General features: G+C 44.4%; 1 protein-coding gene and 1 long non-coding RNA gene across 3 annotated transcripts; one reads left to right on the top strand and one right to left on the bottom strand.

Moving 5' to 3' along the window:
- Positions 1-20,408: 20,408 nt before the first annotated feature.
- LOC122216330 lies at positions 20,409-22,123 on the bottom strand. Its single transcript, XR_006200833.1, has 3 exons — positions 22,040-22,123; positions 20,664-20,758; positions 20,409-20,550 (listed from the first exon to the last, which is right to left on the bottom strand). It is a non-coding gene; the product is annotated as an uncharacterized LOC122216330 (long non-coding RNA).
- A 2,253-nt stretch (positions 22,124-24,376) lies between these two features.
- SLC20A1 (solute carrier family 20 member 1) lies at positions 24,377-40,941 on the top strand. 2 transcript variants are annotated; one of them, XM_042933026.1, is made up of 11 exons: positions 24,377-24,507; positions 25,034-25,647; positions 25,794-25,934; positions 26,122-26,207; positions 30,864-30,960; positions 33,402-33,521; positions 35,535-35,804; positions 35,926-36,484; positions 37,719-37,904; positions 38,890-38,974; positions 39,973-40,941. In XM_042933026.1, exons 2-11 carry the CDS (start codon positions 25,302-25,304, stop codon positions 40,126-40,128), a joined length of 2,046 nt encoding a protein of 681 aa, XP_042788960.1. In that variant the 5' UTR covers positions 24,377-24,507; positions 25,034-25,301; the 3' UTR covers positions 40,129-40,941. The 2 variants fall into 2 exon arrangements, with proteins under 2 accessions (XP_042788960.1, XP_042788959.1); XM_042933025.1 differs by having other exon boundaries at positions 24,377-24,575.
- The last annotated feature ends 11,483 nt before the right edge of the window (positions 40,942-52,424 follow it).

Raw genomic sequence — 52,424 nt, 5'->3', positions numbered from 1 at the left:
GAGGCTGACTTGGGGCTGGAACTCACAAATCGCGAGATCACTACCAGAGCCGAAGTCGGATTCTTAACTTGAGTCATCCAGGCACCCCCATAATACTATGTCTATAAGGATCCACAAGAAAATGGCAGCAGACTTTCTGTGGGTAAGGGAAATGGGAAAAAGTGGAAGTGAGCATAATTTTCACTGACTCTGGTTTGCCTTTGAATTTTTGCTACCAATTGTTAGAAACAACACAATAGTCCCCAAATAAAGTTGTTCATGCTGAGCGCTGTGTCACGAAACCAAGATTAGATAGACTGTCACCTCTCCCAGAAAGGAAATACTAAACCAGTCAGGAGTCACCCAGTCAGCACTAGTTAAACTGTCTGCCTGGGAGACCCCATCAACCCCTAAGGGAAAATAACCTTGCATTACCCAATCCACTTTTTTTTGCCTACTATGACTTTCATCCTTGTTCCTGCTCCCATCTGGCTATAGAAGTCTTTCATTTTGGGGTACCTGGGGGGCTTAGTAGGTTGAGCATTTGACTTTGGCTCAGGTCATGGTCTTACAGTTTGTGAGTTCAAGCCCCATATCAGGCCCGTTGCTGCCCTCTTGGAGCCTGCTTTAGATCCTCTGCCCCCCCCCCCCATCTCTGTCCCTCCCCTACTTGCATGTTCTCTCTCTCAAAAATAAATAAAAATAAAAAAAAATAAAAAGGCTTTCATTTTGTATAGCTCCTCGGAGCTTCTTTCTACATGTTAGATTGAAGGCAGGTAGAGACTGCTCCTGGCTTTGTTCAGGAGAACATTTATAGTTTATTGTCTCTCTTTCTGAAATTCTTCTAACAGACCTCTTGTCTGGGTCTCCCGATTCTAGTTGATTTTTGCTCAAATAAACACTTAATTTTTAATGTGCCTCAGTTTATCTTTTAAAATTATGTGTTTTACTTAGCTAACCAAAAATAAGTTAGATCCCTATTATTATTATTTTTTTAAGTAAACTCTGCACCCAATGTGGGGCTTGAACTCATGACCCTGAGATCAAGAGTTGCATGCTCTAACAACTGAGCCAGACGGGTGCCCCTAGATTCCTATTATTGATTAAGAAAATCAAGTTGTAAGAGAAATAGGCAAAATGGTGAAAACCACAAGGACCACATACACACTAGGTATGGTTAGATCATTGCGTGAGGCTGCGTGAGAATGCCCCAGACAGGCCTGAAGAAAAGCTCAGTGCTTACTGAGCATCCTGCCACATGGCCTGGACCTGAGGCCCCACCTCAACCCTTCCCTGAGCCTGGCCTTGCCCCAAACTAATCTGGACGGTTCCCAGAGGTCCCTCCTGGAAACCAGAAGTTTCTAGCCCTTCCCACCCACCCATCTTAGCTGCAAGTGTCAAGTAACAGCCAGTAGTTAATGGAGAAAAGAGAGATTGCCTGTGGCTGCTTCTGGAAGGAGAGAATATCTCTAAGTCCAATGAACTAAAGTCCAAATGTGAATCCAGGTGTCGAGAAAGGAGACAGAAGGAAATACTTAGAGAGAAAGGAGAGAAAGTTACGCACTAGGTCTCACATGATTGGTAAGCGGCCTGGGCTGGGGCGCCGGGAGTGAGGTTAAGGAATTAGAGGTCCCTGAGACCAAAGGAGGAAGCCCAGGTAGGATCACCAAGATCACTAGGTAGGATCTCTTGGAACTGGGAGATCCAGACAAGAGGTCTGTTAGAAGAATTGCGGAAAGAGAGACAATAAACTATAAATGTTCTTCTGAACAAAGCCAGGAGCAGTCTCTACCTGCCTTCTAGGTGACTGCTGACCTAATTATTTATTCAATAATATTTATCAGGGGGCGCCTGTGTGGCTCAGTCGGTAAAGCATCTGACTCTTGATTTCGGCTCAGGTCATGATCTCATAGGTTCATGGGATCGAGCCCTACGCTTGGCTCTACTAACAGTGCAGCCTGCTTGGGATTCTCTCTCTCTCTCTCTCTCTCTCTCTCTCTCTGTCTGCCCCTCCACTGCTCATGCACTCTTTCTCAAAAATAAATAAACTAATTTAAAAAATTAAAAAATTATGAATTTAAATTGTAAATTTTAAAATAAATTACAAAAATATCATTGTACCAGACCCTATGTCAGAATATCATTTTGATTTGACTAAATACAGAAGACTTATATGACCTGAGACTGTCTTACTGGAGAACTATTAAGAGACCCTGATACCCAAGGAGACCAAGCCTTCCCTGGGAAAGTGTCAGAACAGCGGAACACCTCCTCGATGATGCCTACTGCCCTTCACAGGTGCACAGAATCTAGGAGAGGAGCCCCTCTTTCCCCTCTGGATCTTTCTGTTGCCTCTGACCCCACAGCAGTGTCTGTACTTGCCCAGCAGAGGGCAGCCAGAGCCCGGCCCCCACTTTCCTAGCCACCTGCTTAGGAAACTGGACAGATGGGTACCTAGCCCCCTCACTGCCCACTGAGGCTTGGGCATGATGCCCATGAGCTGGCGGCAGCAGCCCCAGAGAAACAGGATGCACCAGGAAGCTGTACCAAAAGAAAAAAAAAAAAAGGCTGTTTTGAATTCTAAGCTGTGTCTGTTCTGCCCGGCAGATGCTCGGCCCTGGCACTCTGCCACATTCACCCTCTCAAGGGTCCTGGGACGAAGGATCATTTCCTTCTCATCCCAGGGCAGGCTGCTTGCCCCGTTTCTACTCACTGTTCAAAATCTGTTTTTTTCCGAGGCATACAATCCTAGGCCCCAGAGCTGGAAGAGACTTGGGAGCTGCTTGTCTGGGAGTTACCATTTTCAATAACTTCAAAGGCAGGCAGGGAGCCTGCATGTGTCTCATGGACTCAGGATGAGCCGGTGGGGGGTGACAGGGGCTGTGTGAACTGGAGACAGACCTGTGCCAGAGCGCCTAGGTTCACTGGGTTTCTCACTGAGAGGAACAGAAAACCTGGCCACTGGCTGAGCTGGGACGCTGGCTGCCAGGTCTCCCTTTCCTCTTAAAAAAATATGAGAAACTGAGGTCCAGAAAGGGAAAAAGACTTGGGCGAGATAGGGCCCAATTCCCTTTCTCCCCATCCTGGTCCCTTCCGTGTTGTTTGCACCGTGGGGACACGTGGTAATATCAAGGTCAACAGTTGGGGATGACTTAGACTTCCAGCTCTGTCTGCCCTGCGGCTGCTTCATGTTGGATTACTTCATTTCCCTCCTTGGCCACCATCTCCTGTTTGGAGAAAGCAGCCTCCCCCAGGATACAGGGCCCTCCTTTTCCTCGCAGTGAGTCACAGCCTCTGAGCTGACTTGCGGACAGCTTGACTCCAAGACAGAATCCTTCCCTCCCACTGCTTTTTCCAATGAATACCTCCAGCTGTGGTGCTCCACTTCCTCTGGCCACCTCCCTACTGCCGGGAACTTTTATTTACTCAGGTTTTTTCCTCCTTGAAATGAGGTCCTATGGAGAAGTACCCAAGAGACTTTCAACCCTGATTCTCCCAATCTCCCTGAGCAGTAATGACTGGAAGCATAAAATGTTGTTTTCCCATATTGTGTGAAGCAGGGGACCGGGAGGGGCGCCTGGGTGGCTCAGTCGGTTAAGTGCCTGACTTCGGCTCAGGTCATGGTTTCACGGTGCATGAGTTCAAGCCCTGCACTGGGCTCTGTGCTGACAGCTCAGAGCCTGGAGTTTGCTTCTGATTTCTGTGTCTCCCTCTCTCTCTGCTCCTCCCCCACTCACACTCTGTCTCTCAAAAATGAATAAACATTAGAAAACTTTTTTAAAAATCCAGTCTTATACAGTCGTATGCTCTACTCAGGCAAGCTGGCACTGTCACCCTGTCCAAGAGAATCGGCAGGTTTGGTGGGGATGCTGCGTTAGGGCTCAGTCTCCTGAGTCACAGGAATGGGGCTGTGGCCCCATTACCAGTCATAGAGACACCTTTGGGTCCTGGGGCAAGTATTTGATAGAGGCAGTCACGTGAAGAGCACCAACATTCTCTCCCTGAGTAATCCAGGTGAGGAGCAGGAACGACCATCCCCTCTGTCATGGAGCACCCACTTGCAGCACCCCCCAAGCAGCTGTACAAAAGGTGACTACGGTCCTGAGAATGCCATCTCAAAAGAACAGTGTCTCAAGAGTATCATTTGGGGCGCCTGGGTGGCTCAGTCAGTTGGCGTTGACTTTGGCTCAGGTCATGATCTCAGTTTGTGAGTTCGAGCCCCGCCTCGGGCTCTGTGCTGACAGCTCAGAGCCTGGAGCCTGCTTCGACTTCTGTGTCTCCCTCTCTCTCTGCCCCTCCCCTGCTCGCTCTCTCTCTCTCTCTCTCTCTCTCTCTCTCCCTCTCAATAATAAACATTAAAAAATGTTTTTTAATAAAAAGAATATCATTTGAGGGACGTCTGGGTGGCTCAGTCTGGTTAAGTGTCCGACCCTTGATTTTGGGTCAGGTCATGCATGGGCTTGCAGTTAGTGAGTTCGAGCCCTGCATTGGGCTCTGCACTGACAGTGCTGAGTCTGCTTGGGATTTGCTCTCTCCCTCTCTCTCTGCCCCTCCCCTGCTTGCATGCGCGCTCTCTCTCTCTCTCTCTCTCTCCCCCCGTCTCTCTCTTTCTCTCAAATAAAACTTAAAAAAATAATATTATTTGAGAGGAGGAAATAAGGGCATATACCTATGTATTCAAGGGAAACGTCGAGAAAAAGTAAAAAAACACCAACTAGTGACATTAGTTAGCTGGAGGGCAGAGAATGGAACAGGTTGGAAAGGCCAGAGGGAACGAGGCCGATGACAGGTCTCTGAAATATCTTCTTGTTCTGACTTGGCTTTTGGAACCATTTTAATGTTTTCCATCTCAAAATAAATGAAATCAAAACTCACAAGGATGGGGAAAACGCTAAAACTGAATATACTTAGAAATAAGCAAATAAGAAATTTTGATTTCCTTTCGATTTCCTTCGATTCTACTAAAAATAATTAATCCCTTACAATGTGTTAAACATTTCCCTGCAATTCACTTAATCTCTGCAACATCTCTGAGTGGTAGGTACTATTACTCTCCTAGTTTTACAAGGGAGGAAGTCATGCTTCACAGGGATTCAGGGAGCTGCCAAGGTCCCAGGGACTTGAATTCAGATTTTGTATCAGATTTGTATGAGGTCTCAGTTCTGAGATCATATTATATACTCAGCTCTGTGCCAGGCACAGAAGTATGAGTTAGAGCCCCTGGGTTCCAAGAATCTACAACATTCGTGATAAACATTTAACACCACGAGGCTATAAAAATAGGGAAATGAATGAGTCCCTTATCATTCACAAAGATTTAAGGGCCATAAAGGTTTCAGGGATTCTGAGCATTCCTTGTGGGTTGGCTCCTTGGAGGATGTGTGTGGGATTTGAACCAAACCTCATAGGTAGGACTCAGGTAGGTGTGGAAAAGGGGCAAAGGAATTCCAGGCAACAGAACCCACTGGGGGCAGAGGTGCAGAAAGGGGCTTGGTGTGTGGCGAGCCAAGGAGAAGACCAGCTTTTGCAGAAGAATGGACAACATAGACGGGCACATACATAACTTTCTTGGAGATCTGTTGGAGTTCAAAGTCAAGGTGAACATCAAGAGAGTAAGGTGTCCACAATGAGGTTGGGATGAGGTCGGTAAATACCCAGGCCCTAAACGTTAGTCCTTTTGTACATAGCTGCATATTGATATTTGATATCTGTCTCATCCCTTTCTGGTTACTGGGCTCAGAGAGATTACTGGAAAAGATAGACACTATATGCTGGATCTACAGATTAAAAACTCTTTTTGCATAAAGGGGAAATAAAATGCTAGCTCCTTTGGTTGCTTTTGCTCTTCTCCGTGTCTACTTTCTCAGCGGAGATTTATAAGCAGAAAGAGGAGCCACTCCCTGTTCCTTGGCTGAGCTGAAAGTCAGACAGTAGCCTTGCAGATCTGTCTAAAGCCAACTTGCGGGCAGCCCCCAGGCTGTGCCAGGAGAGGTGTCAAGGGAAAGCACTTCTTCCCCTTCCTGTCCCCTCCCCAGCTGGAGGGTTTAGTGCTCAGCAGGGATAATGAGAGGAAATGAGAGGAGAAAGCAAGGAGAGGAGGAGGGAGGGAAGCAGGCTGAGCCTGGTGGGCAGACACCAATGCTGAGCTCTAGCTGGCCAGCGAAGCAGAAACAGGAAGAAAATCAAAATATGGACATTTTTATCAGACTATCAGTTGGTTAACTGCCCCCAGGGTCTTCATCAGCACCAATATTCAGATAAACCTGAAAAATCCTTTCAAATTGCTGCCCTCCGTACCCTTTTGAAACAACAGAACTAATCCCACGTCTCTCAGAGGATCAAGTCATCATCCAGCCCCTTCTGATCTTCTCATTGCTGTCTGTCACCATTGCCCCGTTCCCTTCCCCGCACCCACACCCAAGCCTGGGCCGGGGCCACACCAGCCCCCCTCGTTGCTCTGTGTTCACACCCTCCCCCAATCGGGAACACCACTTCCCTTCTCCTCCCCCAGAAGCCGCTCTTCAGGACCAGCCACACACCATCTCCTAGATGGGGCCCTGAGGCGAAGCGGTGGCTCCCTCCTCTGAACTGGGAGGGGGGTGCACACCCTTCTGTCAGTGTGGTTTGCACATCCTGTCCTGGTGACATGTGTGTCTTCCCACCGCCGGGCTCAGAGCCTCTTAAGTGCAGGACCCAAGTCTTGCTTTTTTTCTTTACTAGAACAAGATAAGGTTTTTGATAGTGTTCGTTTAATATTTGAGGAATGGATATTTCCCTTAAAACAACGTTTCATACACTTTTTAGCCACAGCTCTCGGTAAGAAATACTTTTCACACCATGACCCTGTTTACACAGACTCTCACACACACATACCTAACCGAAACAGAAGGTTCGAGAAATAATACTTACTATGTTGGATGCACTCTGATATTTTCTCTTTTATTTCTCTCTTTTTTTTAAGTGCTCATTGGGACCTCAGGTGGAAAGCCGCAGTCCTAAAGTATAAAGAGAAGCTGGTAAAGCTAAAAGGAGAAGAGCTTCCCTTCCAAACCAGGATCCGATTAGGATTAAGCTGTAAACAAATGAGGGCCTCAGCCAGCTCTGATGTGTGGGCCATAAGGGTCTCGGCCGTATCATGAAGCAGAGGGCTAGGTGGGCTTTATTGACCATGTGATGGACCTCAGCTTGGGGCACCAACGGCCCTTGGCAGCTTTCCTGTTCAGTCCCTCCTAGCTTTCCTTCATTCCTGAACACAGCCATCCCCACCTTGCAAAGAATTCCTCCCATTGCACTTGCTGCCCCAGCTGTATTTTGTGCATACCTCTGTGACTGCTGTTACCGCGCCAGACCGTATTGCAAGTCTTTTTGACATGGCTGGCCGCTCAACTGAATTCCTGGAGGGAGCCTGGCCCGGGGAACCCTGTCAACAAGTGTTTGGTGCGTTGAGAAGAGACGAATGTCTGCTCTCTCTTGGGGTCTGCAGGCACCCATCTCTTCCAGATTGTGGCCTGGGTCAGGGGGTGCCGTGGGCTGAGGAGGGAGAAGCAGGCCAGGGCAAGCCACTTTGGAGCAGGATGGGCAGGTACTGCCCAGAGGCAGGAAGCAGTGGCTGGGATTCAACAGGGAATTTACAAAACTCAGTTATCTCTTCACTTTGGATAGAAACCCCATAATTTAAGAAATGAAGACGATAAACCTGAGCTTCAGGGTGAACTTTGGCACTCGAAAGCAGGCTCCTGGGACTGCAGTTGCTAAAGAACTAATAATTAGAGGGGCGCCTGGGTGTCTCAGTCGGCTGAGCCTCTGATTTCATCTCAGGTCATGGTCTACGGTTCTTGAGTTCGAGCCCTGCATCAGCGCAAAGCCTGCTATGGATCCTCTGTCCCCCTTTCTCTCTGCCCCTCCCCTGCTTGTGTGCGGGCTCTCTCTCTCTCTCTCTCTCTCTCAAAATAAACATTAAAAAAAAAAAACTAAGTGGCAGGTGGCAACCAACTCAGGGCTGGGCACTGAGAGCCCAAAGGTGACGGAAGTCCCTCCCCCACTAGTTAATCCAACCCTAGGGCCTCTTCTCTGCTATGCCTCTCATCCTGAGCGAGTAAGCAGAATACAGGGAAGGAGGGTGGTGAATGTTGTGTCTCCCCAACCCTGTCATACCAACATGCTAATAGTCCTGGTGGAAAATTTTCTTGTAACTGTCGGAAATGACATAGATCATGAAACATCAATAGCACATAAATCACAACATGACATTGGGAAACATAAGTTATTGTTCTGCTTGTCCTACGATAGCGGTGACCACACTTTCACAAAGAAAGAAAAAACAAACATCGAGAGCTCTCTTCTGTAGAGACACCAACACCTCAGAAAGGAACCTGGAATCTGATTCCAGAACATTCCAGCCGGTCTCTGCTTGCATCGGGGCCCCATTCCCTTTGTGTCTTTGTTCTTTCAACTTTATTGAATGCTTTCTAGCAGGATAGCATTGTGATGTCTACCACAAGGGAAGAAGTTTAACTTGTAAAAGGATTTGAGCAACTCTGTAGGTTAAAAACTAAACAAAGACAAATTCCTCTTAACTATTTGCCTAGTTCTGCTTTCTGTTATGCACCCCAGCTGTAACCCACCGTGAGCATTATTTGTCACACGGGAAAGAGGACCTGGCCCTTATTCCCCCGAGCTTACCTCTTCCACGTAACCAAGGTAAAGTGAGAAGCCTTGGCCTGCAGAGGACAAAGGTCAGAGCTCAGACCTTTATTCACAAGCCCTGTGGTCTTGGGAAGGGACTCCTGAACCCAGTTTCTTCTTATCTGTAGAATGTGGATAACTATACTGCTCCCCAAGCCTCTGTGAGGAGGGAAGGAGGGGATATACATGGCAACAGCTAACATTCATGAAGCTAATAATTTTTGAAGTTTTTTTAAGTTTACTTACTGATTTAAATTTATTTCAGAGAGAGAGAGAGAGCACAAGTGGGGGAGGGAGAGAGAGAGAGGTAGAGACAGAATCCCAAGCAGGCTCTGTGCCATCACCACAGAGCACGATGTGGGGCTCGAATCCACAAATCGCGAGATCATGACCTGAGCTGAGATCAAGAGTCAGATGCTTAACCAACTGAGTGACCCAGGTGCCCCTTATTTATTTATTTTAGAGAGAGAGAGAGAGAGAGAGAGAGTGAGCTTGCATGCACAAACTGGGGAAGAGCCGAGAGAGGAGAGAGGGAATCCCAAGCAGACTCTGCACTGTCAGCGCAGAGCCCAACCCGGAGCTCAAACCCACGAACCGCAAGATCATGACTGGAGCCGAAATCAAGAGTCAGACGCTTAACTGACTGAACCACCCAGGCACCCTGAAGCTGGTAACGTTGTGAGGTGACCATACAAGCACACTGGCTTCAGTGCACAGAAGGGAGATGGAGGTGATGAGTCAGACTGGGCAGAGTAGGGTTTTCCCTTTGTGAATCCGTGGAAAATAAAGCCATGGTTAGAGGGCCCTGTCATGGAAAACCTCAGCCAGCCGGAACCGGCTGCATTTTGTCCTGCAGGCAGTGAGAGCAGGTGAAAGACTTCCTAAAAGTAATGGTTTAGCTGATTCTTCTGGCCTAAAGTCTGCTTGGAAGTTGAGTGAGGCTGGAGGCTGGGAATAGGGGTGAGCAGCTGGACTTAGAAGGCTGAGAGAGGAAGGGGCAGCAGGTATGAGAGGCAAGCCCTAGGAGTTGTCAAAATGGGGTCTCTGCATGCTCCGGATGTTTCCTCCACTGCTTCTTTCTCCCAGTCTTTGCCCTCTGCTCCTGGTCCTTCTGTCTCCACCCCTACCCCCACCCCTTATCAGCCCTGTGTCCTTCCACCACCTAAGGAGGCAGGCAAATGAGGCTCAGCAAATGCTTCAGATGATAAAGATGCTGCCCGGTGGGCCTCCCTGGGTACAGCTGGTCTGGTGGGCATTGATTGGGTCATGAGCAGGGAGGGCAGGCCCGCTTTTTCTTTAGTATGGGAGTGAGAAAAGCCGCTGCAGGTTAGACCTCACAGGAAGCTAGAGCCAAGTGACAGCACCTGACAGCAAGTGCAGGACAGCTGGGTGGGTGAGAAGAGAGGTGACACCCTAGGGCTGCTGGGGCCCGTTGCTCCTTCTACTCCAGGCCAAGGAAATCAGGTCACCCTGTTCGCTTGCCAGACACTGAGGGACCCACTGCTGCCGTTGGGGAATCAACCACAAAGTAGTCATGGAACGGAGCACCTGGGGGATCGGATCCGTCTGCTAGGCGCGGGACTTTGGCTCAGCTCATGATCTTGTGGTATGGAAGTTCGAGCCCCGCGTCAGGCTCTGTGCTGACAGCTCAGGGCCTGGAGCCTGCTTCAGATTCTGTGTCTCCCTCTCTGCCCCTCCCCTGCTTGCATTCTCTCTCTCTCAAAAACAAATAAACATTTAAAAAAGTTTAAAAAAAGAAGTATTTGTAGAATGGGGTGCCTGGGGGCTCAGACTGTTAAATGTCTGACTCTTGATTTCAGCTCAGGTTCTGATCTCACGGTTGTGAGATCGAGCCCCACGTAGGGCTCTGTGCTGGGTGTGGAGCCGCTTGGGATTCTCTCTCTCCCTCTTTCTCTGCCCCTCCCCCACTTGTGTGCATGTATGCGTGTTCTCTCTCTCTCTCAGAACAAACAAACAAACAAACAAACCAAAAAGAAGTATTCATCGAAGAGTGGCCAGGACAAGGCACCTGGTTGAGGATCTCAAACTGGTGACCCACAGGTCTTTTTACCCTGCATATGGGTTTTCTTTGGCCAAGTCAGGCCCTCCCACTCTCTTTTATGTTATACTCCCCCTTTTCTCCCTCTCTACCTCATATATTTGCCTTCTTAGTCTCCCCCCTGAGCTTATGAATTTACCAACCCCATCCTAGAAGGCACAAAGAAATACAAAGATGTTCTGGGAGCTTCTGATATTGCTGGGAAAACAAGACAAATACACAGGCCAAGAGGCTGAGCCTGCCAGACCCAATGTGTGGGGCAGACACCTGTATTTTGGAGCTGTGTCTACAGAAGAGATCTTTTCCCACGGAGGTCATAAGAAAAGGGTGTGTAGAAGCCAGGGGCAACTTGTTGGAAGAGAGAGGTCTCGATGGAGATGAGATAAGGATGCTCCCAGATGGGGACAGGCCAGGGGAGTCAGCCTGGAGAAGGTGCTCAGGCAGCACGGGACCTCTGAGGTGTTTGCACAGGGCAGTGATGATGAAGGCACAAGACGATCCAGGAAAGGTAATGTGGGTGGGAGCTGAACTGGGGAGTAATGTTGAAGATGTAAATACTGGTGCAGAGTGGGAGTTGAAGGATCCAAAGGGTGCCAGGCTTCAAGCTTCAGAGCATCTTAGAGATGCTGCTCTAGTCACTGAGAGGGAAGTCACAAGAAGGCAGCTGCTTGGGGTGGGGTGTGAGAAGCTGACAGAAATTTTGGTTTAAATGTGTTACATTTGATGAAAGAAATATGCAGCTGGCATTTAGGACCAGGAGATGGAGGTGGTGATTTAGGGCTGCAGTGGATTAGATGGGACTCCTGAGGGAGATGAGGTGGGGCAGGGCGGGGAGAGTGGCGGAAGAGAAACCAGAGAAGGAGACTAACGTGGAATTGGAGAGGTGGGGAGTACACAGGTGTGGGCAGAGAAGACAAGCGAAGATCGAGGTCTGTTAGTAATATCCGCAGTGGGAGCTTCAGGAAGCACAGAGCAGAAAAAAGCCGGGAGGTTGAAGCTAGGAGGTGACAGGGATTTCTGCTGCTGTGGAGAAGGGGGTGACCTATTTCAGGGTCAAGGAGACCTGGTGGAGAGGAAGGTAGCAGGTGTAAACCATTATGTCAAGGAGTATGTAGCAGATAGAAGTCACCGTAGGAGCAAAAGGAAATCTAGGAGACAGAGGTGACAGAGGTGGGGTGCCTGGGTAGCTCAGTTGGTTAGGCCTCTGATTCTTGATTTCGGCTTAGGTCATGATCTTGCGGTTTGTGAGTTCAAGCCCTGAGTCGGGCTCTGCACTGACAGGATGGAGCCTGCTTGGGACTTTCTCTCTCCCTCGCTCTCTGCCCCTCCCCCACTCATGCCTGTGCTCTCTCTCTCTGTCTCAAAATAAATAAGTAAACTTAAAAAAGAAAAAAGAAGAAGAAGGAAGGAGATAGAAGTGAGAACGGTACTGAGTCCCTCAAGGGGAAAGGCTAGAATGAAGACAGGACCCAGGAGAGGTGGAGGAGGTAGACAGAGATGCTCATCTCGGATTTCGCAACGTCTGCATGTCCTTGTCCCTCAATCTTGTGCCAGGTCCTGGGACCCCTCCGCTGTCCATGGTCCACATTCTTGTGGTTAGGCAGCAGACAGAAGTCGGTGGGGCCAGACTGGACACTCTCTAGGGATGGTGAGGGGGTTCTTCCCTCGGGACTGGGACCCAAAGCACCAGCAGTTACCCTTTCCCCTTCTGCCATGGATTCCCTCTCTTTTCTCTAGCACAGGGCCCTGGCAGATCTCGTAGCTGGATGCCATCCAGAGGGCTGCACAGAGTAGTGAAGCCTCTGGCCCCTGTTTTAGGTGCGTAGGCACCAGCAGGCAGACGGGAAGTGAAAGTGGGGTAACCACGAGGAAGAGGGGGCGAGGACTGGGTTAATCATCAGAATTCTTGGCCGCAAGCTCCCAGCCAGCCTTTGCTGAAATGGTGAGTGACTACAGATTGAAAGCTTTTAGCGGCAAAGTCTGCGTCCCTTCAGAGTCTGGTCACCTACGCCGAGCACAAGACAACCACCAAGCCAGCAGGCCCTGGTTGGAGGTAGAAGCATCAACAAGCAAGGAGGTGGCTGTGGGGATGACCTCACCAGAAAAGCAAACACACACCCCGAGGGGAAGGAGGGGCTTGCTCCCTGCTGGGCTGTGGGGGGAACTGTTCTGGAGAGTGCAGGCTGGAAAGACAGACAGATCTCAGCTGGGAGGGATGGTGTGAAGGGAAAGAGGCTGATGCCCAAAGGAGGGGGGCTAAAGTGGAAGGGGGAAAAGCCCATTGCTGGGGCTGAATCGAAAGGTTTCATTCTGACTGAGCATTAAGAGGGAGGTTGTGTTGATAGTGATCTGGGGACGTGTCATCTGAAGGAGATTTAAAACATCCTGAGCCTTGAAACTGGCATGTTCTCTTATATGCTGGGTTGGGCATATACCTGGTATAGTTTGGCAACATCATAGAAAATGAAGGCAGACAGCCTCTCCTCTGTTGTCCTGCCCGCTGCTCTCTTGCACTGTATCTGTATTCAATAAACTTCTGTCTCTTTAAAAAAAAAAAAAGAAAGAAAACATTCACATAGCCTATGACTCAGCTTATTCTACCCACACTAAGACACACATATTGAAAGATATTAAAAGAGGGCACCTCGGTGGCTCAATTGGTTGAGCATCCGACTTAGTCTCAGGTCATGATCTCATGGTTTGTGAGTTCGAGCCTTGCATTGGGCTCTGCGCTGACAGTGCAGAGCCTGCTTGGGATTCTCTCTCTCTGCCCCTTCCCTGCTTTCTCTCTCTCTCAAAAACAAGTAAGTTGGGGCGCCTGGGTGGCTCAGTCGGTTAAGCGGCCGACTTCGGCTCAGGTCATGATCTCACGGTCTGTGAGTTCGAGCCCCATGTCGGGCTCTGTGCTGATAGCTCAGAGCCTGGAGCCTACTTCGGATTCTGTATCTCCCTCTCTCTCTGCCCCTCCCCTGTTCATGCTTTGTCTCTCTCTGTCTCAAAACTAAATAAACATTAAAAAATTAAAAAAAAAAACAAGTTAATTATAAAAATAAATAAAAGATATTAAAAGAAGCAAAATGACATGCAAAGGTATCTAAGACAATGTTAAGTGAAAAGAACAAGTTGTATATTTGTGCATGGTAGTATTTTATTTGATTAAAAGAAGAAAAATGATGTATATTATATATTATAGAAAAATATAAATATCTTACATGTTTGTGTGTATCACAAGGAATTAAAAAAATTTTTATTATTTTTGAGAAAGACAGAGTGTGTGAGTAGGGAAGGGGCAGAGAGAGAGGGGACAGAGGATCTGAAGCAGGTTCTGTGCTGACAGCGGACAACCCGATGCGGGGCTCAAACTCACGAACCATGAGATCATGACCTGGGCGGAAGCTGGACGTTTAACCCACTGAGCCACCCAGGCACTCCAGGAATGTTTTTAAAAAGAATGACTTTATTGAAGTATGACTGACCTACAAAAAGCTGTACATATTTAATGTATCCAACTTGAATTCAGAAGGAACTGGTAATAGTAGTTATTTTGAGGGTTAGATTAGAAAATTGGGGTCCTAAGAGGGGCACTTTTTAAAAAAATGTTTTATTTATTTTTGAGAGAGAGCGAGAGAAAGTGCGCACGCAACTGGGGGAGGGGCAGAGAGAGAAGGGGACAGAGGATCTGAAGCAGGTTCCATGATGAGAGCAGTGAGCCCAACGCAGGGCTCAAACTCATGAACCACGAGATCCTGACCTGAACTGAAGTCAGACACTCAACTGACTGAGCCGCCTGGGTGCCCCTAGGAGGGGCACTTTTAACTTGATAGTCTTCTGTGTTAAAAAACAAAATTCAGGGGCACCTGCCATACAGAGCTCGCTTCGGATCCTCTGTTCCCCCTCTCTCTGCCCCTCCCCCCTTCCCCAAAATAAATAAACACAAAATAAATAAGTAAATAAATGAATAAATAAAAATGTTAAAAAACCCACAAAATTCATATCACCCCTCCCATAGTTGGGGTGCCTGGCTGGTTCAGTCAGAAGAGCATGCAATTCTTGATCTCTGATCTCGGGGTTGTGAGGTTGTGAGTTTGAGCCCCATATTGGGTGTAGAGATTACTAAAAAAATAAATAAACTTAAAAAAATATTCACCTGGGGTGCTAGGTGGCTCAGTCAGTTAAGCATCTGACTCTTGATTTCAGCTCAGGGTCATGATCTCACAGTTCGTGGTTCCATCCCAGCATTGGGCTCTGCACTAACAGTGTGGAGCCTGCTTGGGATTCTCTCTCTTCCTCTCTCTCTCTCTCTCTCTCTCTCTCTCTCTCTGCCCCTCCCCCACTTGTGCTCTCTTTCTCACTAAATAAACATTAAAAATTTCATCCAAATAAATGTAAAGATCAAACTGGCTTTGTTCAACAATTCATGAGTTGGGCTGCATCACATTTAGCAAATAGAAAAGAGCTCCAAGGAGCTGCACAAAATACAGTAAGGCCTTGGTTTGTGAATATAAATCGTTCCAGAAATATGCTTGTAATCTAAAGCACTTGTATATCAGAGGGAATGTCAAGAACCATTGGCTCAGTTGTGTTCATGTGACGTTCCGCATCACGAACTGCAAGACATTGCTCATTTATCAAGTTAAAATTTATTAGAAATGTTTGCTTGTCTTGTGGAACACTCGCAGAACAAGTTACTCCCAATCCAAGGTTTTACTATAGAAGGATTTTATAGGCAGAAACAGGGTGGAAGGATGTGTGTTGGGGTGAGGGTGTGTGGAACAATTAGCAAAAGAAAAGAAAGGATATTGTGAAGCAAGGTCATCTTCCCTTGGGGTAAGAGCAAGGGTCTTATTAGGTGGATTACCTCATCTTCCTTTGGGGGATAGAGAGGGCCCATGTGACAGATGACCTCATTGGCGCTTACCAGAAAATTCCTGACTAACTGGTTAAGACTACATTTCTGGGGAAAGTTATAAATGCCATTAGGTTAAGGATTAAGCCCCAGTTTGGTGACTTGGCTTAGCATAAGTGACTCCATTTTGGGCCTGGGTTTTCTTTTTTAGTATCTGCATGGTGTGTTTTTTGTTTGTTTTTGTTTTTGTTTTTGTATGGTGTGGTTTTTAATAGGAGTGCATATTGTTCAGATTGATAGTTTCAGTGACCACAATTTATGAACTAGTCAGAACATAAGGCTGACAAATATGAATTTTTATGGGGACAATGGAATAAAATATTTTCTAATTGAGGTCATCCTAGAAAGTGAAGTAACTCTCTTTTTCTTCTCTCCCTTATCTGCCTGAAAGCCTCACTCCTGTAAACAGCTTCTCTGGTTTAAATCTAGAGGGAAGAACATTGGCCTTTGAGTTATTCATTCATTGAATGCCTGCCAGGGCCCACCTTGCCGTGTTCCAGCCCTACTCTCCTACTTACTATCTGGCTGTGGGCTCTTGGTCTTTCATATCCCTGTAAGATAGGGTAATGATACTTGCTCTGCCTATGAACCCTCCTAAAAGCATAAAGCTGAACTAAAATAAAAATGGCTGCACTAATGCTTCAGTGAAGCTTGATTTTAAAGTAAACCTTCTCTCTTCCGAAAATCTCCCTCCTCCCTTCTGAGCCTTTTCTTTCAGGAATCTGGTACCATCCTGAAAATCCGACTAAGGAGGCTGGGCAGCGCATGCACCATTCCTGTGAAAACTGGCTAGATCCTATATTACCCTATAACTCCCACGCCCCCACTTCTCCCCCCACTCCCCCACCCTTCCTCAGGGCAGGCTTACCCAGGAGGGTAAGAGCCCTACATACAAATTTGAAGTTTTTGTAAATCATGGTTGGGGCATTATCCAAGGTCACAGGTAAAAAATTAAATTCCCACCACAAGAGACTCTCAATGGTAGAGAACAAACTGAGGGTTGATGGAGGGAGATGGGTGGGGGTGGGCTAGATGGTTGATGGGTGTTACGAAGGGCACCTGTTGTGATGAGCACTGGGTTTTGTATGTAATGATAAATCACTGAGTTCTACTTCTGAAACCAATATTGCTCTGTATATTAACTAACTAAAAAAAAAAAAAAAAAAAAAAGTTCGATTCCCAGGGCATCTGGCTGGCTCAGTTTGGGGACTGTGCAACTCCTGGTCTCAGAGTTGTGAGTTTGAGCCCCACGTTAACTATACAGATCACTTAAAAGTAAAATCTTAAAAAATCTTAAAAACTCCCCCGCAAAAAAGTTCAATTCCCCCCAGGAGAGTTCAATTTCCTGCAGTTAGTATCCAAAATATAAAAACTTATACAACTCAATACCAAAAAATCAAATGATCCAATTAAAAAAGGGCAAAAGACATGAACAGACATTTCTCCAAAGAAGACACACAGATGGCCAACAGACACATGAAAAGATGCTCCATGTCACTCATCATCAGGGAAATACAAATTAAGACCACAATGAGATATCACCTCACACTTGTCAGAATGGCTAAAATAAAAAACACAAGAAACAACAAGTGTTGGCAAAGATGTGGAGAAAAAGGAACCTTGTGCACTGTGGGTGGGAATGCAAACTGGTGTCAGCACAGAGCCCAATCTGGGACTTGAACCCACGAACCATCAGATCATGACCTGAGCTACAGCTGGACACTTAACCAACTGAGCCACCCAGGTGCCCCACAAGACAGTATTTTTTTTTTAATGTTGATTTATTTATTTTGAGAGAGAGAGAGAGAGAGAGAGAACATGAACTGGGGAGGGGGGCTAGGGAGAATCCCAAGTAGTTCAGATCATGAGATTATGACCTGGGCTGAAATCAAGAGCCGAACACTTAACCAACTGAGCTGGCCAGGTGCCCCACTCTTAACTATAGAGAACAAACTGGTGGTTACTAGAGGGGAGGTGGGTGGGGATTGGGTGAAACAGCTGAAGGGGATTAAGAGTACACTTATTATGATGAGCACTGAGTGATGTATAGAATTGTTGGACTGCTGTATTGTACACCTGACACTAATATAACACTGTATGTTAATTATACTGGAAATAAAAAAAAAAAAAAATGGAAAAAAAAAAAGTTCAGTTCCCTGCAGATGGCAAGTATGGAATAAATTAAATGGACAGTCCCGAAATGGATGTATTTTGGGGTAACAGGAAATTGCCCTCAGGAAATAAAGTCACTTTTGGAAAATGGGAAAGAATCTCTGCATAATAGATGAGACCATCAACTCCAGAAGCATTTCATCCTAAAAGACAGCAAATGTGTGTCAGAAATTTGGGGACACCCAAATCCAATTAGTATCCAAATGTATTGCGTGCTTGCTAAATGCGGGGTGCCATGCAAACACTTTAGTTATTTGATCCCCATAACAACCCTATTGTCTCCACTTTACAGAGGAGAAACGTGAGGCACAGAGAAGTGAAGTGATTTGCCCAAGGTCATCGCAGGGAAATGGTAGAGCCAGGATTCTAATTTCAGATAGTCTGACCTCAGAGCCTGTGTGCTGAACGGACTGCTCAGCTGAAGCGGTAGGAGCGCATGCTCAGGAAAGTAGGACTTAATATAGAAAAAAGGGGTGGCCTTTGAATATCCAACTGAAAAAGAATGTGTTAACATACTGTTTCTAAACTTACCAGGTAACAAGAATCATTATTCTTCCCGTAATTGCTTCTCAAGCTGTAATGTACATATGAATCACATGGTGACCTTGTTAAAATGCAGATTCTGATTCAGTAGGTCTGGGTGGGGCCTGAGACCATGCATCTTCCCCTTTGCTCCTAGGCTGCAGACCACACTTTATTTTTTTTATTATTATTATTATTATTATTATTATTATTTTTTAAGTTTATTTATTTTTGACACAGAGAGAGGCAGAGAATGAACAAGGGAGAGGCAGAGAGAGATGGAGACACAGACTCGGAAGCAGGCTCCAGGCTCTGAGTTGTCAGCACAGAGCCTGACGCGGGGCTCGAACTCACAAACTGCGAGATCATGACCTGAGCTGAAGTCAGATGCTCAACCAACTGAGCCACCCAGGCGCCCCTGCAGACCACACTTTAAGGAGCCAGGCTCTGGGCAGAGGGCAAGAAGGTGCCCATCATTAGAAAAGGATTTGCCCACTGAAAATGAAGAAACTGGGTTCTGCTCAGAACCTCAGTGTCCCATGAAGCCGCTTCTAACAGCTAAAGTCCCACTTTGAGGCTCCAAACACCTGAACTTCTGGGCCTGCCCAGGCTCTGATCTCTCCCCCAAGTCAGACAGCTTTTTCCTCCAGCTTTACCCATGGGGCCCTGTGGAGTTCTTGGAGAGCTTTCTCTTGCTGAGGCAATCAGAAGACTGAGGGGGCTCTGGGCCAGCTGAGCAGGGAGCCTATGGAGAGCAGGAGGCTATGCCGTGTGGGGTAGACTCTGGGATGAGTGGCCTGGCACTCTCTTGTACTCTGGAAATGTTTGGTGAGAGAATGAACGATAATAAGGGTGTACTGGAAAATAAACCATGAGAGTACAGTAGTGGGAGGTGTGCATGGTGGGGGCGGGGGGGCGGGGAGTAGAAGGTTGACTTTGCTTCCTTGGCTGTTACGTTCATGGCTGGGCCTCGGCATGAAGTTCTAGATCTAAGGAGTTTGTGCTTTGTGAAGGCATGGGCTGTTCAAGCTTGCTGATCTGCCAGATCTATAGCAGACTATTTGTTGAGTGAATGAATAAATGAAGAGCTAGGGGGAGGAATGCAGTGCCTAAAGCCCTTCCCCTCTACCTTGTCCTTGGGATGGCTGTGTGAATGACTCACGTCCTGCTGCCCACTCACTTTCTTAGCCTAAAACCACATGTCCTGGGGTGTGGTGGCAGTGAGCTGACCTTCCCCTCCCACCCCTCCCTGTCTGCCACAGGATCTTCATTGTACACAGTTCCTAAGTTTCCAGCAAGTTGCCCTTCCTCCTTGCTTCCTGGGTAAGAGCTGAGAAATGTGGGCCTTGGAGACAATGGGAGACCCAGTTTAGGTCTCCAGAGAGGTCTTTCTGAACAAGTGTTCAAAAACACCGGGCTGTCCTAAAGCTGGCTCAAGGGAAAACCAGAGACTTCAGGACCATTTCAAACTCTAAGAACTGTCCTTCTGCCCCCTGTCTGGGTCCTAAGCCACATCACGCCCAAACATGTGAACTTAAAACCAAAGGAAAGAGACCAGGCGATGAGCAGTCAGGGAGGAACCACATAAAGTGTGGAGTGGGTGGCCCTGTCCCCCACTCCTTGGGTGGGCAGAGGAATGGACTGACCCATTTGCCTGATGCAACCAAAATCCAGCTCTTTATTGCTATGGGACACTGGCCTGAGACCAGTCTCAACCAGTGTCTCCACATCAGAGCTTGGCTTTCTGGGTGCTTGAAAGCACCCTCCCCATACATTCCCTCTTTGTCTGGAACTTTTCCTGGACCTGGTGAGGGCAGAGCTGTGGATACTTGGTGCCCGGTCCTATTTGATGGGAAGTGAGGAAATGTTTGAAGGCAGAGGCCAGCCACATCCACAGCAGGTAGGAAAGTGGAGGTGGTGATGGTGATGTGTGGTCCTTATCATTTATTATTAATTAATTAATTAATTCTGAACCTATTGCCTATAGGAATTGACTACAGGTGTGTGGAAGACAGACTTCCTTTCTTGAGAAGTCTCAAGAGAACAGATTTTTCAGGAACTCTGAGACATGGTCAGGCTACTTTATCAACTTTATTTTTGGAGAGACCATGTGCCCCTGACTTCCTGCCTCTTCTTGTGCTGGAGAAACTGGGGACAATCTTGGAGTCAGCTCTCCTAGATATGCCCTTTCTATTCCAACAGGGTTTGAGGAAGCTTAACATGCTGGCTGTAAAAGCAACAGAGTTAATAAAAATAAGAAAGAAAGAAGGGGGGAAGTAAATGTGTTAAGTGCAAACAACAGTTAACACCCTAGGGCATCATAGTTGCCTCTGCACTTACTGACAGCCGGAGAAAAGGCACCTACTGACTTGAAGTTTGTTAAGTGCTTCGCTCATTTAACTGTTGCTTCATTCTCTGGGCCTCAGTTTCTCAGCCTGCAAAACAAGGTGCATCAACCTAAAGTTTATTGAGAGTGTCGCATGATAGGATACAGAGCACCTGAAACAGTGCTTGGCAAGTTGTAAACCATCAGTCGCAATCACAGCAATTCCTACCTCATTCATGTGTAAGCATAACCAAGTGGGAGGGAGTTGTGGGTAGAGCGGAGGCAGTTTCCATTTATTCAAAGGCTCCTGCCTTCTTTTCCCTGCTCCATCCAAATCCTAATGGACAGCCTCTGAAATTGCCTTTGAACCTGGTCTTGTTCCACAATGTTCCCATTCCACTGCAGTTAGTCCCCTCCAAGCAGACTATTTCCGGGATGCTTACTTCATGCTCATTGAACAATGACCTCAGAAACATTTCCTTGACTGCAAGTCTCTCGGGCTCTGAAAGTGCAGAAGTGGTGTCGCGTCCTCCTCTTGTCCCATTTCTGCAGGCCTGCAGGGGGTGGTGGGTCTGCTTTCCCAGATCTCAAAAGCTTAGCCTCCACCAAGTGAGTGAGAGATGGAAACACCTCCAAGAAAACTCCAAACCTGCAGTGCCCAGGTTGGTGTTTAGCAGCATGTGGTAGGTTGTATTGCTTTGTGCTCTTTGAGGATGAGGATGGGTGGGGGACCCTTGGGTTTGTGAGCTTAGTGGGAGTAACTCTGATCTACCAAAGATCCTGTGGGCAGTCAGGGCCAGGGCCAGGGCCAGGCCTCCCACCACCAGGCCAGTGAGCCCACGATGTGTCCTCTGCTACACACTGCCCCTCCCCCTGTGGCAGAAGGTCCCAGGTTTTTGTGGCCCCTCATTTTCTTTGAGCAGTGGGAGAAGTGTGAAAAAGCTTGGCCCAGATGGCAGCTCTGACACCTCTCTCACACACACACACACACACACACACACACACACACACACACACACCAGGCCTTCAGCTAGTTTAAGAAGAACATGAATGCCGAGAGAGGACCATCCATGTGCGAGAACTTTAGAGGGGCTCTACATAACTTGAGGCCTCATAATGGCCCTGTAACAGTAGGGACTCTCAACATCTCCCCTTTACAGATGACGAAGGCAGAGAATTAATTTGCCCATGGTCACAGGACTAGTGAAGAGCAGAGCAAATAGTATGGCTTTACAGTCTGTTTAACCACTAGACCAAATGCTCTCTGCCCTCTTTCCCACGTCCAGCGATAAGGTCAGAACCAGTGCCATTTGTGTGTCAACTGGCGGTCCTCTTACCTCCTCTTTCCATTATCAAGGCACTGTAACTTCTCTCATAGGCAGAGCCTTACCTCTTCTCCCCTATGGGAGGATGAAGATTATCAGGACCAAGACAAGTCCAGGTCTCTAAGGGCCGTACTCCACTGATGCTCTCTGCTCTCTCCCCTGGTGAGGTGGCCAGGACCCACCCTAATCTCCCATCTCTCTCTTCTTATAGTCTGGTTGGCAGAGGCACTCTGTTGTCCTAAGGAAGGAGGATAGGACCAGCTTAAAGATGTTGGCAGAATTCATCTGTAATGACGAATTCTCTGAGTCTCTGCCCCAGGGCTCTACCATTCTCTGCAAGCCCATCCCAAAAGGCCTGGACTGTGCTCACTCACTCTGGCTGCCCCCCCCCCCCCCCCCCCCCCCCCCCCCCCGGCAAAGAGGTTGTCTAGCAAGTATTTGCCAACTTGAAGGGCTAAATACCACAGATGAGCAAAAGTACACCCATGGACAAAATGAAAACAAAACAACAACAACAAAAAAACCCCAAAACAAAAACACATACTGTGAAACAATTCCCTTACAAATAACTGCTTTGAAAATTGTTTTAAATTTCTATTATTTATTTTTTAAATTCAAGTACAATTGACATACAGTGTTACATTAGCTTCAGGTGTATGATGATTCAACAATTTAACACATTTACTCAGGGCTCATCATAAGTGTACTATTAATCCCCTTCACCTACTTCACACCCCCCCCCCAAATTATTGTTTTAAATGGCAGAACACTAAGCACCTTTAACAGATCAGTCCTTTTATTCAATTTTTTTTATAACCTTGAAATGAACTGAAGGTTGAGGGAGGAGTACATTTTAAGGTGCCAGAATTACATCAGAATTGCATTGTAGGGTCATTGCACCCGGACATGCAATTTTCTTTTTCAGACATGACCTTGGGACCAAGAGCTTTGTAACTCTGTAACTTTGTTACTCATAGAACTCCATCAGATGTTCGAGGTAGGTCAGAGGATACTCACATGTAGTTCAAGCCTCCATAGATGTCCCAGACATAGCAATGATTTACAGCATCTTTGTTTCTGCTATTCAGTGCCCTGCTGCTAGAGATGGCAAAAAGGTGGGGAGGGCTCCAGAACATTCTAAGCCTGTTAAGTATTTCTGGTGAAATTCTTCAATCTCACTACAACCCTGACAAGAAACCACGACTTTAATCTCCAGGCATGATTACTTTTGATCTTAAGCTGCACAACAGAATGCCCTCAAATGTGCACAGCAAATCTTATTAATGTCAAAACTACATTATATACCCTGTAGGAGACCAGAAATCAATTTTTATGTCAAAAGAATAGGAAAGCTTCGGGATGCAAAGAGAACATCCCCTTTTATCCTTTCCTACATCCTAAAACAGGCATTTTTACATTAAGACCAAACCGGAAATTAGAGTTCGGTGCCTACACAGCTCTGGTCTCATTCGCCCACGTTAACTCATTTAAATCCTGCCACAAGGTAGGTACTGACTGTTAACGTTTTACATTCGTGACGATGCAGTCTGAAAGATCTGGAATTTGCTCAAGGTGACACACTGCAGCAAGTAGAAGTCAGGATTTGAATCTGAAGCACTGTCCTTCCTCCCAGCGCCACAGCCGCCACGCAGAAAACACAGGTCCACTACAGGGAAATTAATGACCCACAGCCTTCCTGAGGCTCTGCGCTATAATCGGGGAGACAACCTGGTTCTCGTGACTCTCCACTCTTTCCGTTTTCTCCCAAGTGCATGACTGCGGGAGCAAAGCGACCACGTGAGCTTTCCCCCCCTCCCCCCCAGTGCCTGTCTGGCCAAGGGCAAGTCACAGGTGCGACAACGTGCCAAGACTGGATCCAGAGCCAGAGGGCTCGAGCTCCCCCGCAGCGTCACTGGACGGGCGGGAGGGAACTCGGCCAGGTGTGGCCTCTGGACGCGGCAGGTCATTAAATAAGCTGAAAAGAAGGCTTGAGAAGCGGTCAGCAATATGAAATGGGGCCCGCAAAAGGGAAACTAGGAATGACCTTGGTCGCCGCCCCTATAAGTCGGCCCGACGACCTCTGGCGGCACAGCTAGGGTCCCTTACGGCCTCCACCAGTAACTAACCCGAGCGGCGAGACGCTACACGGACGCTAGGGCGAGGCTGCAGAAAGGGGGTCGGCCCTCCCCACGTGGACAAGCTCCCCGCCGGGGGCGTGGCCGCGGGCGCGGGTCTGGCCAATGAGCGCCGCCGAAGGGCTCACCCGATTGGGCACGCCGGGCAGGCGTGGGCTGCACCACCCCGGGGGCGGGGCTCCGGAGCCTGGGCGATGCGCTGCGGGTCACGCGGGTCGCGGCGCCGGCTATAAGTGGCGGCCGGCGGCGTGTGCCGCCAGAGTGATGGCTGCCGGCGCGCGCTGCGTGCTTTCTCTTCTCTGCCGCTGAGGCGCCGCGGGTGCTTCATTGGGTGGGTCGCCAGCCCTGTCGATCCATCCCCGAGCCTCCGCCCCAGGCCGTCTGCTCACCGACCACAGGTGCGTGCGTCCGTGCCGCCGCCGCAGCCTGCGCGTCTGGTCTTCCGCTCGGCCCTTGGTTTCCTCTGGTGAGTGGTGGCGCCACCTTGGAAAGGCTTTCTTTCCCGGCGGGACCAGGCGCCGACGCCGTCGAGCGGGAGGCGGTCTGGTGGGCCGGCGTGGGCGGCGGACGGGGATTCTGGCTTCCTTACCGTCCGCCTCCCTCCCCCATCCCGCCCGCCCGCGGGCCTTTTTGGCGGTCCTCGGGCGGCGCGCGCGGGAACGGCCCTTTTCCGGTTTTCGCGGGGAGGGCGCGCGCGGGCCGGCGGCGGGCGGTGGGGGTGGGGGATTCCGGGCTGGGCGAGCGCTGACGAGGAGGTCCCCGGCGCCACGTGCCCACCACCTCGCGCGCCCCGCTCGGGGCCGGGGCCGGTGGGCTGCGGCCAGAGGACAAGGCCGGAGCCCCCAGCCTCGTGGGGCGCCGCAAGGGTTCCCCCAAGGGCGCGCTGCTATTGTTATTTTCTCTCCCCCCCCCCCCCCCCCCCAGGATGAACTTGCGTCCTTTCTCTTCTCCGCCATGGAATTCTCCTTGCTTTTAGCCCTCCAGAGCCAAAGAAACCCCAGACAACAGATGCTCATACGCAGCGTATAGCAGTAACTCCCCAGCTCGGTTTCTGTGCCGTAGTTTACAGTATTTAATTTTATATAATATATATTATTTATTATAGCATTTTTGATACCTCATATTCTGTTTACACATCTTGAAAGCCGCTCAGTAATTCTCTTACAATTAATAAAAACCACTAGTCTAGAGAATGGCATTTACCGGGGCAACGCTGACTACCAGTACTATTGCTGCTACTGCTGCTTCTGGTCCATTGATGGACTACCTATGGATGCTGATCCTGGGCTTCATTATTGCATTTGTCTTGGCATTCTCCGTGGGAGCCAATGATGTAGCAAATTCGTTTGGTACAGCTGTGGGCTCAGGTGTAGTGACCCTCAAGCAAGCCTGCATCCTAGCTAGTATTTTTGAAACCGTGGGCTCCGTCCTTCTGGGAGCCAAAGTGAGCGAAACAATCAGGAAGGGCTTGATCGACGTGGAGATGTACAACTCGACCCAACAGCTGTTGATGGCCGGCTCTGTCAGTGCTATGTTTGGTAAGTTCTTTTTATGTATTGCCCCTTGGTGGCGGGTGAGCAAGCGGGTGGTTCCATACTTGGGCTCTCCCTTTCAGGTTTTCTTCTTCGGAAGGCACTGCATTCCTGAGAATTTTGCCACTTAATAAAACTTGCCTGTGTTTCAGGTTCTGCTGTGTGGCAACTAGTGGCTTCGTTTTTGAAGCTTCCCATTTCTGGAACCCATTGTATTGTTGGTGCAACCATCGGTTTCTCCCTCGTGGCAAAGGGGCAGGAGGGTGTCAAGTGGTCTGAACTGATAAAAATTGGTATGTTTAATTTTAAATGGCTTTTTAATTTTTATTCTTGTCATGTGCTACCATGGCGTTATATGACATAAATGGTGTAAAATGGAGGGATGGAAAGTTTTGAAGATGGAATACTAAAACTTAAAGTGTTTTTTGGTTCCTGATTTTCATCAGTTGACGTTTTTCTTTTTAATGTGTTCTGTTCCAGTGATGTCTTGGTTCATCTCTCCACTGCTTTCTGGTATTATGTCTGGAATTTTATTCTTCCTTGTTCGTGCGTTCATCCTCCGTAAGGTAATCTTTCTCTCCCCTCTTTTATGACCTTTGGTGGGTCACACTCAATGGTATTCAGACTGCTAGCCTTCTTGTAGATGTGATTAGTGTGGCCTTGGAAAGTTAAAAAATACGTCTGTGTTCGGTACACCTCTTGTATGTTGCTGAGCTCTCTGAAAAAGTCAAGTTTTCGATAGCCCAGAATGCATTCAGGAAGGAAAAATTGAATGAATATATGGTGTGCCAAGAAATAGAGGAGAAGCTGGGAATGAAAAAATAAGGAAATTTATTCAGGGTGATTTTGTACAGGTGTTTGTAGATTACTGTTTTCTCTAAATCAACAACATATATGGACCATTTTGACTTATTATTTTTGTTTTTGGACCATTTTGACTTATGAGCTTGGGGTTCGTAAGTCGTAATGTGTCTTGACATAATGTTTTTTTAGTCAACAGTTAAATTGAGTAGTTTGGGTTTCCACGCAGTTAACTTTTGTCGTGCTGATTAGCATAACCAGGTTATAAGCTTCAGGATGGGGACTCTATATTTCACAGTGACTTGACTCTAATTTCCCAGATGGGGTAAAAAGAGCCCGTAAAGGTGTTTTTTGTTTTTTCCCTTGGCCCTCAAAAAAAAAAAAAAAAAAAAAAATTCCAGACAGTCATTTAATTTCCTGTCCAGTTGAAAATCCCTTTTGAGGGACCCAATAGCATTTCTTTTATCAAGAAGTCTGATGCTGGCTCCAAAATAAATGTAGACGACAAGGGATGTTGTCACTGGACTGAATTACTTGGTAAGAATAAATGCATTTTTCTGAGGAAACAAAGTTGTCCTTTTTCTGAGGTGAATGGCTCTTAACGGCCCATTGTAAGTTTGTAAAATGCTCCTAAACTGTAGACATCTGAGTGAAGAGAGATAGGTAGCTTAGTCCCAAGGGGTAAGAATATATTCAGACCCACTTGTTCGGTCTAGTTGTAAGCTTTTGTAGGGAAGGGTTTGCGCCTTTGTAGAAACACTATGGTAAATTGATTCATTAATTGTTCTTTCCTATGGCCTGAGTCTGCCAGAATATAGCAGTTGAATACTTGGAAAATTGAAATATTTATAGATTGGTTAGAATTTGAGAGTAAATAGTTCATTGTTACTACTGATGGACTTGAAGTTTGATACCGTTTTATTTAGCAAGCAGATTTGATGAGCTACCCGCCGGATCCCCAGAATTGTTGTAGCATATGATAGATAACATGATGCTTAGGTTCGAGGCTTACTGGTAGTCACAGATCAGATTTTTCAGTATTTTTATTAGAGCCATATAGATTACTCCATACCAGAGAACAAGGAGAATACATAGGATCCTGTATTATGGATTCCTGCTTTATGAAACTTTACACTGGGTCTTTGTTGATTATTTATTGGGAAGCAGATTGTTCTGATTCTGGAGAGGCTTTGTATGTCTCAAGATAAAACTTGTCTTCTTTCTTGGAGGGGAAATGGTGGTGCTCTGAGGTGCAAAGAGGGATTTTTAGGTGTTCAGTATCTCTCATTTGAGAACTGCATGGCAGGTATTTTTCTACCCACAGTTGAGAGCTGGAGTTAAATATATTCCCTTTGTAACAATATATTCTTTATGTAGGTATGAGGATGAGAGCATGATCAAGAATGATTGGAATAGTGTTTAGCAGTATTGACTTTGAGGACTTTTTTTTTTTTTTTACCTCCAAACTCCCCTGTCCTCCCTGTGACCCATCATAGTCTTGTGTCCAATCTGCTAATGAGTTTTTGGGTGATGAATGTGAATAGTTGTGGTTACTGTTCGATTTTAAATCTCAAAACATCCTTATGCTGGTAACCTTTGGGGGTACTGGCTGTTAAAGTCTGAATATTTGACCATTAAGCTGCTTTTCAACTTAAGATTCTGTTTTGGAAATTAACATTAAAATTGCTTTTTTAAAATTTTCTGTTTTCTGATGTCTGTGCCAAGGGTGTTGGGTAGTCTAGTAGGAAAATCCAGAGTGGAGATGAGGTACTTCTCCTTAAAGGCTAGGGGCAATAAAGGAATGGGGGAAAAGGGAAAGTTATCCTATTATTTAAATGCTAGTCAGAGAAAAATGGGTCTTTGAGCAGTCTCCCTTTTGTTAGGAATCACATTAAATCTAGGACATCTTTTCAAACTCAGAGGAGCCTTTTTCTTTAGAGGCTTATCAGAACATCCAGTATGTAAACAATGAACTATTCTGGTTGGGGATGGGGAGTTACCAAGACTCCCCCCGCCCCCCTTCCCATCTCACATGACTGGATGATGAGATATTTACATTATTTCCAGATAAAGTTCCAAGTGTGTAGTTAGATGGGTCATACAGTAATACAAATCTTATAAAGTTGTTAGCCTTGGTTATCTCTTGCGAGTGACTGAGACGAGTCTGGAGGGAGTAAAAGTTCCTAGATTTATGAACTTTGCCTTTTTTTAAAAGATGGTGAGCTTGTATTTCATAATAAACCACAAGTATCATTCATTTACTACCTTCCCTGCTACTAAATACTGGTTACCTCAGGGAATACATAATTGGACTGTACAGAAAAATAAAACCCAGAAAAATAAAATAAAACCTATTATTTCTCAACTCTAATTAGTTTGATTTGATACCATATTACCAAATTGTATTTGAAAATCTGTTAAGAGAAGTCCCTACATAATGTTTATAGATCTCTAATGGGTTTTGATTTTGGGGGGATCTTATGAATTGATAGCTTATTGATTGCCCTTGGAGTGTGTCCCACACTGTTGAGTTATTCCAGGATGCTGAATAGTTCTAGGTATAGGCTATCATTTTTATTTTGGCTATTTCTCTATATGTAGCACGTATTTATTTGTGTATTTATTGATGTGTTTATATATATTTAAAGTATGGATAGGGAAGCTAAAATTAACTTTTTTTTTTAAGTTTTTGAATTTTTTTTAATCTTTATTTATTTTTGAGACAGACAGAGTGCGAGTGGGGGAGGAACAGAGAGAGGGAGACACAGAATCTGAAGTAGGCTTCAGGCTCTGAGCTGTCAGCACAGAGCCCAGCACAGAGCCCAGTGCGGGGCTCGAACTCACAAACTGTGAGGTCATGACCTGAGCTGAAGTCGGACCCTTAACTGACTGAGCCACCCAGGTGCCCCTAAAATTAACTTTAAAAAAAAAATATTTTGAGAGAGAGAGTGGGAGAGAGGGGCAGAGAGAGTGAGAGACCAATCCCAAGCAGGCTCACAACGGAGCCCAACTTGTGGCTTGATTTCAACACCGGTAGGATCACGACCTGACCGGAGCCATATCAAAAGTCCTGACGCTTCACCAGCTGAACCACCCAGGCACCTCATGGGAAGCTAAAATTCAAAGTGTTTTTCAGTGAGGGCCCATCTCTACTGATTTTGAATGGCATCTTTCCTTTCTCTTCTGTTGTGTTTGTCTTCAGCCACTACCTCCCTCTTCCCAACTGTTGATTATCCTAGTTAGAAGCTTTAGAAGCACTTTGGATCTTTCTCTTCTTTCCCAAGATTTTCTTTTGGATTGCTATCCAGACAGCATTAAACCTTTAGGATAACATCTTCATAGTTTAGCCTTCCCATATATTCAAGTTTGTGTTCTCTTTAAGTGTTTGACCTGGGTGTTTTCCTGTAGAATTAATACACATTTGTTCTAAGTGGAGCTCTTTTTATTTCCAGTCACACTGGCCTCTTTGCAATTCCTGAGTTTTTTGCCTCAGGGTTTTTACACTTGCTGATATCTCTGTCTGCAATATTCTGTGTTGTCCCCCCCCCCCCCCCGCCCCCCTTATGTATGTACATGGCTTGTTGACTTACCAGGTTTGTGTCTTTGTTCCACTGATAATTCCCAGTGTGTTCTGCCTTCCATCACTGCCTCTTCCTTACCCTTCTTTATTTTCTTCATAGCATTTATTGCTACTTTACGTTATTCTGTATTAGAATGTAAATGTTAGTTCTCTGAGGGCAGGAACTTTCTCATTCACTCCCATATTTTAGTGCCCAGGATTGTGTTTGGTACAGTCTGTTGAATGAGGAGGTAACTTAGTGTACAATTGATTTTTATCTTAGCTCTTTGGTAAGTCATTAATAGTGGTGTATTTGTTAATGTCTAGATAAGATTGTTGTTGCAGGTAATTCTGCATGTTTTGATTTTAAGAAATCTTTGCAGGCATGGTGAGAAATGTCCTGACATCTCATAGTCTATTTCTTGATATCCTTTACAAATGTATAGTACATCTCAGGTGTATGCTCGGATTTACATCTGGACAGTCAGGTACCTTAGGACGCTGGGTGTTGAAACATTATTTGAGACATTACCAGTCACTGGTGTAGGTGACTTTGTTAGAAATAGCACCCCCCCACCCCCCCCAAAAAAAACCTAAAACAAACACAAATTTAAATTCAGGTAGATGTAAAAGATGAGATCAGCCTTGGTAAGGAGACTTTCAGGAGCAAGGCCAACTGGGCTTTTCCTACTACTATGGATACCATTAACTGGCCTTATGTAATTCCTGAACCTGCCCTTTTACAAAGTTCTATGGAAATGAGTTAACTTAACCCCCCCCCCTTTTTTTAAATTTAAGTTCAAGTTAGTTAACATAATTTTATAACACCTTTCAAGATACTGATCTTGATAATCTTTTTTAGACAGATCCCGTTCCTAATGGTTTGCGAGCTTTGCCAGTTTTCTATGCCTGCACAGTTGGAATAAACCTCTTTTCCATCATGTATACTGGAGCACCTTGTAAGTACATATCAAAATATTTAAATGTGAATTTAACGTTGTTTATAAGACTTGCATTAAATGCCCAATTTACCCCTTTTTGCTTTACAGGGCTGAAATCTCCTAGAAGGTGGCTGGCCTGCGCCCATTTCAGAAGGCTGCAGGCTAGTGTATGCTGAGTTAACCTAGATAGTTTTTCAACCAAAGAGACCTGCTCAGATTCTAAATCACTACAGACCTTTACTCTTTATAGTCTTCACAGGATCCACCGATAATATGATCTTCTCCCTCCCTTTCTCCTTTCTGTGCTAAAAATAACTGGAATTGATACCTCAACTGCTGAAGAGTAATTAGTTATATTTGGTCTTCAATAATCAGTCATTTAGGACTGGTTTGCTGGATATTCTCTTTTTTCTCTCCCAAATGGAGCTACTTTTGTTTCTAAGCACTAAATTTACTTCCCTGAATCTGCTTGAATGAGAAGAGTTGGGATGTTTAAACACCTGATCTAAGTGCACTTGGAAGAAGAAATTCATGCAGCTAAGAGGAAAAATAATTTGTGAGGATATAAAGATTGGGATGATTACTTTTATTTTGGGACTAAGGCAAAGCATGGATAAAAATATGATCCGTGTTCAATTTAGCAACTGAAAAAGATTACTAACTTGTAACTTGACAGTACCTGCTTTTTATCAGTTCAGGTTCGCTCTCTAGGGTCTTTTGACTTGATGGTCAGGCGAGTGGCTTTTGATCTTTTAACTGTGACCCACTGGAAAAAATACACTGTACGTTGCTGCCCAAGACATATGTGCACGTAGAGACAGAGAGGGAAAGAAAACTAGAATAGTATTTAGAAGCTACTTACCCTTACTATGTGCTGTGTCCTCATGTTTTCAGATACTTCTCTTTAGCTTTTTTTTAATGCTCATTGGAGCCCACTAAATTGGTTTCTGATTAATGGATTGTAAATTGGTTCTTAAACTTCACTGAAGTAGTAAGTCACTGGCCAAAAATGGAATTAGCTAAGTATTTTTAACCTTGTCTTTATTCTTGGAATAATTAGGGAAGAAAATGGACAACTTTATGAGAATATTGATCTTACTTAGGGGATACCAGACTCCTCACCAAATGGTACAGGCAAAGAAAAGCTTGCATGCTACATTTCCAATTATGTTTTAAATTGAGTTCTTCATGCTAAACTAAAGTCTCCTGTGACACTCTAAGCACAGATGTTTTATCTGGTAGCAGCAAAGGTCATAGTTCAGTGAAATTAGAAACTTAAACTTGCAATCATTTTTGAAAAAGGAACTTGGGATATTTTTGTTCTGTTCTTTGTGGATCATTTACAAGAAAAATTTCCCTTTCTCATTTCCCCTTTTGGCTTGGAACATAGATTTAAACTGTGATAGAGATTAATTAAGCTTCATGTATATTTTAGTTTGTGTGACTACATGGTCAGAATTGATAGGAATTAAAATGGAAAGATTTGTAGTCACTATAGAACTTTAGTTTTGAAGGGACCACGGTTACATCTGATTTTTAAATATTAATCATTGGGGGGCAATAGATTTTCCATTTTATAGGTAATCTATTCCTATCAGAATAAAGCAAAAGAACTGCAGGTAGCCAAGCTATTTGTGGATGAACTACAGATCATTATAACATCTTACAGGCTTAAATAGAATTCTGTAGTGCTTTGCTTCTGTCCTTAGTATAGGCTAGTGGCTTGAAGCCTATTGGCAGTTAAGGGGTAAGCACATGAGGACTGATATTAATGATCCCAAAGCCATGTGAAAAGTAGGCATGTCTCTAAGATATGCCTTGTTAATGAAATTACCACTAAACTATTTTTGTGAAAGATGGTCCTTTGAACTATCCTTATCTTTTGATAGATAATATTCCGGTTTTCTGTATCTTAGTTTGATAATGTATCCTAAGAGATAATCTTATTAAAGGTTTTTGCTGGAGGTTAGTACAATGGATTCAATTAACTTCCACAGAAAATTTTATCAGTATGACAAATGTGATTCTTAGGGTCCCTTTTTTAACATTAAAATCTGTATGTGCAAACATAATGTGTGGCAGCTACCATGTGGAGGCTAGGGAGTGGAATGCTTCCTTTTTTTCATAGCTAGTTGCAGATCCTCAGAGTATAGTAATCCTTATCTTCTAAACAAAGAAAGGGAAAAAAGCTAGTTTTTGAAGGAACTTGGGGGACTTGAATCCAGTAGGTGTGGAGAGTGGGCCAGAGGTGGAGGTGTGGGTTTCAGATGACCATTGGATTTTTCTCCTGAATTTGTGTAGTCAGTACAATAAACCCTGTGGACCTAAGGCTGGCAGCAGTTGTAAAGGGTGATGGGCTGGCTTGGGGGGAACCCCAGAGTCCCCCCGAGGAGGGTTTACACGTTGTTGCAGGGGGCTGTCGCCCTGGGGTTTTCAAGATGCACCATTTTATCTCCTAGTGCTGGGCTTTGACAAACTTCCTCTGTGGGGCACCATCCTCATCTCGGTGGGATGTGCAGTTTTCTGTGCCCTTATCGTCTGGTTCTTTGTATGTCCCAGGATGAAGAGAAAAATTGAACGTAAGTAACAAATTGTAGCAGATTGTTTTAACTAGCAATGTGTCTGTTAACTTCTCGTGTACAAAAACTCACTATTTGGGTAGATTGGTGAAGTCACACATTTAAATGAGATTTCAAAATATGGGTTTATTGTTCTAAACTAGGTTTTTAAATTTTTATTTATTAATTTTTTTTTGAGAGAGAGAGACTAGGTTTTTAAATTTTTTTTATTTTGAGAGAGAGAGCGCGTGCAAGTGGGCGAAGGGAAGCAGAGAGGGAGAATCCCAAGCAGTCTGACACTGGGCTTGATGCACGGCTTGAACTCACAGACTGCGAGATCATGACTTGAGTGGAAGTTGGACGCTTAATTGGCTTAGCCAGTCAGGTGCCCCTGCCCAAACTGTTTTTATTGACTTGAAATGACCTGAGACCTAGTTATAAGAGATTTTTTTTTTTTTTTTTACGTTTATTTTTGAGACAGAGAGAGACAAAGCATGAACAGGGGGAGGGTCAGAGAGAGAGGGAGACACAGAATCCGAAACAGGCTCCAGGCTCTGAGCTATCAGCACAGAGCCCGATGTAGGGCTCGAACTCACGGACTGTGAGATCATGACCTGAGCCGAAGTCGGTCGCCCAACTGACTGAGCCACCCAGGCGCCCTTAGTTATAAGAGATTTTTGACATATGCTAGGGGCAAACTGGGCCTTTAATGTAATTTTTTTTTTTTTTTTTTTTTTTACCGTACATCAGTTGCTGGTGACAGAAATATATAGAGATGTAGCTTACATTAATTGGGAAGTGTGAGGATATCTTAATATAAAATAAGGAGTAAATACAAAATATTTTCAAGAAACATTTATCTGAACTACTTCTGTGTGTAATTTCAGATTTGGGCCTGTAAAGCTAAGTCACATATTTATATCTGACTTTAGATTTCGTTAATTCTCAGAATTATAGCACAGATTCTAGAGGTAGACATTTTCCAGTGTTAATGTGAAGGAATCATTTAGATCATTACTATCACACGGTAGTAGAGTATAATTAAATACAATAAATTTTGGTTAGCATCAGTCTTATTTAAACCTTGTATTCATTTCCTTACTGGCTGAGAGCTTTTAAAGTAATCTCAGCCCTTTCTATCTGCAAATGCTTGGTTAGTGATTTCAAGTTTGTTGTTCGGAAGTGGACGGATGCACAGACTGCAGAGGCCTTAGGAAGAGTGCTGCGTCATGCAGCTGCACTGAGACGCCTCTGAGAGGCTCTGGTCTTTGCTAGTCTGGTTGTGCTGAGCGGACAGTGGGAACGAGGCTTGCACCACTTTCTGACCTCGTTTTTCCCCCAGTCTGGGAGAAGATGATACAAGTCTTGATAATGTTTTATGTCCTAGTCTGTAGCCTAGTTGTGATGCCTGAATGAACATGTAAACATACTATACTGGGCATCGGTAGGATGGGCAGAAAATAAATATTCCTGTGTAGTCATGGCATTTAGAACCATAAGGTAGAACCATAAGGCACATCTCTGTTTCAGGAGGTGGGAATTCAAGTTGTCATCTTTAGTTGCCTGCATTGAGCTCTGTTGCTTTACTTGAGCTCCTGGACTGAAATTTGGGGGCATTCCTTTTTTAAGAAGAACATAAACTAGATGCAGTCTAAACTTTCAGTCTGTCAGCCTCATGCTTTGAGGTATCTTTCACCTCAGAATGGGTCAGCAGGGAACTAAGAATGGTTTTTACCCTTGTAAAACAACAATCTTTGTCTTGTGAAGGACAGGAATACACAACAGAGCCCACAAAGCCTAAAAAAATATTTTACGGTCTGGCCCTTTACTGAAAAAGCTTGTGACCCCTGAAGCATTGCTATATCTTTGCAAAGGAAAGATAGGAGATATGGCAAATGAAGTAGACAGGAATATTATCCAGAATTTTCATTGAAATATATTTTTGAGTTGGATTTTTTTGAGGTGGGGGGAAAGGGGAGATGGGGAACAAGTTAGTTTGGTCAAAACCAAACAAAAATCCCCCGTTTTTTCTAGGAGAAATAAAGTCTAGTCCTTCTGAAAGCCCCTTAATGGAAAAAAAGAATAGCTTGAAAGAAGACCATGAAGAAACAAAGTTGTCTGTCAGTGATATTGAAACCAGGAGTCCCGTTTCTGAGGTAGGATCTGCCACTGTGCCCCTCCGGGCTGTGGTGGAGGAGAGAACAGTCTCATTCAAACTTGGAGACTTGGAGGAGGCTCCAGAGCGAGAGAGGCTTCCCAGTGTGGACCTGAAAGAGGAAACCAGCATAGACAGCGCCATGAATGGTGAGTGGTTTCTTCAGTGGGGAAAATAAGAGTTTTACTTTGTTACCTGTACTGGTGAGGGGGCTCACTGTTTGGATCTGATGGTCTTTGTATTTAATGTGACTGTTTTGGTCTTGGCCAGGAGCAGTTCAGTTGCCTAATGGGAACCTTGTTCAGTTCAATCAAGCCGTCAGTAACCAGATGAACTCCAGTGGCCACTATCAGTATCATACCGTGCATAAAGATTCTGGCTTATACAAAGAGCTGCTGCATAAATTACATCTTGCCAAGGTGGGAGACTGCATGGGAGACTCTGGCGACAAACCCTTGAGGCGCAATAATAGCTATACTTCCTACACCATGGCAATTTGTGGCATGCCTCTGGATTCATTCCGTGCCAAAGAAGGTGAACAGAAAGGTGAAGAAATGGAGAAGCTGACATGGCCTAACGCGGAGAGCAAGAAGCGAATTCGAATGGATAGTTACACCAGTTACTGCAATGCTGTGTCTGATATTCACTCGGCATCTGAGATGGACATGAGTGTCAAGGCAGAGATGGGTCTGGGTGACAGAAAAGGAAGTAGCAGCTCTCTAGAAGAATGGTATGACCAGGATAAACCGGAGGTATCTCTCCTCTTCCAGTTCCTGCAGATCCTGACAGCCTGCTTTGGGTCATTTGCCCATGGTGGAAATGATGTCAGGTCAGTTGACTTGGAATCTCAGCCTCACGCTTTCTTTTCTTTTTTTTTTTTAAGTTTGTTTATTTAAAAAAAATTTTTTTTACATTTATTTATTTTTGAGAGACAGAGACAGAGCATGAGCAGGGAAGGGGCAGAGAGAGAGGGAGACACAGAATCAGAAGCAGGTTCCAGCCTCCGAGCTGTCAGCACAGAGCCCGACGCAGGGCTCGAACCCACGAACCATGAGATCATGACCTGAGCTGAAGTCGGACGCTCAACCGACTGAGCCACCCAGGCACCCCTATTTATTTATTTTGGAAGCGAGTACAAGCAGGGGAGGGCCCGGGAGAGGGAGAATCCCAAGCAGGCTTCTCCTGGCCAGTGTGCAGAGCCTGACATGGGACTAGAACTCAGGAACCATAAGATCATGACCTGAGCCAAAGCAAGAGTCAGACACTTAAGGGTGCCTGGGTGGCTGAGTTGGTTAAGCGTCTGACTTTGGCTCAGGTCATGATCTCACAGTTTGTGAGTTTCAGCCCCACGTTGGGCTCTGTGCTCATGGCTCAGAGCCTGGAGCCTGCTTCGGATTCTGGGTCTCCCTCTCTGCCCCTCCCTGCTTGAGCTCTGTCTTTCAAAAATAAAAACGTTTAAAAATTTTTAATTAAAAAAGAGTTGAACACTTAACCTACTGAGCCACCCAAGTACCCCCCACCACACTTTCTATTTTTATATCACGTTATCCCTTTTATAAGGCTCTGCTTGTGGTTGTGCTGCTCATACCACCCCGTGGGACACTAAATAGTCTAGAAAGGATGAGGTCAGAGGAGTTATTGACTTATTAAACAGGCAGTACAATTTTTTTCTTTAGAGAGATTACAAAGAATGGTCTTGTCTATTGAGATAGGATCCAGTTCTTTGATAGTAAATTCTCTGAGTGTAAGATGAAAAACTTAATCACTGTCCCTAAGGAATGAATTTGTTAGTTGTTAGCCTTAGTCTTGTGGTTTGTAAACTGGCCATTGGAACCTGCGTTTTTTTTAGGCTACCTATTGGAAGATAGGCCACCAAATGCATGGGATTCTTCTGAGAGCAGCTTTTATTTTCTTCTGCTGTGTATGTTGGGGTTTCATTTATTTCTTTTGGATGAGCTTGCCAGCTTTGCTTTGAATAATCTAGTAGGTCATTTAGCAAACTGGATCTTGCGAAATTCTAGTTCTGCCTGAAAAATCATCTTCATCCTCTTTTTTTCTTTCAGCAATGCCATCGGTCCTCTGGTTGCTTTATATCTGGTTTATGACACAGGAGATGTTTCTTCAAAAGTGGCAACACCGATATGGCTTCTGCTCTATGGTGGAGTTGGTATTTGTATTGGTCTGTGGGTTTGGGGAAGGAGAGTTATCCAGACCATGGGGAAAGATCTGACACCGATCACACCTTCTAGGTAAGTTGGCAAAGCAGGTCTTAGAAAGATTAATGCTCATTTTCTTAAGGTTCATAGTACTGTGTAGTGTTACCACACAACTCTTCATCTAAAGTAACCCAAGCTTATATAAGTTCCTGATGTTACTCTCATTGTGTGAACTTGTAGGTTTTATATACTGTCTGGCCCTTAAACATAATTTTGGTCAAATATTAATTTCCAGTGGTTTCTTAACAGTACAGCTTTTCTGAGAAAGGTGTGTGTGGAGTGAATAACTATACAGTTTGTCTTTACTTGGGAGCTGAGACTGATTATTAAATTCTTCAAAATAAAAGTGCAAACTTTAATAACGAGCTTCCAGAAAACCTTAAAACCTCAAAACATTAGAGAAGAGGGAAGAGAACCTGATATATTTACTTAAATTTTTTTTTAATGTTTATTTATTTTTGAGACACAGAGAGAGCATGAACAGGGGAGGGTCAGAGAGAGGGAGACACAGAATCCGAAGCAGGCTCTAGGCTCTGAGCTGTCAGCACAGAGCCCAATGCGGGGTTTGAAATCACGGACTGTGAGATCATGACCGGAGCCGAAGTTGGATGCTTAATCAACTGAGCCACCCAGGCGCCTAAACCTGATTTATTTATTAATTTTTTTTAGTGTTTTATTTGAGTGTGAGAGTGTGAACGGGGGAGGAACAGAGAGAGGGGGAACAAAAGATCCAAAGTGGGCTCTGTGCTGGCACAGCACGCCTGATGTGGGGCTTGAAGTCACAAACTGTGAGATCACAACCTGAGCCGATGTCAGACACTCAACCAACTGAGCTACCCAGGTGCCCCGAGAGCCTGATTTAAAGTATATTTCAGGAGCTATAGCGAATTAAAGATTGTTAGTGAAGGTTTTGTCACCGAGTATCAGAGCATAGTAAGATTGTGTTAACTTTGAGATAATGTTAGCTTATTAAAATATCAGTTTCTATTCTTGACAACTAATCTTTCTATGTTTACAGTGGCTTCAGTATTGAACTGGCATCTGCCCTCACTGTGGTAATTGCATCAAATATTGGTCTTCCCATCAGTACAACGCATTGTAAAGTAAGTAAACATATTGTGTCTGTTGAATGGCTCTAATAATATGGAGAGAGTTTTTAAGTGTGAAACTGTGGTTTAGAAAGTTTTATACAGTTGGAGTCTTGAAGAGTTCACAAGTTCAGGACGAGACTGTAAGAATGTAAAGGCTTATTACATTTTACAATTTTTGGGTCTAGTATGCTTATTTAAGCAAATGATGTAGGTTTTCCCCAAATGATGCAAAAGCCCTTTTTGTATTGGTTAGCAAGTCTGTGAGGCTTATTGGACATTGAAGGGCAGTTTATTTATGGAAAGAATATATTCAGAGACTCTCTGAATTGAAGTATGAAGAAACTTGTTGAATTCAGACTTTGCGTGATGGCCATGCATTAACTGTGGGAAGAGGAAGAAACTGGCTTCCTTAAGGCAATTTAAGTTGGTTGATCTTAAAAAGATGGAGTCTGTCAGTTATCCTTTTTCTTCCAGGATATCTCTAGGTCACTGGCTATGAGGTCTAATATCTGCCTCCCTCTGAAATGATATTTGGAAAACCTAAAACTTAAAATAACTTATTAAAGTAGTTCAATATATTTTTTTAAGTTTATTTATTTGGGGGGTGGGGACAGAATCCCAAGCAGGCTCTGCGCTGCAACTCACGAACTGCAGGATCATGACCTGAGGCTGAGATTGAGTCGGACGCTTAACCAGCTGAGCCACCCAGGCACCCCAAGTGGTTCAATATTAAAGTAGTTCATTAAAGTAGTTGATTAAATTCCAGTAGCTCAGAAGAGAAAAAGGAAGTGTTCTCCTATTTTACCCCAATTGGCACAGACTTAATGATTGGATTTTTATATTGTTTTTGTCTTCTTATTAGTAATCTTCTTAATACAAACCATCTTTGATGGAATCAGTCTCATCCAGCAGTCTGGGGCTCCTTATCTACATAAATAAGGTCATGTGTCTATTACCAAAATGCCATTGGCCTTTACTAATCAGTTTCCTTGATTCCCTTTCTCTGCTAGGTGGGTTCTGTTGTATCTGTTGGCTGGCTCCGATCCAAAAAGGCTGTTGATTGGCGACTCTTCCGCAACATTTTTATGGCCTGGTTTGTTACAGTCCCCATTTCTGGCGTTATCAGTGCTGCTATTATGGCAGTCTTCAAATATGTCATCCTCTGAGCGTGAAGCTGTTTGAGATTAAAATTCCTGTCAATGTTTGGGGCCACCTTACACATTCCTGCTCCTTTGAAGAATGATCACAGTGTTACAGAAGACCGGCAAGAGTCTTTTTAAAGTTTGGGAGCTGTGGGAGGGAAGTGTTACTTGTGCTATAATTGCTTTTGTGCTAAATATGACTTGTCTCAAAATTAGCTATGTAAAATAGCCAGGTTTCCACTGGTTCCTATTAAGGTCCCTTTTCCTTCTGGGCTGTGAATTCCTGTACATAATTCTCTACTTTTTGTATCAGGCTTCAATTCCATTATGTTTTAATGTTGTCTCTGAAGATAACTTGTGATTTTTTTTTTTTTTTTTTTTTTTTAAACCATTCAGAGCCATTTGACACAGTGTGCTCTGCTTTGGTGGTTTCACCAGCTTCTGCCCTAACATGCACAGGGACTTAACAACAGAAACATAACTGAAGCTTCCCTTGTAGTCTCTTAGAGAAATAGAGCCGTTTGTACTCTGCCCTCCTGTCCGGTAGTGGCAGGTTCCATTGGCATATGTGGGAACTTCTTATAGGGACGAGGTTCTTTGGACACGGTGAAGATTTAAGTTAGTAGTAACTTCTTTGCAAGCAATTCATTGACTATTATTGCTAAAAAGAAGTAGGAAGAAAAAGCCTTCTGGCAGTTGTGGTTATTTAAGATTTCTGGCAGTGTGGGATGGATGAATGAAGTGGAATATGAACTTTGGGCAAGTAAAATGGGACAGCCTTCCATGTTCATCTGTCTACCTCTTAACTGAATAAAAAAGCCTACAGTTTTTAGAAAATTTTGTTCTCATGGTTTTTGTTCATATTTGAAGCATCTGGGCTCCAAATCAGTTAGCCCTATGCCATTCTTAGCAGAGTGTGGATATCTTAAATGAGAACTACCGACCAACTTAAACTTCCCCACTCCTCCCTGTTAAGTTTCTCGGGATCCCAGAATATACATGACATAACTCCATAGGCACTGTTTAACTATTTGACATTTTTCCTTTTTTTTCCTCCTTTTTTTTTTTTTTTTTAAAGGTTATTTATTTGTTTTGGCTGGGGGGGGGGTCGTTTGCAAGTGCATGTGGGGGGAGGGGCAGAGAGAATCCTAAGCAGGCTCTGGGCTGTCAGCACAGAGCCTGACACGAGGCTCAAACTCCTAAACTGAGATCATGACCTGAGCCAAAATCAAGAGTGGGTCACTTAACCTACTGAGCCACCCAGGTGCCCCATTTTTCCTTTCAATAGCACAACCTAGACACTTCGATGCTAGCATGTATAAATCTACTCATTGTTTTCCTGTTTGGATGGACTATTTTACCAAATATTTATTCCTAGCTTTGCTATTATGAAGGATGCTAAGACAGATGGGGGGGTGTGGTGTGTAGCTCAGCTTATTTAAAAATTCTCTCTGTTCTTGAGTCTTGACCCTTTTACCCTTGGTCAGAACTGTTAGTGAAAAGTGCATTGCTTTGCAAACTAGGTAGATAGTTACTGTCCTGAGAGTTAAGTTTTAGGAGGATGCTTTTGAGAAGCTACACTGTACCAGATGAAGTTATGCCTGCTTGACCTATGCCTGAAAGAGATTAGATCACTGGTTGGATACATGCCATAGAATGGCTCAGTCAGTGTTCACCATTTAAGGTCGGGAACTGTGCTCAGCTTTTTATATACATTTAATCCTCAAGATTTCTTCAAACAGGTCTTAATATTCTTTCACAGATGATAGAATCTGTTCGGGGAACCGTATCTTTCCCAATATTACATGTTAGTAGAGAATGAACATCAGTTTAGCCTTTGGGACTGGCTGAAAGTAGTGTTGAAACTTTTTGTTTGAGGAAGGAGGGAGGAGGCTATGTATGGTAAAGGGGAACCTAGCATTAATCTCTGAACTGAAGGTTTTGGAGGAGACCCTCTTGTGTTTTGGTACTGGCTTCCTCTCATGGTGCTATATGACCCTTATACAAGCCCAGATCCTATCTTCCCTGTGATAAAATGGAGAATAGTAACCTTCCTCAGCATTTCCCCTTGGCTCAGGAGAGAACAGCAGAAAAATACTTGAATCAAAAATGTGCTTCTCTAGGAAGAGCAGCCAGGTCTGGGGAAGAGGAACCCCAAAAGCTAGGAAGAAACCAGAGGGAGTTTGTATTTCCATGTATAGTAATGTCCGATATGGGCCAGGGATATGTGGTCGACAGAACCTTGGCCTGTGTTTCTTGAGAATAGATGTTGGCTTTTTTTTAAGAGAGAGCTAGTGGGGAAGGAACAGAGGGGAAGAGAGAATCTCAAGCAGGCTGCATGCCCGTGACCGGAGCTGAAATGAAGAGTCAGAATGCCCAACTGACTGAGCTGTCCAGTCACCTGATGTTCCCTTTTTTTTTTTTTTTTTTTTAAAGTTAGTTTATTTTGAGAGGGAGCAGGAGGAGCAAAGAGAAAGGGAGAGAGAGTCCCAAGCAGGCTCCTCCACAGCACAGAGTGTGGGGCTCGAATTCGTGAACTGCAAGATCATGACCTGAGCCAAAACCAAGAGTTGGATGCTTAACCTGACTGAGCCACCCAGGTGCCCCCAATGTTGCCTTTTTTTTTTTTTTAATGTTTATTTTTGAGAGGGGGACAGAGGATCCCAAGTGGGCTTTGCGCAGAGAGCCCGATGTGGGCCTAGAGCTCAACCATGAGATCACGACCTGAGCTGAAGTCGGACGCTTAACTGACTGAACCACCCAGGTGCCCCATTGCCTTTTTTGAAGAAAAAAAAAAAAAAAGTTTTTAGGGGCACCTGGCTGGCTCAGTACAGCATGCAACTTTTTTTTTTTTTAACGTTTTATTTATTTTTGAGACAGCATGAACAGGGGAGGGTCAGCGAGAGGGAGACACAGATTCTGAAACAGGCTCCAGGCTCTGAGCTGTCAGCACAGAGCCCGACGTGGGGCTCGAAGTCACGGACCGCGAGATCATGACCTGAGCCGAAGTCGGCCGCTTAACCGACTGAGCCACCCAGGCGCCCCGAGCATGCAACTCTTGATCTCGGTGTTGTAAGTTTGAGCCCCACACTGCATGTAGAGATTACTTAAAAAAATAAAATCTTAAAAGATTTTTAATTTTTTTCCAACTTTAATTGTTTTTCAATTTTATTTATTTTTGAGAGTAAGAGACCAGAGTGATTGGGAAAGGGGCAGAGAGAGAGGGAGACACAGAATCCAAAGCAGGCTCCAGGCTCTGAGCTCTCAGCACGGAGCCTGATGCGGGGCTCGAACCTACGAGCTGTGGGATCATGACCTGAGCTGAAGTCGGACTCTTAACTGACTGAGCCACCCAGGTGCCCCGAAATCTTAAAGTTTTTAAAATCAAGGCTGTATGTTTGCGTATTAAGGAGTCCCGTGATTCAGCAAGGCTAGTAACAGAAATGGGATTCCAACCACCATCTCTCCCTTTCCTCATGCTACTCCACTCTGTTCTTTTGTTGGAGTATTTGTGTGTAGCTGAATAATATACATTTGTGTAACCACTTGGCCCTTCCAGCTTTCAGTTCTTGACTTCCCATAGTGGAAAATGATTTGTAGTTCTACTTGTCTTCAACTTTTACCATACACAGACCTTAACCTCCCACCTTAACTGTATAATTGGGTCTTAATTTTGGTAAGAATAATATTCAGAGTATTTAAAAGTCGAGTCTTATAGTTAATATATTGTAATCACTTTTCCTGTACAAGTTTTTGTTTTTCTGTGGAGTGGTCTTTTTTAGGTTCTTGTCACTAATCCATTTAGTACCACTTGTCTGATTTCCTCATAGGACTTACTGGAAGCACTGGGAATGTTACTAATTTATTAGGGAAGCCTCTCTCAAAACTTATCTGCCCCAGTCTAGACAAGTTTCACATCTGCATCCTAAAATTTCCCTCTTCATTCTGGGAGCTTTACTGCCGTTGTTAGGTTTACTATTTTCTGTAGTCCTGTGTTCGTTTTTCATGCTTTATGTGCTTGTTCTTATGGAGAACACCCTGTAGCAACTTCCTGGAAAGAGTGTTGGGGAGGATTTTGGGGGGATTTTGCGTGGCTGGAATGTGTTTTTTCTTTTATTATATCTTCACATTTAGTTGATAATTTGCATATAAAACTAGGTTTGAAATAATCTCCGTTAAGAATATTGAAGGCATTGCTTTCAGTGCTGCTGTGGAAAAAGTCTGAAGCCTTTCTGATGTGTGTGTGACCCATCTTTCTGGAAGTTTGTTAGGATATTTAGTTCTTAGTGTTAGAAACCTGACAGTGAAGAGTTGGTTTGCTTTTCAGTGAACTGAGTACTTCACTCTGAAGTCCAGAAAATTACAGTTTTAAGTTCTAGGAATTTCCTGAATTACCTTGATATCCTTCTTGCAGTTTTTGTTTTGAGCTTTTTAAGCTACCCAACTAGTCCTAATTTCTGAGTGTTTTGCTCAGTACATTTTTGTTTCTCTGACCTTGTCCTTTTTTGGGGGGAGATGACCTCAACTTTGTTGTCTAATCCTATTAAAATTTCTGCTTTTTAATTTCCAAAATCTTAAAAAAAAAGCATCCTACTAGTGGATGCAATCAGTATCTCTGAGGATATTAATGATAATTAAAATATTTTTCTACCTATTTTTCACTCCGGCTTTTCACTCTAGTCTCTTAGTGCCAAGTGGCTTTTCTCTGCAACCTGGTGATCTCTGGTCATCTCCTATTTGTGAGAGTGAAATACTAAGATGCTGGTGGGAAGCTCTGGGTGTGTAGGTGGCCCTTGTGAGACTGTGTGGCCTTTGTCTTGGGCAGTGGTTCTTCCACCCCCCCAGAATATATGGCAATATTTAGAGACTTTCTTTGTTGTCAAAGTAGGGGGTTGCTCCTGGCCAGGGATATTGCTATAAACATTCTACAGTCACAGGGGTGTCCCCCGACAGCAAAGAATTACCTGGCCTAAAATGTCAAAAGTCTGAGGTTGAGAAGCCCTGGTCTAGGCTGGTCTAGTTAGACCGTTTCCTTGGGAGAATCCCGAGGAGAATCAGAAAGGTAAAGGCCTGACTGCTCAAAGTTCTGACTCTTCCTTGGGGTAAGAGTTCACTGTGTATTTTAATCCTGTGTCCAGTACAGGCAGTCCTTGCTTTGTGTGGCTTAATTATGTACGAATTGGTTACCACAGTTTAGGTAAATAACACCAGTCCCCCTACAACATGGTTCAAGTTTCAGTTGCCATGGTATATTCACTGTGAGTGATTGCATAAAGTTACAAACTTGAACACTTGTTCTTCAGTCCACAAGTCACATTTACAAAAGAAAGATGTGCAGCTCCATGAATGGCTTACCGGATCACTTCTTTCAAAGTCTGTTGGTGATTGGTTGTTGTTCATCTGTTAGTTTACTCACTGAGGACAAGATTCCCCCCAGTGGCAGAGACCCTAAGCTTTTAGCACTCCTGTTTGGTTATGCTCCAGATTCTCTTGGGGGTTTGAATGAAAATGTGAAAACTTTTTCTTTCTTTTTTTTAACCATCACACACAACGTTCATTAATCAGCCAGTGGACAGGTTTATTTCAACTTTTTTTTTTTTAAGTTTATTTTGAGAGAGAAAGAGTACCTGTGTGAGCAGGGCAGGGGCAGAGAAGCCCAAGGAGGCTCCACAATCAGCACAGAGCTGGACACGGGGCTCAATCTCATGACTCTGAGATCATGACCTGAGTTGAAACTAAGAGTTGGTTGGACCCAAGCTCAAAGGACTGAGCTACTCAGGCACCCCAGATGGGGGAGGTTGTCGGGAGGATTTCAGCAAATGGAATACATGAATGGGGGAGGGGCAGAGGAAGAGAGAGAGAGAGAGAATCTTAAGGCTCCGGGCCCAGTGCAGAGCCTGACATGGGTAGGGACTCCATCTCAAGATCAACCATGAGATCATGACCTGAGCTGAAATCAAGAGTCAGATGCTCAACAACTGAGCCACCCAGGTGCCCCTTTACCGGAGTGTTTTAAAACAAATCCCAAACATAGCATCTTACCTGTGAAATACTCGGGGACATGCCTAAAAGATAGTGTTTTGTTGTTTTTAAATGTTATCGTATTGTGCCCTAACAGCTTCTTAGACTCCTAGTCTTTCTGTTTTTAACCTCTCTTCCATGGTCTCTTCTGGAGGTACCATTTCCTCAAATTTCCTAGCTTTTTAGTGGCCGTCTTAGCTTCAGCCTTTTCAGGTCTGCCCTTTGCTGCCTTTGCTGCCTAGCTGCCGAGTTCTGTGGTTTTGTATCCACGGCTGTTGTGTGTCCCAACAGTAGTCTCTTACTACCACTTTGGTGGTGTTTCAGAGGGAATGAAGGTTAATATTTCAGTCTGTGTTTACTTAGGAATTCTTGACTCATTGATACTTTAATTCCTTTTTTTTTTTTTTTTTTTAAGTTATTTTAGAGGGAGAGAGCATGGGAGGGGCGAGAGAGAGAGAGAGAGAGAATGAGAATGAAAATGAATCCCAAGCAGGCTCCGCTGTCAGCCTGGAGTCTTATGTGGAGTTCGAATTCATGAACCATGAGATCATGACCTGAGATGGAATCAAGAGTCGGACGCTCAACCAACTGAGCCACCCAGGTGCCCCAATACTTTTTTTAAAGTGGAAAATTTATTGGAATGTTTAAGTTGAAAAAAATTCTGAACAATTAAGCATAGAAGGTAGAGAATGAAGTTCACTTGCTTTCCCCTTTCTCAGTCCCATTACCCAAAGGTAACTGTCAGTAGCTTGCATATCAGTAAATTGTAGTTAACTGTCAAAGGCTTGCATATTTTAGGCATTTCGCCTATGCATATATGCACAGGTGTGTGTGAATGCACAAGAAAAATCTTTTTTTTTTTTTTTTTTTTTGAGACATGAAGCTGTTTATTCCTTGGTAAATCCCCCTTGGTGTCTAGAAGTTAAATGGTGTCATTCACAGAATAAACAGGGCAACGTTGAGTCACCTGATTAACCTGTTGTGCAGAGAACTAGATAAATGTTACACAATCATTTACTTGTGTTTACTGGCAAGTTGCTGTGTCCTTTGCAAACTGGGCTAAGCTTTAGGCTAAGCTAGTGCTTTCAACAGTGCATTTCCTGACTGGTAGGAAATAAAAGGATTTGTTCTCACCCACTCCTTCACCTTCAGGCAACATAAAGCCTTTAGAGACACAAGGTGACAAAGTTAAGATTGTTGCTCATTAAAAGCTGGGTTGTGTTTGTTCCCTGTGAAATGTGGTGTCAGGATGCCTGGTCTGTTAAAACCCTGTCTCCCACTGTGTGCAGTGCATAAGATTTTCATACACCTTAATTGCCCATTGTTTTCCCTTGCCTGACGCCAAAATTCTGATCAGTGCCCCAGTTTTGGTAAGGTTATTGAGCTGTACCCATGGCATGAAACTGGTTTCTCTGTAATACTGTTCTCTTTCTCTCTCTTTTTTGTTTTTAAGTTTAATTTATTTTGAGAGAGAGAGCACGAGCAGGGGAGAGGCAGAGAGTGAGGGAGAACTGTTCTCTGCCTTTCTCTTCATCTCTACTTGGGAGATGTAAATTCTGTCCATTGTTTCACCAGAGACACAGATATTTGAAAAGCCGAGAGGGTCAGCTAGCTGGAGGTTGCTGAGGTGTTTACACCAAACTATTCCTTTTGTAACAGATGGAGACTTTTGAAAGCTTATGAATAGATTTTTAAAAATAACTACTAAAATAAAACACTGGAGCTGCTCATTGGCAGTAGTCCTTGCCTTTCTAATGATTGGGCTGTAGTGTAAACCCCTTTTGTTACATTCAGAGATGATGCTGGATTTCTCTCATCTGAACATACTGTGCGGTGCAGAATGCTATTTATTAGAAGGACAAGATGGTTATTTTCTGGGGATTGCTGATAGAGCAAGGTTTCCCCTCCCAGAGTATTATTGCTAAAGACCTAGATAGCAGGTTTCTACTTCCCATTCATTCTATTTCTAGAAGCAAGCAAATGTTCTCTAATTGCAGGCTTGGGCTGAATGCCTCAATAGTGTTTCCCACTGTGCTAATTGGAAAAATATAATTCTCAACTAACTGTGCCCTGCTTTGCAAAATAATAGTTGGCAGCCAAGTTGCCAGTTTGGTTCCTAAAGTGAAGTGGTACTTTTATGTTAGCTGTAAGGATAATGGACCTTTGGAAATTCCAGGAAGAGCTTATGCTGCATACAAGTACCATTAGAGATCAAACTTCGGCCCATAAGAGCTCAGTGCCTAATGGTATCTTTATCTAGGAACCTTTATTAAATTTAATTTCAATTAAGATTTTTTTGGGGGGGCAGGTTCTGGAAGTGTTAGTCAATATTTTCCATTAGTTGAGTGGTCCTATGATGGGCCTTGTGTGTGCCTTATTGATTTGGAAGGGAGATAATTTTCTTTTAGCTAAGGTCTCGGCCTCTGGCAGGCTCTCCGTCGACATCAAATATGGTTGGCCTTGCCAGCTTTTTGGAAGTACTGTCAGCTTGTGTGTATAGAGTTGATGTGATACTTCTGTGTAGAATCTTTGGTTTTTCGCAGAGTTCACTCTCTAGTATAGAGTCACTCTCTAGTATAGAGAAGGGCTTTAAATTCAAAGTTTCCATTGGAATCAGAGATCTTAAAGACAGTTGATTGCCTCATGTGTACAGTATAGAATAGTGGTTAGGAACATAAGATTTGAGCCAGATTTATCTGGGTTCTAGTCCCAGCTCTAGCACTTGCTAGTTGTGTGTATCCTGGAGGCTGTTTCTAAGCCTCAGTTCCCTTGTCTAAAGATGGTGATAATAATGGTACTTATGTCACAGGATTTTCATGAGATTTATATGAAATAATGCAATGTGAAGTGTGCAATGCCTGGCACTTCATAAGCACTTTGTAAATAGGGTTTATTAACTGATCTCATCCTCCAAATAAACATATGTAATTTTCTTGACACGGTAATTTTCAACTTGACATTAATTCTATAGATACCTTTCCTTGACTGGTGTGACAATATTCCTTGACTATCCCTTTATTTCTTAAGTCTGAAATAAAGGATTTAATTCTGGTGGAGTGTCTTTGAAGAAAAGTATATAGGACTCTGTATAAAAGGGAATAGGTTAAACTGAATGAAAGGAAATCCTAAGAACAGAGAAGAAAGTATATTTTTTTCCCAGGTGAAAGAGGCCCAAGGACTGTTACAGTGGCATCATGGTCATCAGGGTAGGAAGACAGACTCTTTCTGTCTTGCCCCATCTTCAGCATGTGATTACTACCTCAGGACTTGAAGACCCAAACATATCAGTTTTCTCATTTTTGGTAATATTTTGATCACTCAGTCCCGATGAGCAGGAAATAGCAAGTAGTTTAGATGCCTTAGGGAAGATAGGTGCACATCCTGGAGGGTGGGCTGTAAGCCCCCCTCTTGGTTCTAGTTTCTGCATCTGAATCCAGTCAGAAGAAAGAAGTCATGGGTGCTTTAACAGAGAATTTAATAAAAGAGTTAACTAGGTGTAGAGTGTTAACCTGCAACTGAAATGGCAAAAAACAACTATGGTATCGTAGAAGCAGCAGCTACAGAGGCTGGGGAAATAAAGATAAGATGGTGGAATTATTAAAACTTTTAGAAGCTTGGAGAAGAGACCTTGTGAAGCTGAAACTCCGACCTCCGAGGAAGGGTTGCTATTGGCTGGTGCCAGGTCTGCACCAGTGAGGAGGGCATGCTTAGTGACTAAGGTATGTGAAAAGGCGGATTCTGTGAGGGCTGAAAAGCTGCAGACAGTATTCAGCTGCTGTACAGAAGGGAACTGCTGCTGTTGTAGTCAAGAAACGTGAGGGTGACCTTCACAGGAATAGGAAGCCAGCAAGAAGTAGGTTCCTTCACCTGTGGTCTCCTCAGCCCGCACTAGTGACAGACTGCAACAGGCAAGCAGCTGCAAACAAATGCCTTCCGGCCAGTCCCAGCCCTGGTGCCGCCACAAAGCTTATAATCTCTGAGGTGTGAGAGCTTAACCAACATAGGGGTGTCTGCCAGATAATCTCCATTTGACTTGATTTTATTAAAAATATTTTTTTCTAGATTTTATTTTCAAGTAATTTCTACACCCAGCGTGGGGCTCCAACTTCCAACCCCAAGATCAAGAGTCGCATGCTTCACCAACTGAGCCAGCCAGGCACCCCAGATTTCTCCATTTTAAAAGAATCTTTGGAATTAATACCTGATCGCTGGAGTGAAAGTGAGATTGTGTGACTGTCTTGTGCCCTAGCAGTCTTTCACCCAGTTGCCTTAGTATTCCCTGGTGAATCTTGGCATCAGTTATCACTAAGATGGTTGTAAAATGGTGATTTTTCTATTTTTCTCATTCCTTGTATGTTTGTTAGTTGGTGTTCTTTGGTAAAGGAGAGCTTTCTCTTCTCCCTCATCACTTTCCCTGGGAAATGTGGTTTTCATTTGGGTGGCCACATACCCTGCTAAGAGCTGGAGTTGTAATACTAAGTAAGAGCTGGGATAGAACAGACACCGGTGTAGGCAGCTAGCACTCTGTCACAGTTCCTGGCCTAAGCAGCCTTAATACTGCAGTTGAATCTGTAATTGACTTGAGCTGTAAAAGCTTCAGAAAAAATAAGAAGGAATTAGTGTTTTACATATGGAAGGATGAGGGAAACAGCCTGAATTCACCCATAGTCTCTGGTGTTTTCAGGGTCATTCCTCATTCTCCTGAGAGGACTAAATGGGTCAGTGGTTCATAGCCACAGCTGTACCTTGGACTCGCCTGGAGAGATGAGGCCTGGGTTCCAGCCAGGGGCATTTTGGGATTTCATAGGTATAGGTGTGACCTGGGCATCAGAATCTCTATTGGTTCCAAAGTGCTTCTAGAGTTGGGGGCTCTGAAACAGGCAGCCTAAATTGGTCACATGGGATAAATTTGTATTCTCTGTTCCATTCCGTTGGACAAGAATGAAGGAACTGAACTAGGTATTGGCATGCCTTGCTTTCAAATCAGCACTTTCAAAAATCTGCCCACTGTTCGCATTTGACCACGTGGTATATTTGTAATGTGACTTTTCCCCTTAAAAAAAAAACAAAAAAACGGGGGGGGGGGCGCCTGGGTGGCTCAGTCGGTTAAGAGTTCGACTTCTGCTCAGGTCACGCGGTCCGTGAGTTCGAGCCCCGCGTCAGGCTCTGTGCTGACAGCGCAGAGCCTGGAGCCTGTTACGGATTCTGTGTCTCCCTCTTTCTCTGACCCTCCCCTGCTCATGCTCTGTCTCTGTCTCAAAAATAAATAAACGTTAAAAAAAATTTTTTTTTTTTCAAAGTTGTCAAAATCCAACCTGACACAGCTAGTCCAGATCCAGGCAACCAGATTTAGAGTGATTCTTAGGACTTTAGTCACAAATTCATTTGAGCATCTATAAAAGCGGAAACACCTTTTTTGTATCTTATGCACGGAGCAAAGGAGAGACTCCCAAAGGTGAGTACATATAAGGGGTGGAATGTCTGAGGAAAAATGACAGAAGTTGCTACTGTGTATGGAGCCTTTGCCACATCCCCAGCAACGTGCTACATACTCAATATAAAGTAGGTCTTTAAAACTTTTAAGGTTTGATGTGAAATATTTAAGACATGGAAAAGGTTCTGTAAAGAATGAAATAATGAATACTTTTTACCCACAGCGTAGCTTAAGGTTCAGGTCCTTAGGTGCCTGGGTGGCTCAGTCAGTTAAGCATCTGACTCTTGATTTTGGCTCAAGTCATGATCTCATGGTTTGTGACGTCAAGCCCCACATTGGGCTCTGTGCAGACACCTCAGAGCCTGCTTGGGATTATTTGCGTCACTCTCTCTGCCTCTCTCTCTCTCTCTCTCAAAAATAAATAAAATTAAAAAAAGGTTCTAGGGTCTGGATTGTTTTCCCTTTGTTCCACTTAGAGCCACTAACTACTTGTGTTCATTATTACATAATAATAGATACCCAGAGCTACAGCTAAGATAGAAACTGAAGGGAAGACATTTCTTACCCTACGTGGATATTGACAAATATGTATATTTAATGAATTTCAAAATTTTAAATCCACTCAATACTGCTGTTTGGAGTTCACTTTTCTCATGTTCTACGAATAGTACATTTATAAAATCAACTACCCATGACTTCCAATCTACTATTTTCATTTTTCCATTTCTGTTCTAGTCCTTGCTATAACAATATTTTTTACAATGTTTTGTTTAGTTTTGAGAGACAGAATGCGAGCAGGGGAGGGGCAGAGAGAGAGTGGGAGACACAGAATCCGAAGCAGGCTCCAGGCTCCAAGCTGTCAGCA

The sequence above is a fragment of the Panthera leo genome, chromosome A3, assembly GCF_018350215.1.
Source record: "Panthera leo isolate Ple1 chromosome A3, P.leo_Ple1_pat1.1, whole genome shotgun sequence".
Classification (NCBI taxonomy): domain Eukaryota; kingdom Metazoa; phylum Chordata; class Mammalia; order Carnivora; family Felidae; genus Panthera; species Panthera leo.
This window is presented reverse-complemented; position numbering and strand designations above follow the sequence as displayed.

Coding starts and splice junctions, on each gene's coding strand:
- SLC20A1 (XM_042933026.1), top strand. CDS start 25,302: ATGGCATTTACCGGGGCAACGCTGACTACCAGTACTATTGCTGCTACT. Junction 26,208..30,863: donor GTGCGTTCATCCTCCGTAAG/GTAATCTTTCTC, acceptor AATCTTTTTTAG/ACAGATCCCGTTCCTAATGG. Junction 35,805..35,925: donor CATAGACAGCGCCATGAATG/GTGAGTGGTTTC, acceptor GGTCTTGGCCAG/GAGCAGTTCAGTTGCCTAAT.